The following is a 61,764-nucleotide window of genomic DNA, read 5'->3' as shown; positions in this document are numbered from 1 at the left end:
GTCCAGTACAATTGATGTATTCATATGCCCGGATTTGGCCAAGGGAAGCCAGGGCTCTGGCTCTCTGGCAGTGAGCTTGGGCTGAGGTGGAGTGCAGAATGCAGGGACCAGTTTCTGCTGACTTCACTTATTTCTTTGCTGCTATTCAGGACACAGAATTAATAGGGTCTTCAGGTATGTCTTCCTTCAAACTGGACTGATCCCACAGTTAATGGTTAACATTCTTTGTTTACCTTAATGATTGCCAAGATCTGTTGCTGCACATGATACACATTGCAGTCCAACTGCCTTGGCCCCGAGGGTAGAAGGCCATTTTTGAAGAGGTTTTTGGGGTTCTGGAATGGGACTGGAAATACCTTGGTCTATCCTTACCCACTCAAGACATGGATAATAAGCAGAGCGCCTTGGTACTGCCAAGTGTCATTCCCCGCCTTGACCTCAAGGTGCAAGTACTGCCCATGCCTTTTTTCCTCCCCAGAGTCATATCCTTTTAAAAGCTGGGAGCTGTAAGGCATGGAAAGGAACACAGGAACCCTCTCTACAGCTCTCCCACACACCGAGTCTACCTGTGGCCAGGGAGTGGGGGAAAGCTGAGAGCTGTTGATGAACTCAGATCCATGCAGTTCAGTCTCCCAGATGAGATGGGCTAAACATGGGCACATGGGTGACAATGATGCCTCTCCCCCTCTGGGACAGGGCAGTAACTCCAGATTATGTGATCTGTCTATCCAAATCCATTGGGAGCTCAGGGGATCAATCTTATTTAATAATTGTGTGTGTGAGGAGGTGGGGCTGGTTAATGTTTGTCTGGTTCCTCTTGGGCTTTGGGCCATATCTGGCTCCGGCTCTGGCTTCTTTGCCCCTCCCCTGGGCTGGGCTGACAGTACCTAGTGGCATAGTGCAGACGCGTCTGCAGACATTCCCAGGAAAGAGCAGCAGCAGCCAGGTGAGGAAGCTGGGGCCTGAGAGAGGTGGATCGGGGGCGCTGGTGTGGCAAGGGGAGCAGAAATGGGGGCTGGGAGAAGCTTGGGTCTTGCCTTCTCTTGGCCTCGGCATTCTGTGTTTCCTTCTGAGCTGGGGTGAGGCCCCTCCTGCCAAGTGGCAGGCTTATTTAGCCTCTCTTTGTAGCCCCCAACTCTTATCCTCTTTCCAGACTCCAAGTCGTTTCTCCTCTCTGTCTTTTTCCCTAGCCAAGGATTCCTCTCATCCCGACAGGGCCAAGTTCCTAGGAAGACTTGAGGGTCCCCTTGGTACAGGGTGGCCAAGTTCATCTTTTTAGAACATTTCCTGTCACACAAGGTTAAGGTTCGGTGGGACGATTGGGCACTGCTATTTTCCTTCCCTGATTAAAAGGTAAACCAGGCATGTAACTGACATGGGGGCTGTGGGCAGATGAATACAGTGCACTCAGTAGGTGCACAGGGCCAACCAACAGGGCTGAGATTTGGGAGCATGCATTTCTATTTTCTTGAAGGAAGCAGGCAGAGTCAAGAACTTGGAGTAACTGATGATTTGGAGATCTAAAGGGATTGCCTTCCAGCTGTCCGAAAGTTGTTCCAGCTGTTAGGAATGACATGGTAGAATGCATGGACTTAAAAAAATGAGATGAGGGGAGTATAATAGAGACAAGAAAGAGAGATTTGAATGGAGAGAGGATCTATGTGGATGTAGCAGAGCAATGGGGAAGGGACCCTGGCTTTGGTTAGGGACCAACATGAATCCTAACCAGAGCTCCAGCACTTGCTTACCAGCTGTGTGATGAGTTACTCAGCTTCTTTGAGCCTCTGTAGCCTTGTCTAATTAAACATGAGGGCAAAACACACCAGGAGCAACACAGAGCTTATGAATATCTGGACTTTAACCTAAAGTCAAAAACACCGTTTGGATTTCAAAATCAGGTCACACCCCTGGATGTTTTTTAAAATGAAACCCTTGAGGTACTAATGTTGACATAGGGATCAGCTCTCTTTCCAAATAAGAGAGCAAAAATTGAGATCCAAGTGCCCACACAAGGGTCCTTAGGGGGCCCAAAGGTAGCTACTGGCTATGTGCCAGAGGGCTCAAGAAGATGAAAGGCTGAAAGCTACAAGAACCTAGAAACTCAGAGGTGGCCAGGCTGTCTGTGGGGCACCTCTAGGGGCAGAGAGAAGAAAACAGCTGAAACTTGCTTTGGAGTTTGAGTAAGCAGTGCAAGAAAGCTAAGGAAGGAAAACAGAACAAACCAGGATGCAGCAGAAAACTCTGGGAAGGAAGGAAAAGAAAGATGTCAGTTGCTAGAAAAGGGGAGAAGAAGCTACAGGAGAATAAAGCCAGAGCAGTTTTGAAACTCCCTGTTTCTAAAAACACAGAAAGAAAATTATTAATTCCAGCCAAGACAGTAGGGCTTATGGGACATAGTATGGGCTCTCAACTTGACCTGGCTCAAATCCCAGCTTGGTCATGTGCCAAGTACACAACCTTTGTGACCCTTCTACAAATCCCTCACCTTTCTTTACCTCAGTTTCCTCATCTGTGACATGAGGACTCAAAGTAACACCTACGTGGTGGAGTTGTTCGGAGTTTTACATGAAATAGTGCGCATGCAAGGGCCTGGCACATAACAGGCGCTCAGTAAACAATTATTCTTAATGTTCCTTGACCACATGTTTTTTAATCTAATGGCTCACTGAACAAAACATTTCTTTATAGCTAACCGTGGTGCCTCCTGTAGCAGCTCTGCCTTCAGAACCCTAGGCTTGAGATAAAGGGCACCCATGTTCCTGCTCCCTCACGCTGGATTAGGCCCATAGCATGAACTCACTAATGATTTTTTTAAGTTAAATGAAGAAACTTTGTTCAAAGAAGTAATCTATGTCCTGTGGACCATCCCTTCATCGCCTAGTTTCTTTCATCCCATTTCCTAACTTTTCCAGTTGCTAATACCCCACCCCTTCCCACCTGGAACAGAGAGGACCACCCAGAACTGACTATGAGGCTTCTGCCACAACCACTGCCCCTGCACTGGGGGCAGGAAATGCCCTGCATTTCCTGTGAGTTCAGGCCTGTGTGTTCTCCTCACATCCAGTTCCTTGTTTCCAGCATGACCTCCTTACAACTTAATGGCAGAAGTGGTGGGAGGTAGGGGGCAACCTTCTTGCCTACTGAAGGGATAAAGGCGAATTTCTTCCCTAGAGCAACTGGCAAGCTTGGGAAACCAGGAGGTTACAGTGTACACTTGATATTGAGGGCAGGGCAGCAACGGGACAGTCTGTTCTATCTCAGATGGACACTATAGGTCAATAATAGCATTAGGAAGAAAAAGGAGGGATACTGGGTTTGGCAGCCCACTTAGTCCTCCAAAGCGACATTGTTTTCTCTTCCTGGTAAGGTTCTTACTTCCCATGATCAGCAACTACAAAAATGGAGCTGAGCTAAGAACTTTTGCAGGTTGCTTCATTATCTCACAATAATCCTGGATATTAAGACTGTTTATAGATGAGCAAGCAGGCTCAGAGAAGTTCAGGGTCATATTACGTGCAGAACCAGGGTTCAAACCCAAAGCTGTGTGACTCTTACCTGTTTCATCTTCTAACTTTCTATTTGATTGCTTAACTCTTTTTTTCTTGTTCTGGCTTATTTTCACCATGTACCCACCTGTCCACCCTCTGTGTGGGTTCCCTTTCCAGAAGCTCAAGGAGAGATGGTCAGAGTATGCTCCATGACACTGGATTTGGAATTTACTCACAGGTCAACAGCTTCTGTATTGCTTGCACTTTTATGGGTAGCATTAGCCTTGGCTTTTGTTGTTGTTGTTGTTGTTACTATCCCTTAGCCTTGGCTTTTACTGACACCATCTGCAAAAGCACAAGTATACTGTAGAAAGAGCCTAGACTTCTGCTCCAGATCCTTTTGTGTTTCATCCTACTCCACCACTTCCAAGCTGTAAGACCTTGAGTCTTACATAAATGACTTAACTTATCTAAGCTGTAGCTTCCTCATCTGGAAAGACAGTCCTTAAAGGCTGCCTAAGTGGATCAAAAGAAAGAATGTATGAGAAAACACCTAACATAGTTCCTACCTTGATAAATATAAGCTCCCTTTCCTTTCCTCTAGCTCACCCATACACTGGAGGGAATCTGAGTCTAGGAAAAATTCCTCGGACCATAAATTTCTAGTAGGATCATGGGGAAGGGCCTGGGCCAAGAGTGTCCTGGTTCCCTGGGTGCCCTCTTAAAGGTACCTGTCTTTGTTACATCTCCTCCTCCTGCACCATGGCCATTCTTCTGGTGGGGCTATGGGGCGGGTGCGGCGATGGACCGGGCGGGCACAGAACAGGTGGGTGCAGGCTGGGTGTCCGGCGCTGGGACACAAGTGCTCTGTGTGTAGGGTGGGCGGAAGTCAGGGCGTTTGATCTGAATTCTAAAGGGCGTTGTTCAGAACCCCACAAAGGTCCCATTGTGCAGACACTGGGTATAAAGCAGCATATGACTCCCCAGCACCGGGCGGTGATGAATTGGGACGCAGGCGCGGACCCAGGGACCACTCCCTCAGCACAGAAATGAGACCATAGGGGACCTGTCTGGGTGGCCTCAGGGATAGGCGCTCCCCAAGGTAACGGGGCTTTGGGGGTTTGTCCCAGGTTGAAAGTTAAGGAACTGGAGGATGGGGATCCAAAGAGGATAGTTAAAGGCAGAATAAGATGGGCCTGGCAAAGAAAGAGGCTAGAAAGGAAAGAATGTTGGATGAAAACAAAAAAGGGAGATGGGGCTCAGGGAAGTCAAGTCAAGTGAGTGAGTGGGTGAGGAGGGGGAGAGGCTGGCAAGGGAGATGGGGCGATGAGGAAAGCTGTGACTATCCTTATCCCTTTCCTGTCACTGGCTCTTGGAAGGCCTGAGAGGTGTGCAAGGCAGTGTGGTGATGGCTGGCCCTCTGGCCCAGCTCTCCTCCAGCGTACTTTGTGGCTCCTGTCTTGCAGGTGTGAACGAGGCAGGATGAACTGGACGGGCCTGTACACCGTGCTCAGTGGCGTGAACCGGCACTCTACTGCCATTGGCCGGGTATGGCTCTCAGTCATCTTCATCTTCAGAATCATGGTGCTGGTGGTGGCTGCAGAGAGTGTGTGGGGTGACGAGAAGTCTTCCTTCATCTGCAACACCCTCCAGCCTGGCTGCAACAGCGTCTGCTATGACCATTTTTTCCCCATTTCCCATGTGCGTCTGTGGTCTCTGCAACTCATCTTGGTTTCCACCCCAGCTCTCCTCGTGGCCATGCACGTGGCTCACCAGCAGCACATAGAAAAGAAAATGCTGCGACTTGAGGGCCATGGGGACCCCCTACACCTGGAGGAGGTAAAGAGGCACAAGGTCCACATCTCAGGGACATTGTGGTGGACCTACGTCATCAGTGTGGTCTTCCGGCTGCTGTTCGAGGCCGCCTTCATGTACGTCTTTTACCTGCTCTACCCCGGCTACGCCATGGTACGGCTTGTCAAGTGTGAGGCCTACCCCTGCCCCAACACAGTGGACTGCTTCGTGTCCCGCCCCACGGAGAAAACAGTCTTCACTGTCTTCATGCTGGTCGCCTCGGGCATCTGCATCGTCCTCAACGTGGCCGAGGTGGTGTACCTCATCGTCCGCGCCTGCGCCCGCAGGGGCCGGGCGCGTGGCCGCTCCAATCCTCCCTCGCGTAAGGGCTCGGGCTTCGGCCACCGCCTCTCACCTGAATACAAGCAGAATGAGATCAACAGGCTGCTGAGTGAGCAAGACGGCTCCCTGAAAGACTTACTGCGGCGCAGCCCGGGCACTGGGGCCGGGCTGGCTGAGAAGAGTGACCGCTGCTCTGCCTGTTGACGCCCCAGGCCAGGCAACCCCCCCATCCCGCTCCCATCCTGCCCTGCCGGGCCTGTGCCTCCTTTTCCCCTGCCTGCGCAAGGGCTCTGCCTGCCGGGAAGAGAGAGCGCCATCAGAACCTTCCTTCCCTTCCTAAGCCCATTCCCCCTGAGGCCTTCTGTCTCAGGGGCTGAGGGGATGGGGAGCTGGAGGCCACCAACTCCAGTGCTCAAGGTCCTGGGGATGTGGGGCAGCTCTTGTTCCCTGTACCCCTTCCTCTTCCCTCTCCTTCTCCCTGGGGCCACTGGGGACAAGAGATAGGACACTCTGACAGCATCTCCAATTTTGAAACTAATCTTAACCCTGTGCTGTCAGATACCTTATTTCTGGAGTCACATCAGTGGGGAGGGAAGTGAGCAAGTGAACTGGAGGGAGGGTGCTGCAGGCCTGTGAGAAGGTAGTAAAAGAAGGAGGATAGCACTGTGGCCTCAAGGAAAAGGAGAACCCGTCTGGGATGGAGGCTTAGGGAGGGAGAAAGAAGCAGGCAGATAAGTTGGAGTGGGGCTGGTCGGGGCTGCCTTTGCCTCTAGTCTCCAGGGCCTCTTTCTGCCTGAAATGTTACACATTAAACAAGATTTTACAGTAAACAAAGGGGTGCCCTGTGTGTTTGTCAACTTTTTTCTCTTGCAACCTCTGCCCTCCCCAGGCTGAGCTGGCCTTGGCTTTTGCTGATCAAGAAAAGAATGGGTGAAAAACAGTGATTTGAGGAGCTGAAGCTGCAAATGAGGAACCGCAGCCTTCCTGGCCCACAAAACCGGTCCCTGAGCTGTTCTCCCCTGGGTTCCGTTGTATTGCCTTTTGTGTGTGTGTGTGTATGTGTGTGTGTTTTCATTTCTTAATAATATCGTTATTGGTATTTAATTCACTTACTCCCTTCCTCTGATTTGATTTATTTTTTTATCCATTTTAAGTATACAGTTTATTGAGTTTTGGTAATTGTGTGCAGTTTTGTAAACTTGACCACAATGTATTATAAAACAGTAACATTACCTCAAAAAGTTTCTTTGGGCCCCTTCCTCTGGTTTTGAAAAGATTAAAATGACAAATCCATCCAGGGAAACAGGAAATGATAGAGAAATTTCGCAGGTCTCAGAGAGGAGCAGTCCTCTCCTCTGCACTCCTAGGAGAAATAATCCCCTTCCTCCCTTGAAATTCAGCATTCTAGGCAAATTAATGCTCTGCAAGCCAGCCATCCAATTGTGCAGTGACTTTGACCCCTTTCCTCTGGACCTACCCCCTAATTCTCCCCTCCTCCCCAGTTTCCTTCCCTCAGGGATCAATGCCACCCACCCCAGAGATGTCTGCATCCCAGGTCAAACATTACATAGCAGCTGTGTCCTCACCAGCATAGCATCATTCTCCAAAGCAGCAGGTAGCCTCCCCTCCCTCATCAGCTGTGGTGAGAAAAGCCCCACACTGGGACTTGACAAAGCTGTGTTCCAGTCCTAATTGTGTCACTTATTAGCAAGGCATTCTCTTCTCCAAGTCTTAGTTTCCTTGAGAGCAAATAGGGCTGGCTTTGCACATCTCCAGCTCCCTTTAACATTCTGTGCCTCCGGTATTCGGAAACGTCTTCCCCAGCCTCACAGGGGTTTCCTCTCTCAGAGTTGCTGCCTTCATCAATGGCCTCTCAGAGTAAAAGTTTTCCCCATAGTGAATTTCTCTCCTCAGCTTTCCTACCTCCTAACAGAAAAAAAAATTCTTTGCCACTCCCTCTCAGAGTGTGCTGCCACCACGTGGGAAGTAGAGAAAGGAAGAGAAACTCAGGCATAAACTTAGCAGAATTGCCCTCCCCTCGAAAGTCTCTCCTTCCTACAGAAAGCATGGAAGTTTTCCTTATTCCAAGCCATTTCTCCTATAGAAAAGAAAAGGGAGAGTAAGTGGTCTCCCCGCCCCTCCAGTCAGCAATCAGAGAGAGAGCTTCTTCCTCTCTTAAACTAGACACATTCCTTTCCTGCAAGAAATTTCCTTTCTCCTTAGAAACCAACATCATATCCTGTCAGAGGAGAGATTCTTTTCTTCTTGAAATCTATCTGCTCCTCACCCACACCACAACACAACACACACACAGCATCTCCTCTCTCTCCAAAAGGTTACCAAGAGAAAGATTTTCTTTTAAATTCCATCATGGTTCCACAAAGGAACCTCATGCCTTCTTCCCCACACTGAGAAATGCTAAATCCATCATCACCTCAGAAATCTCCTTTCTTTTCCAAAGACTCTACAAATCCCCTTTGGAAAGAGGCTCCAACTCTAGATCAAGATTTTCCTCTCCAGGGGGCAGTAGTAGGACAATAAAGCTACCCAGCCAGCCCTAGCCAGCTTGCCCCAGTGGTTAGAGCGTCGACCTTTGGACTGAAGGGTCCAGGGTTCAATTCTGGCCTAGGGCACATACCTCGGTTGTAGGCTCGATCCCCAGCCCAGTTGGGTGCGTACAGAAGGCAACAACGTTGATGTTTCTCTCTCCCTCTCTCTCTTCCCAGTGGAAAAAATATCCTAGGGTGAGGATTTAAAAAAAAAAAAGCAAAAGCTACCCAGCTGGTGTTACAGCCAAAAGGAAGACACTTAACTCTGTGTCCTATGAACCAGGTGGGAGCAGGCCAAAGGAAGCCTGAGCGGAGCCGGTGTACACACTGTTGGAGGGAGGGAGGAGGATGAGTAGGGGTAACCCAGGGACTGGCTTTTTAATTTCAGGTTCTGGTCACAAGAGTGTAAGGGAGAAACAGGAGGCAAGTGGGGCTTAATACCTGCCACACAGTAGACAATATATTGAGTGATTGGGGTAGTGAAGTGGACATCAGAATCAGGAGACCTTGGTCTCTATTTATTAGCTCTGTCCATTGGACACATTAGACTTACCCTCTCTGAGTCTCAGTTTCCTCATCTGCAATATAAGATTGATAATAACCTTTCTACTTCTTTCTCACAGCTTCTGTGAGAATCAAACGAGATATACTCAAAAGCTGGTTATAAACTGTAATGTAAGATAGCATCAGAAGCACTAAGACCACAGCCTGAAGGCATGCTAAAACCTGCAACAAACCAGAAAGTAGTGAGGCTGGTTCAGCTTGGCTGGAGCTAGTGGGAAGAACTTGGCAATAATAGGGTTGGCTCCCCCAGGGAACGGCCCGCAGTCCAAACAGCAAAGTCCAAAAGATGTTGCAAACTTCTCTTGAGCATGATCCATCTAAGGGTCAATATTCAAGGGGTCTGAAAGGGGGCAGGAAAAGCCTAATAACAGGAGTTTCTCACACTCTCGTGCCTGGTACTGGGGCTTTTAGGAACATTTATGATCTTTTAGAGGCATCTGTGTGCAGAGCTACTAGGAACTGGGGGCAAAGGGACAGAGTCAGCTCCTGGATGAAGGGACAGGCTGAACTAGGAGAGCAGTCAAGGTCCCAGCCAGCTGAAATGGTATTTCAAAGCAGGCTGCAGTATCTGCAAAGAATTGGCATGGCAACCATGAACTGACTCAGAGGCCCAATCAGATAGCTTGGGTGCACACAGTGGCAGCTAGAAGGAATGTTCCATTTACTGATTCCACAATACTTAAATGTCAGGCCTAACCTATGTTAGAGAAGGGGCTATAAATACCCACCAAGCTGGGCCCCCTTTGATTCATGGACTAGGCCAGGTGGAACCTGTCAGGATTGGGCCATTGTAGGGAAGGGTAATAAAGCAGGCAAACAGCACCGTATCTGAAAGCGCACAATGTTGTCTTCAGGTTCAGACTAATAATCTGCTGTGGAGGGTTTAAGGAGTGGAATAGCTATAGGGGAGGTGGGAAAGATAAACTATGACTAGTTTAGGATTGGCCTTATATGTCACTATAGGGGTTAAGACTGTCCTGTAGGTAGTGGAAACTGTTAGGGTTGTGAGTGGGGGAGTGTCAGTTTCAGATTTGTGGTTTGGGAGCTCACTCTGCAGCCACAAGGAAAGTAGATTAGGGATTGGGAAGAGAAAAGGTAGAATGACCGGCTATGTATAGTCCAAGTAGAGCCCATAAGACTAGGACAGTGGCAGAAGGAATAAAAGAAGACAGATGTGAGAGACACCTTGTAGAATTCACAACAGGACTTGATCTCTGAGTGTGGGGAGATGGAGGAGCCGAAGATAATTTGGACATTTCCTTCCCCTTCTTTGATGGGCAGATACCTAATCATTCAAGACTCAGCTCAAGCCTGGCCGGTGTGGCTCAGTGGTTGAGCATCAACCTACAATTCAGGAATTGAGGTTCGATTCCCGGTCAGGGCACATGCTGGGACTGTGGGCTCGATTCCCAGCAGGGAGCCCACAGGAGGCAGCACATCACTGACTCATCATTGATGTTTCTATCTCTCTCCCTCTCCCTTTCTCTCTCTGAAATCAATAAAGATATATATATATATTTCAAGGTTTAAGTAGAGTTTGTTGGGGTCGATATTTGGGAGCAGATATTTAAGAGAATCCTTGTTTTCCACACCCTTCATAGGAATTTTGTGAGGTTATAGTCCCTTCAATCCCTAGTTTTGCTCCATCAAAATTGAATAGGAAATTGGTGGATCCTGGGGAGATTACCTAGCAAACCAAGTTCTCAGTGCTTCGAGGTACTTGTGGATCCCTGCAGTCCACCTGGTGATGCTTTGTCCTTCACCTCATCCTCTTGAACTTAAGTCTGCTACCCAGCTCTAACTGACGAGGGGCCCCTGTGAATTTAGAAGCCAGATCTTCAAGGTAAAAACACTTTTACATGAGTTACAGACAATCTTGCATCTTCTTGGCTGCTCTAATGGAAAACTCATTCAGAAGCTCTTCTAGTCTAACCTCTTTTTCTGGATCCTGTACCCTCCGGCCACTTCAGTCATGTTTCTGTCCTCTGTGTCTTTGGCCTCTCTGTTTTTCCTCCTTTCTTCTTCTTGTAGCATAGCATAGAAATATCAGGATATTTTTTCTTTTTTAATATATCTTAGTTGAAGTCTCCACAGCCTTTGACACTGTTGATCTCTGTATGTTTCTTTTCTCCCACAGCTTCCTGACAGTTCAGTCTCCTGGTTCTTCCTGTATGTCTTGGGTCATCTTTCTTTGGCCCTTTCCCTGCTCTCCTCATCCCCTTGCCATCCTTCAAACATCCTACTCCTCATGCCTCTTCTCTTGCCCCTCTACATGGAATATTTTTAATCTGAGGGTCCCCACATTGAGTTGCAATCCTGTTTCCATATTTTTCACCCCCATCTGAGAACAAAGAAGTGTTTTCTTCATCTTTGTGCCTCCAGGAGTTAACACAGTATCCTTTCTTTGCTCTTGCCTCCACAGTGGCTGAAGGGGGGACGATCAGTGACCTGAGGGCCAAGGACTTCTTGTTCAACTGTGATGCTTCCCACCCGGACACACTGAGGTACTTGAATGCTACCTTTCTCCTCTCCTGTCTGCCACAGTGGCATGGCCTCCTACCTGGTCCCTCAGTTGCTTCTCGAGTTCAAGATACATATATTTTTTGAAAGACTCAGCTCAAATGTCATTTATTATGTGAAGCTGTCAACTCTCTCCTCTTCGCCCCCTCTCCCCAGTTCCTCTGCAGGAATGGGTCTCCCTCCCCTTCTGAATTTCTGCCATACATTGTAGTGTATGTTGCTTAGAGTGCTTATCAAATTGTGTGGTAATTATTTGCATAACCTCAACACACAGGAGGTGCTTAGCCTGTTCAATTAAGGGCAGTAGGGACAGGATATAGGCATGTGCTAAGGTTCAGCATCTTGAAAGAGTAGCGTGTGCTCAGTGTGACTAGAGCAGAGAATCTATGGAATTGGGCAAGGGTCGTAGTAGGAGGTGAGGAGACTGGCAAAGAAGGTTGGGGCCAGTTCGTGAAGGGTCTCATGTACTGTGCATGGAAGTTTGCACAGGAGTTTGAAGTTTCAGCTATCACTTGTGATTTCCAAGTTAGGCCCCTGCTATACTTACAGGCAATTCTGTACTCATAATTAGAGACTGACTGCAGAGATTTTGAGGAGATCCAGGTCAGAGCAGACCTTTGCACAAACAGATACGTTAAGGTTCACTGTGAACTATATGAAAGAAAGAGCAGTGATTTAACAGTGGACTTCAAGGAGAAAAGTTTATTTACACAGGATGGTGACAACTGTTCTCCATTCCAACTGAAGTCTCTCTGAAAAGTCAATATAGCATAGTGACTAAGAGCATGGTCCACTTCCTACCTGTGTGACTTCAGTTAAGTTACTCAGCCACTCTGTGCCTCTGTTTTCTCATCTGTCATATAAAGATAATGATAGTCCCTATGTCACGGGGCTGTAGTGAGGATTAAATGCATTGATTATATATAAAGCACTTGGAAGAGTGCTGAGTTGATAGTTCTATACAAGTGTGTGCTGTTAGGATTTCATTTCGCTATCTTTTCCATCCTCCAGATATTCACCAGCTCTCTCAAACACTGAGCTAAACTCTTTGCCTCACCTAATTAACATGCTTTCTTGTCTTTAGTTGTCAATTGACATGTGTGTGCTTAAGTAAGCAAGTCTGCATATTTGCATACATATGTCATGATATATATCACCACATTGGTGTATATATGTGGCAGGATGGCTTTGAAGGGTGTCTTAATTCTTAATGTAGTTTCAATGTAAAGGATATGTCTCAATCATAATATAGTCTGAAACTTTATTATCAGACTTAGAAATCACTTAAGTGGATGAAAGGAAAAGAAACTGTTTATGGAGCACACAGTATGGACCAGATTTGGTGCTAAATTAAGTGCTTTCATACATAATCTCAGTAATGGCGAGGTAGTTATTACTATACCCATACATGCAGATGAGGGAATGGAGGTTCAGAGAAGGTAAGGAATATGTCCAAATGTTGTATAGTTTAAAGCTGCAGAGCTAGAATTAAAACCTAGACTTATGATAATCCAAAATCTGTGTTGTCTCCTCTATAACAAAGTAAGTAGTCCATGCTGCCTGAGGGAGTGTTTCAGGACATAGGGGTGGGATGGAGTGGGAGAAGCTCACTATGAAATAATATCCCTAAATATTAACTTGCTGGAAAACAAAGTGTGCATTTGGGGATCTTTGAGGTCAAGGACAAGAGATGGTGGAGATTTCAAAAGCTTATCCTATTTAGGGGTTTGGAGGGTAAGGGTTCTGAATAACTGTCTCTCTCCATCTTGCCTGCACTCCTCAAATTGCCTTCTCTTGGGGGAATGGACTTCTAGATCCTGCTCCAGGCAGAGATCTCTATGAGAAGTCCTCTTGCTCCAGACTGCCCTTCTCTGTCTGAGCACAAGGCAGCTCCTTCCTCAACTTTCACCAACTTTCAAAGGCATGCTTGGTTTCCCAGCCAGCTCCCCTTGCCCCTCCCCCCCTTCCCTTCAAGGGACAAAGCCTTTCATTCCACAATTAGAGATAAAAGTCTTGAAATGCAGATGCCTTGGAGAATTTATGCCAACTAAAACTCATTCACACTAAAATATAATCAGTAAGCCAACAAGCAAGGCTGGCAATGTTGTTTCCCAAATCTTTATTAGGTCCTCTTCCTTTTCGGCTGCTTTTCTTTAGCACATCGTGTGCCTTCCTTCAGGCCTTGCTGATAATGTGGACAATAAAACTATTGTTTATTAAGCTCTTGCTGGGTGCTGGGCACTGTGCCAACCATTAGGCTCCCTTAATCCTCACCAGTGGTTGAGGTAGGCACCATGATCGTTCCCATTTAAAGATGAGGAAACTGAGGTCCACATAGGTTAAGTAACTTGCCCAGGCTACACAGCTAGGAGAGAATGGGCTGAGCCAAGGAACTGGAACTCAGACACCAAAGGCAAAGCATGGAACATTTCTGTTCCACTGCTTCCCTGTAACTGGCCTCCTGAATTTCTTCAGCACCCAGTTCTCCCCCACCTCACCTAAACATGCTAGAGTCACCTTAAGACATGAAACATAGCCTGCCAATTCTTTGTGAAACTCCTTTACTGGCTTTCCATTGCTTTGAAGATAAAGCAAGACTGCTATGGTTTGCCAGGACCTAGGGCTTTCCCACGACACTGGACTTTCATTGCTAAAACTGGGAAAGTCCTGGGCAAACCAAGATGGTTGGTCACCCTAGCACGATTGGCATGGCATTCAATGCCTTTCACAACCTGAACGCTAGTTTCCCAGCAACACCCCTCCCCGCTGCTCATCTTTTTTACTGCACCCTCTCCACCTTCTCTGCAACCCAACCACCCTTCCCTGAAGACACTCCAGGTTCTCACATACCTCTATGCCTTTGTGCACACTGACACTTGCACCCCTACTCTGCCTGACAAGCTATGCCCACTCTTCATGAAAACCCAGCTCCCACATCACCTCTGTGGTCTTGCTTTCCTACTAGAGAATGAGTAACAATTACATTCTACCCTGGTCATTCTATTGACATGTGAGTCTTCCCCGGGGTCAGTACTAGGGTGAGGCAATCGAGGCACCTAGGGTGCAACATTTCAGGGAGCATTTGCTCTCAGGGTTGCGCAAATGCTGACCCTGTACTCACATGACCCCGGCTGTGAGTGTTTTGTTATATTTTGCACCCTAGGCACTTTGATTGCCCTGCCCTAGTCCCAGCCCTGGTCCTCCCTATCAGACTAGGGACTTTTCAAGAGCAAACTCATCTTTATATTCCTGGTAACCAGCACAAGGCTGGGCACAGAGTCTAAATCTATTTGAACAAATATCAGACTTCTCTGTTCCAGCAGAGGAAGGAGGTAGGAGAGCCAGGTGGCTTTGGGCCCTGTTGAGGATGGGAGAGGGAGGAGGCAAATTTAATAAGCTTCACCTTGGCCTGGGATATGAGGATAGCTTTTCATCAGGTGGTTCTGGCATCTGGCAGATTTGGGGCTTCTCCCACTTCTGTGATCTTTCCCTCTCAGTTCCTTTCTCTGAGTAGCTGGAGATATTTTCCAAGGTACCATTTTTGTCCTCTTCTCTCTTTGTTCTGTTACTCCCCTCAGTGATCTTGTCCACTTCCATAGCTTCAGCTAGGACCTTCTTGCAGATGACTTCTCTTTTTTTAATATGTTTTTATTGATTTTTAGAGAAAGGAAGGGAGAGGGATAGAGAGATAGAAACATCAATGAGAAAGAATCATCATGGACCGCTGCCTCCTGCACGCCCCCTACTGGGAATCGAGCCCACAACCTGGGCATGTGCCCTGACCAAGAATGGAACTGTGACCTCTAGGTTCCTGGGTCAACACTCAAATACTGAGCCACACTGGCTGGGCTGCAGATGACTTCTTAAGCGACACCTCCTGCATTATGCCAAGTGAAAGAAGTCAGACAGAAAAAAGACAAATACTGTGCGATCTCACTTATATGTGGAGTCAGAAACAGAGAGTAAAATGGTTGCTTTCTGACACAGATTAAGTCGGGAGATGTTGGTCAAAGCGTACAAACTTCCACTTTTCCACTTATAAGATGAATAAGTTCTGGGGAGCTGATGTACAGCATGGTGACTATAGTTAACAGTACTGTATGATATACTTGAAAGTTGCTAAAGTTAAATGTTCTCACCACAAAAAAAGAAATAATAATTATGTGTAGGATGGGGGTATTAGCTAACACTGGTGGCCATCATTTTGCAAATTTGTGTATCAAATCAACATGGTGTACACTTTAAACTTAGGCAGTTATATGTCTACTGTATTTCAGTAAAGTTGGACAAAAGACTGTCTTTCTTCTATGCCTCAAACCCACATTTCCAACTGCCTAGTATATATGGTAACATCTAGCATCAATATTACTCTTCATATGCATTTTCTCATCTAACCTTCCAAACAATTCCATGAGAAAGTCAGGGCGGGATAAAAATGCTTTTTAGGTGAAGCTCAAAGAGGTAGGCTTGCACAAGTTTTAGTGGCAGAGCTATGCTTAAAAGTTCAAGTTTGGGTGTTCTTTCTACTATGCCATGCTACACTGCCCACAATGTGGATGTTTCAATGGAGTCTTGAACCCAATGTGATCAAAACCTCAACTTGTTACCAACCTCTTCCTACCCCCCACTCTTCAGCCAAAAAAAAAAAAAAAAAAAACACACCCAAAAAACAAAGAAAAAAACCCAAACAATAAAACAAAACGAAACCCTGCCCATTTTCCAACTTGGTTAAAGGCATCTCTCTCCTAATCAAAACATGGGCTTCATGTTTCATGTACAATTCTTTTTTAAAAATGTTTTTATTGATTTTAGAGAGGAAGGGAGAGACAGAAAGACACAGACATCAATGTGAGAGTGAAACATCTATTGGCTGCCTACTGCACGCCCCCTACCGGGGATTGAGCCTGACCGTGACCAGGAATCCAACCTGAGACATTCGGGTGCACAGGATGATGCCCAACCAAGCCATACCGGCCAGGGCTTCATGTACAATTCTTTCCCTCAGATCCTGCAGACTCTACCTTCATATTTGAAGTTCATGTGAGTCCATTCTCTCTTTTCCTTCTGTATCCCCGCGGCCCCCATAACCTCTTAGCCACACTTTTTTCACTGATCTCCTGGCCTTCAGAACTGCCACCAACCCATCCTCCATATTGTTCTAGGGATCTCCTCTCTAAAGCAACAGATCTGATCCTGTATTTCCCTGGTTGGAAAAATCTCAGCCTTTGATTGTGCTGGTCCCCAACCCCTCCCACTTGCTCAGGCCCAGGTCACCTCACAAAGAGAACTTTCATATAACCTCCCTATAATCTTTTTAAAAAATTATTTATTGATTTTATTTGAGAAACATCGATTTATTGTTCCACTTATTTATGCATTCATTGGTTGAATCTTTAAGTGCCCTGACGGGGGATCGAACCTGCAACCTTGGGCTATCAAGATGTCACTCTAGCCCAGCCGGGCGTGGCTCAGCAGTTGAGCGTCAACCTGGGGTCCAGGAGATCAGGGTTCGATTCCCAATCAGGGCACATGCCCAGGTTGCGGGCTCGATCCCCAGTTGGGGGCATGCAGGAGGCAGCCAATCAATGACACTCTCCTCATCGATGTTTCTATCTCTCTCTCCCTCTCACTTCCTCTCTCTGAAATCAATAAAGAATTAAAAAAAAAAAAAAGATGACACTCTAACCAACTGAGCTAATGAGCCAGGGCTAACCTCCCTATAACCTTAAAATGAGTTCCTTATTCTTCTACTCTCTCACAGCACTTAGATATTTCTTTCTGTGACTTACAATTAACTATGCAGGGGTCTGTCTCCCCTCTAGCCTGGGAACCTGCTGGGGATAGGATTCTGGTCTAATTAATCTTTGTCTTCTCTGAATCTAGGTCCTTAAACATAGTATGTCCTTAATAGGTAGCTGTGGAGTAAGTTTTTCCCTTACGTGTCTGGAAACTTGTTATAAGTGAGGTAGGTAAAAATGATTCTCAGACTGAGGTGGGACACTTCACTTCTTCATGCACTGAGATATTTGAAGTTGTCTGGCATGGCTCCTCCATATCCCTCACCCCTCCAAACACTGCACTCCCTCCCCCAGAAAAGGCAAAAGACAATTTTAACTCTTTATTTGAAACAAACAATTCCAGAGACAGAAGGTTAGTCGTGACAACAGCTTCTCACTACAACACAAGGGTGGGCATGGCTCACTGAAGGGATAGGTGAGGCACCTCAGAACAATATATACAATTTAAACAGTGGCTAAACTGGTGACAGTTATAAAAACACAAAAAGAAGGCTGGGGAACAGCAAAGCCAACAGGAAAAGAACTGGGTACTTCCTTTGCTGGACGCTAATAGTTTTCTGGAACTACAAAAGCAAGATGGGGAAGAGAGAAGATAGATGTAGGCAGTGGGGGCAGGACCCAGGCCCACAGCTCCTCCCTATTCTCCGACCACAAATCCCATCCTGCATGATCCAAGGCCCCCACAGGCTTGGCCTGGCTTTTATGATGGGGGAAGAACAAGAGTGGGGAACCCAGCCCCAACCAAATCAGAAGGTAGTTTTTGCCTTGGGAACTGTGTCCATTGAACTAAAGGGAAGCAGTTACAGAAGGGGGCTAAGCATGTTGACTGACACATGGCTCATACCAACCTAAGATGGCAGAGAGAGACAAACACATAAACCAAGGAGACAGTAGTCTGCTCTCTATACTTAGTCATTCTCTGCCTTTGAAGAAAAGAAAGCATGTGGAAGTTTTTTCAATTGCAGCACCAAGAGTTGGTGCTTGCAGGGGTGGGGAGGGGGAACGAGGTGGCCAGAGGGTTCCAACAACCAGTTATCTCATGGGAGGGGAAGAGTGTCTAAGCTCTGTGTTTTAGGTAAATGGTCCCCCCCCATTACTTTCAGTGTTTCTTTCATATCTTTCATACAAGCCCCTTTAGCATGTTACTGGGGAAAAGTGGAAAAGGGAGTGGACACAGGGCAGAGAAGGCAGCTGGGTTCTTCCCTTGGCCAAATCTAGGAACAAGGGGCTTTACCTATGTGGGATGGGTCAGGAAACCCAAAGCCAACAGGATCACCAGAGCTATTAACACTCCATCTGGAGTCTGGCCCCAGGAGAAGGGGTTTACTCTGAAGCATATGAAAATGGCCTACCTGGTTTTTGCCTATCACTGGGGCCCCGTGGTTGTCAAGTGGTTTGGAAAAGGGTAAAAGCCAGGGGTTCCTAGGGAAGGCAGGGAATGGATGAATAGAAAAGGATAGTCATGGCCCTTCAGAATGAGTAGCATTGGTTCCTGGGCCGTCGCCCTGTGGGACGTGGTTACAAGCCAGACATTGGTGTGAAAGATGGATACAGATAGCACATGGGTTCAGTCCAGGTCTTCATCCCCAGTACGACCCAGCTCCTCATAAATCTCACGCACAGCCAGAATGCGATTGAGCATACTCTCCAACATGCTTCTGTCCATGGGGATCACAGAGTACCAGAGAGGTGACTCAGCAATACAAGACCGCTCAGGTTGAAGGTAGAACACATCATTTCGAGTCCGGAGGCTTTCAGGACTGCAATGGTGGGGGTGGGGCAGATCAGTACCAAGGCAAAGTAGATACCATGTGTCCCCATGCCAATGCCATTCTTGCAAACAGGCCAACTCACCATTTTGAGAGATAGAATTCATAGAACTTGACAGGGCAGCGGAGAGGATTCATGCGGTTCTCACGCTGCTCTAAGATAGGGGCTTCGTCTTCTCTCTTCCGCTTCCCAGGACCCATGTCTGTAGAGAAGGCAAATGACTCAGACTCGTTAAAAACACAGTCTCAACAGGCCACTCTAAGTGCACAGTCCAGGGCACCATGGGAAGGCCTCAGGACACAAAATACAGGCTCATAAAGAAATAAAGGCAGAAGAACGGTTGGTCAGTCTCCCCACACCAGCCAAACTGCAGGGGTGTTGCTCTGTAACACCTCCCACAACCCCATTTGAACTGTTAAAGTCTTACTTTACAATCTTTCCCTGTGCAAGGTTGGGCTTGCCTTCTGGGATAGAGAAACCACAATGGCCCAACACCCAGTACACTAGTCCAGGTAGAGGCTCAGGCCCAGAGAAGGAACCCTGGGAACTGCACTCAGATGGGTCAGGACTTCAGGGTCAGAACAGAAACCAAGGTGCAGTTCATGTTATGCCCAACAGCAAAGAACCATGGAACAACCGTCATTCAACCTGTCAACTCTCTCCCACAGACAACACACCCAACAGCTTCCCACCTGTCTACTCCCCCAGCCAAAAGTAGGCAAGTAAGTCAACTGCCTTGAGATGAGGAAAGGCAGGAAGCAGGCAGCTGGGTGATCTCCTATTTATGCAACAGCCACTGATCATCAGACTGAAGGACTGGCTGTTTTCACCTGTTCTGCAAATGCAGAAATGGAAGGAGGGAAGGTAGTGACAAAGGAGAGGGCAAACCCGGCAGTTAAGATGGGTCATGGGAGGGGAGAGCAGAGAGGGAGGAAAGCAAAGGAGGGGACAGCCTCATACCTCGCCCTTTCCTCTGGCGGACGGGGGCATAGTAGCGGATGCTCACCACCTTGGTGGTGCCCCGAGGGGTGGTGCACTTGCGGGACTGCCGCACCACATTGGTGAAGGAGAGCTGCATGTGTTCCTCAGCTGTCTGCAGTCCAAAAAACTTAGTGTTGAAGAACATGAGGGTGTTGAGAAGGACAAAGGGTGAGTACACGCCCAGCTGCTTACACTCCCAGAGGTGTTCTTCCTCCACTCGGGAGAACACTGTGTCTGCAATGGTCAAGGAGGAGAAGCTGGTCAGGAGCAAGCAACTACCCAAGCCCGACCATTTCTGATCCCAGATGTCCTGCTCATAGGCATTTCTGTTCAGTAAGTGACCACTGTATATAAAACCCTGACACCCTGCTGTATTACACAGTAGGACTAGATGTTTTTTTAATATAGTTTCCACCTGCATTTGGAGCTTCTCTCACCACCCACAAGTTATAGGCAGGTAGATATAAACTTTGTGGAGTCCCACTTCTTCCTTTATTTTCAATTACCACCTAAACTCAGGCCACCTTTTGTGGTTACAGAAATAGTTTTTCAAACCTAAGTTTTGATCCCCTCCTCATGTTCAGGGACAGAGGCTTCATGTCCTCCAGCTCTAAATCCCGAGGCACCCAGCTACACGCTCCTGCCCTCAGACCCTCTGTGAAGAGTGGCAGACCAAACAGCCCAGAACTCTTGGGATGGTGTCTCTGAAGAATGGAGGGAAGCGTGTAGGGGTTGCTAAGTCCCTGTCCCTTACTGTTGGGAAGGAGTGTGGGCTGCCAGGTACTCAGAGATTTGTTGAGTTCTTGAACGAAAGTCAGGTAGTAAAGGTCCGTGAAAATGTTCACCATTCGGTTATTTTCCAGCAAGTACTGGAGAAGGAAAAAGAGACACACATAAAGCTAAACTCTAGGTCCTACAGAAAAGACACTGATGTTGAAGGCCCTAGGCATAGCAACCTTGATAATTAGGAGATGGTGGGAAACAGCTGCTTGATTATGTGACCCAGAGTGCTTTTCCCCAGGTATACCTACAACTCTGAGGCACCAAGGCCTTACTGGAAGAGGAGGCTTGGAGGAGATGTGTCACAGCTGGTTTTTCACAAGCCTAGACCCCTTGTCAGATAATGATGCATGGCTGACCTCTTCCAGTGGGAACTAAACATTACCCCAGCACCCAAGGAGCCCAACTCTACCCATCCCTCCCCTCCTGGAACAGGTTTGAGGATTACAAAGGGGACCCAGAGAGCAATGAAGGAGGCTCCTTGGCCAACGGTCCTGGAATGCAGCTTTGATTTTAGAGGAGTATTGACACATGCTGTCCTGCTTGGAGTAAGAGATGAAAGACTGCCTGCTCAAGGTAGCAGACAAGGTGAGGACCAGGGAGTGGGACAGAATCATTTCTGCTGGGACCTTGCCTGCTGTGTTGCTGTGTTGAGAGTGATGGCAAGTGAAGTGGTGTGCAAGGGATACCTGTTGGATGCCAAGACACAGATAGTAGATACTGTCAGGTTCATATCGTTCACCATTGGGTCGAGTGATTTCTCTTACAAACTGGGCCAGACCGTAGTTGAGTTCAGCAGCTGAGCATGCCAGAATATCTTCTTTAATACGCATAGGTTTGGCTGCAGTGATATATAGTGATGGTGGATAGGATTAAGAAAACTTCACATAGATTAATTCATTTAGCTCCACCATTAACTCCTTCATCCCTTAGTTACGGCCAGCTCCAGAACAAACCACCAATTACCAAAAGAGCCCTAAGCTTTGAAACCTAGACAGCATCTCCCCTTATTCTGCAACTCCTCCCCATGTTCACTGGACACCCTTAAGTGATCACAGCCTTATCACTCCTAGACATCTTCAGCTGAATCACAGCCCTGCCCCTTTCCCCTTCCCCTCCTCCTCTAGTCCCTGCCTGCCTCCCCTGGGTACTTACGGCCAAAGCGCAGCTCATCACCCTTGCTGGTTTCTCCATTGGCATATTTCGACTGCACCCAGCACTTCCAAGCATTGACACCATATGAATAGTTGAGTCCAGTACAGCTTGGCTGGCTGCTCATGGAGTCCCGGGAACAACTCTCTGAAAGCACCAGCCGCTTTTGACCCTGGAGGGGTAAAGAAAGGAGGTAGGGTGGAGGAGGTAAGGTCAGGAACACCATGGAAACTAGTCAGGACAGTGTTTACCACCAGGGGAGTGGGGGACTGATATCAGAACACAGCAAGCTTCCATAGCACAGAGCTCCAGGAATAGCTCTGATGACTTCGGGAACTAGGGAGAGAGCAAAGTTTGGCTATATTTTAGTACTCAGGATGGTGGAGAAAGGAGGTCAGTCAGGAAGGTCAAACTAAAGCCGCTGACTTGGCTATAAAGGCATCCTACCCCCAGGCCCTTTAAGCCTCCATCCCTCTTCTGTGGATACAGTAGCCCCAGCCCTCACCTTCCTCATGGTTCGGGGAAGGTCTTGTTCAGTAGACACGTCCTCGGGCCCTACCAGGCCACAATCAAAGAGGAAGTCTACGCTGGGGTTAATGTCCAAAGGATCTGTTAGAGAGGAAAGGAAGCAGATTGATTTTTAAGATCTCAACCCTGTAGCCCTCCCACCACACCCCTGCTACTTACACACCTGACTCAAGACAAGCCTCTCAGACAGCTCCAATTGCATTCAGTAGGAACCAGCAAAGTCAGACCAAGAACATGCTCAGAGGCACACAAATGCAAAAACTCACAACAATGGGAAAGCTCATAACACTGCTGAACTGCACACTCAAACGTGGTCAAGGTGCTAAATTTCATATGTGTTTTACCACAATTAAAACAAAATAAGACTCAAGTGTAAAATTGTGCATCTGCCCAGGTGTCTCTGCCACTACTCCCTGTGAACGCCTTTTATTACTGGGTCACAAGGAGCACTGTTAGGGTGATGTTCCGGGTCACAAAAAACAGTCCTTTTCTTATGGCACAAATGCTACTGTGCCCAGTGGGCATGCCTTGAATCCCACTCACTCTTGGGGAAGTCTGCCTCCAAGTCTTGCCCAGGCTCATCCAAGACATTGGCCATCTTGACAGCCATGGCAAGGACATCGTCTCGAGCTGGCCCAAACAGGTCACAGTCTTCCAGAAGTCCCTCTGCACTCTGGTTGCTCACAAGATCTGGGAGGCAAAAAAGTTGGCTTAGTCACTGCAGCTCCTACCTAGCTCCCTCACAGGCTTTTAGGGGCTGATTCCAGCTACTCCCCCATCCCACTAGGTACCAAGGTCACCACTCCCCGCCCCCTTAGGCAGAGACAGACTAGTAAAACCCTGACTCCCTTGTCGCCGTTGTCCATGGCATACCACAAAGGTCAGATGAGGCCTTGTCTAACTCTTCAGCCTCTGCAATCATTTCTGCCATAGCCAGGATGTCGGCCTCCAAGGGGTTGGAAGGGATCTTCACTTTCAGCTCCTCAATGGTCTCCACAATCTTGTCTGTGCTCTCCAAGGTAGTGGGCAGGAACATGGGCACAGGCACCTGGAGACATGAAACCCAACTAAACGCCAAGAACCAAACCAGTGGAATGAGAAGGACAGGTGGTGAGAGTAAGGGGCAGGGGTGGCTCAATCCTTGATGGGAAACTTACTGGGATGGGCATTGAGAAAGGCACCGGGACTTTCTGGCAGTACAGATGCATAGGCACTGGCACAAAGATGGGCACTGGGATGGGCAGCACGATCACCTGTGGCTTCCACTCTTCTGCTGACAAGAAAGGGGTCTTCTCAGAGTCCACTAGATAGGTCATATCCAACCCACCACCTGATGCTTGTCAGGTGGAGAGTCAACTCTGTGATTCTAGGATGACCATATCCATGATACTTCAGCCATCTAAGAAATCCCTTGTCTAGCTCCTAGGCATAGGGCTGCAGGCCTAGGACTATAGAATACAGCTTGTGGTGTACCCTGGCTCACCTGTCTGACTCCCTTTGGACTTCATCTCCACTTTGCAGGAGACCCCCCGATTCTGCATCAGAGGTTTACACATGGCAGCTTTGTTTTTGCGGGGTGTGGCTGAGGGTGGTGGTGGGGGAGGAGGGGTGGAAGCAGTGGAAGCCAACCGGATCTTCACAGGGATCTGCAGACAAAGGAACATTAGTGCCACCAACTGCTAGACTCTCCTCTGAGACCATCCTCCCCCTTGGCTTTTGCTCTGACCTTGCCCAGATTCCCATTTTCCTCTGGGGTCTTCACTGTATTGCTGTTCTCCACTTTGGTTTGAGAGGGTGTTTGGGGCTTTGACTCAGGAGACTGACCTGTAGATCAAAACAAATGAATGTTTTCCTCTGCAAAACCAGCTCTGTTCTCATTAGCCTATTCCAGGAGAGCTTCATTAAGAGGTACATCAAATTTGAATGGGAAATCTAGAATTTCTACTCCTCACCACCCCAGGTCTAGTCTTCTCTAGTCCCCAGAAACAGTAGCCAAGAAGATTCTTTGCGCCCGGCCGGGCGTGGCTCAGCAGTTGAGGGTCGACCTAGGATCCAGGCGATCGGGGTTCAATTCCCGGTCAGGGCACATGCCCGGGTTGCGGGCTCGATCCCCAGTCGGGGGCGTGCAGGAGGCAGCCGATCAATGACTCTCTCATCATTGATGTTTCTACCCCTCTATTCCTCTCCTTTCCTTTCTCTGAAATCAATAAAGATATATTTAAAACAAAGAAGATTCTTTGCTCCTGGCTGCCACAGAGAATGAAAAAGATTAAGTCTCCCCAATAACCCATCACTTGAGCCCTTCCATTTCATGACCCTCAGGAGTTTGGTACCCCTGGAGTGGCAGAGGGGCCAGGGTAACATTCTTGAAACGGCAATGGTCTTCAGTTTCACTAAAGGCAAAGCTTATGCTGACACTCTCTTCTCTCTGAAAACTAGCCACAGCCCCCACATGCCCCATCTACCTGGTACCCATTCCCTAAAAATACATCCTTTATAGAAAATCAGTAGAATGCAGCTCTGGAAACCTTTAAACAAGACTCCCCCTAGTACCTGCATAGTCTAGAAGCTAAAAGCACAGTATCAGGAGCTCTGGCCAGGGGTGAGATGAAAGCAAGAGGAAGAGAAGGGCCAGGCCCAGGATTAGAGTTCAGGCGAGTCCTAACAGAGTGTGCCCCCCGCCCAGGACTCACTGTTCAGGAGGCTCTCAGGCCCGCTCTGGGTGTCCAAGTTGGGTTGGTTCTGCTGGCTGTAGAAGCGCAGCAGACACTGTTGGTTGCAGAAATGACGGATCTGCCCACGCCAGTGGATGGTCTCCAGCAGCTTCCCCTGGCGCTTACAGGCATGGCACCGGGCAGCCTGGAGGCATTGACAGGATGATCAGACCTGCCTCCCTAAAACACGCTGGGCCCTTTGCCCTGGGATAAGCCCTGCCCTTGAAGGCTGGGTCATCTGGAGCCCGCTCCCTGGAGACTGGCCCACACCTGATCACAGCACAACAGCCTGTGCTCCCTGCTGCTCTCTCCACCCTTTCCACCCCACTTACCTTGCAGTACCACAGCAAGTACTTGCTCTTACAGTCCTCGCTGCAAAAGTCCCAGGTGCTGCCATCCAGCTGCTCGGTGACTCCACGCTGGCAGGTCTGGGAGCAGTAAGTACAAGTGATACAGCACAATCCCAGCTTCTTAGTGAAGTCCTGTTTGTACAGCAGCACACAGCCTGGAAAGAGTCCAGAGACACGGAGATCTCCATGGTTGTGAGACCCACCTTTTCAAGGTGGTACAACTAAAAGCTCTCCTCAACAGCCTCTCTCGGGCCCAAAGCCTTAGGATGGACAGGGGCCAGAGCATCCTGAGCAGAAGGCCCTTGCCCCAAGGACCACATCCCAAGTCCTCATCCTTTCTCTGCCATTCTCCCCACTGTGAGGTCTAGGGCCTTCGGCCCCTTCTTCAATTCCTTACCTTCACTGCAGAAACTCTTCTCCACCCCGCTGAATCGGAGTTTCTCATGCAGGAGTTTTTCCTGCCGGCAATGCTCACACTGGGACACCACACCCCGAAGCCGCTTGAAGTCCTCACAGCAATCACGGCAGCAGAACTGGAACACCTGGTCCTAGGATGGGGTCACAGGGCAGGGAGGAGTGCTGTGACATCTTGACCTGGCAGGAGCCAAGTGCAAGGACCCCTTCAGACAAATGTCTGGTCATGTGGCAAGATGTGGGCAGGGTGGGGTCTTACCTGCCAGTCCAAGACCTCAGGCTTGCCACTGAAGAGGCTGTGGCAGTAGTGACAGCTCAGGTGAATGCCCCCCTCAGGGCTTGTGCGCTGGAGGGAAGGAAGACAAGTAAGGGAGGGGCAAGAGGTGTGTGGTGGTGGTGGGGAGAGGAGGTCAGGCTTGTTCTTTGCTCTGCCCAGGCCTACCTACCCCAATTCTCATACCCTCTCTATGGCACCACACCCTTTATCCCTGGTCCAGGGTCTGAAGTACCTGGAACTTGGTCCAGCAGCTGGGGCTGCAGAATTGGTAGACTGTGCGATCGACCTTGTTGTAGTAACAGGGGTCAGAGAGGCTGCGGCGGCAGAAGCTGCAGGGTCGGGGAGGGCCTGGGGCATAGAGAGAATGGGAGAGCGAAAGAGAGAGAGGGAGAGAGAGAGAGACAGAGATGGGGAGAGAGCACAGAAGGTGTAAGGCAGTGCAGAGATGGAACAGGAAATCCATGGGAAGATGTGGTTGGGGCTGAGGTCAGGCAGCAGGGGTTACTTTAGAAGAGGGGAGTATAGGGGGTAGAAGGAAGGCCAGCAGGGATCTCAGAGAAGAGGGCTTTGCACCTACCAGTGAGCCCTGCCTGCTTCACTTTGTAAGAGGTGGTACAGCAGAGGGAACAGAACAAGCTCGTCTTGCCATTACGATCCACATGTGATAGCATCTCAAAGTTCTTACACAGGGTCTTGCACCAGACACAGGGGTACACACGTGTGTTTTTCTGTGAGGATGGGGAAGGAGAGGCTGAGGCTGGATTTGTCCCTTCACTTTTATTTTTTAAATTTTTAAAACATGAAGTATTTCAAGCATACAAAAAGTATAGATGATGATATAACAAAGACCTGTGTATCCACCAGCCAGCTTCAAAAAATAAAACATAACAGATACAATTGAAACCCCCTTTATTTGTTTTATTCCTCCCAGCCCTTGACCCATCAGGCACCTTTATTTATCACCCAAGAACCGCACCCCCTTCCACAGCCCTCTAATGTACTACTCCCTCGGCCCCACCTTCTTGTACGCCCCCAAGCAGGTTGTGTTGCAGAACCGCTTTTGCTGGCCCTCATGGAAGAGGAGCTCAGGGCCAGGGCTCCCGGGCTTGGCGTAGATGTAAGCCCCGCACTGGTCACAACAGTTGGTTTTCAGTCCCTTGTTGGCCCGGAATTTGGAGAAGCAAGAATCGCTGCAGAGCCGGTGTACCACGCTGCCATTGCTGACCTCATGCTGGACCTGCCATACACACACACATACCCTGAGCTGGGGCCTGGCCACCACCACCCACCCCAATGCAAGGATAGCCCACCCCGCCTCACCCTAGACCTTCACAGCAGACATTGTGCCCAGGGACCCCCCAACCTGCACATCAGGCTGCCGACTTGATGGTGAGGTCCTGGGAGGCAAGGAAGGCCGGCTGCACACATCCTGGAGAAGCTCTAATCTTGAATACACTCCCTCATGATGGCTGCCTTTCCTCCCCACTCCCCTCCTCCACAGGGCCTGGCCCCTGCAGCCCCAGGATTGCAGGGGCAGGTCAGGGCTGGCAGGCTCTGTAAATCAGCCCCCATCGAGCTTGCTTACCTCTCCAGTCTTCTGGCATATGCTGCAGCGAGTGGCATCAGCAGGATCCCCAGACTGCGGGATTGGGCGCTGCTGCTGGGCCTCATACAGGGAGAGACAGACAGATGTGCAGAACTCATGGAAGGAGCCTCCTGAACCAGTCTGCGCCACAACCAAGTCCTTGGTGTTCCAGATCTCCCTGCAGGTGAGAACAGGCTTCAACATTCACTCGTTTCATCAGCTTCCAGCCTTCCCCTGGGATCAATGACCACAGAGCCAAATGCTCTCACACCCCCTACCCAAATTGCCTCTCTCTCCCAGTTCTACTAGGTTCTTGCCAACACAGTCTCTGTCCCACCCATAATTCTTGGCCTGATGCCTGCCCTCCCCACACCCCAGTACCCTCACGTACTTCTTGCAGAAGGTACAGGTCTTTTTGCCCGAGGGCTTCTTGGAGAAAGTGGTGAGACAGGATGAGGAGCAAAAGAGCTGAGGTAGCCCCTTGCGCTGGTAGGCAGTCTGCCCCTTCTGCAGTGGCGTTCGGCAGTGTGCACAAGTCATCTTAGTGCCCACTGCAGAGCGCCCGGCCCTTTGTGCCACGCTGGAGCGTAGAGACATGCGAGGAGAGCGCCGGGGCCGGAATGGCACAAAGTCCTCATCGTTGGGGTCATCTACCATGGCATCAGAATCCTCATCTGACACTGGAACTGAGGAAGGGGGGAGGGGCCATGAGAAAATGCTACCAGACCAGGTCTCCAGCCAGCCCCTGACCAACAGATAGCTCTGCTGCTCCTGGGATCCCATGAGTTCTTGCCTTTACTCTCCCCGCACCCCATCACATTGGTATCTTAAGCCATTGGTGTCGCTCTCCCTTAGGGAGGGCTCTAAGTGGGGAGATTCTCCAGGACAGGGATGGCAGAGCTGAAACAGGAAACTCCATTCTCACTGCTCGTTTTCAATCTCCCCTACTGCCCCTGGTTCCCATGCCAACCCAGAACAGAGATAGGCGCGTCACACTCTGCATGGAGCCAGGAGATCCATGGCAGCCACTTCCCACTCATCCCACTGGGTCACACTTCCTTAAGTCCTACTCACTGCTCTCAGTAGAATCCACAACCTCAGGTTTTGGAGGTTCTACTCTTCTAACACGCTCACTTCTCTTCTGCACCTTGGAAAGATGGGGAGGGAAGGAAAGCTGACACCAGGGACAGGCTAAAGGGCCTGCTGTACTAGCACAGGGTTTAGTGGGGTACAGAGATGGGAGCGGGAAGGGAGAGTAGGGACCCTTGGCCCAGCCCATAGGAGGAGGGGGGAAAAGGAGGCTGGACTTTGCCTTAAGAAGCAATAGACATGAGAGCTCCCTCCCTCCTTCTAACAATCCTCACACATACCCTCCACAGAACAATATCTGGAGGAGAAAATGAAGAGTCTGTCCTTCCCAGAGCTATAGGGGGAACCAGACTCCTTCCAATCCCCTCCCCCCCTCACCCTCTCAGGTGGCTTCTCACTGGCCTTCCCAGTCAGGCCATCTCCTGCAAAGGAAGCAGAAAGCAGTCTAAATATTCAGCCTGCCCTCACACCCCTTCCCTGGCTCAACCTGGGCCTCCATTCCTGGGGAAGAACTTACTCAAAACTGAAAGGGAAAACTCAAGTGCCTGTGGCTTCTTGGGGCCCCTCTCAGGGTTACCTCAAGCTCTGCACTAAGGGGAGGGTGCTGGTGCAACTACTCTCTATGGGGAAAAAAATCCTACCCTTCCCACCAGCTTTCTGTCCAAATCATTGGGAGTCCAGGAAACACAGGTAACACACCTTTCATCCAGAATTTATAGATTACCAACAAAAGCCAGTGCAATCCCCCAAAGGTAGGTAGCAAGGGGAGAAGGTAGGTCCCCTGGACTCAGGTGGTTATATAAGTGCTAAGACCCTGGTCCAGCCTGGGAGAGGCACCTCTAGGCAGAACAGGAGAGAAATGAGAACCGTTCCACGTCTAGGTTGTCCCTCCCCTATCACAGACTCAATCCTAGGCCTTGCATTTCTACCATTCCTCTGAATTCACAATGCCGTTGGTGGCTCAAGAACCTAGTCATCACTCATAAAACCCAGAACCCCCACTTTCATTTAAAACAAAACATCTGGAAAGATCTTAGAACCAAGAAGCCTGGAGTCCTCCCCAAATCCTGAAGGACCTGGCACCAAAAACGCAGTGGGCTAAGAAAAAGGGAACCTCTCCCACCAAATTCACTCTCTAACCCACCCCCTGAAACCTCACCCATATTCCTCCCCTACCCGTACCTTCCTTAATCTTCTTCACCACCCCCACTTCTTCCTCCCAAACCCCAACTCCTTCTCCATACACGTTGCTCCTCTTATCTCTCAAACCTCCTCCTCTTCCTCTTCCCCAGACACAGCAGCCCCTCCTTACCCCCACCCTCTCTCCAGCCTTGATTTGTCAGCTCAGTAGGCAACCTACCTGGTAAGGAAGGGTGTGCAGGGGGGCTAGGGTCCCCAGGTTTGGTCTGAGAACTGTTGATTCCATCCCCCAGAGTCTCTCCCACTGAAGGGCTGGGGGGGCCATTTGGGCTCTGTGGCTGCCCTTGGGGAAGCTCCTCCTCCTGCCCAGGGGAGCCCCTTCTCCCTGTAGCTATGGAGGTGGTCTCCTCCTCTTCAACATGTGGGGACTGAAGGGTTATTGGAGAATCTGTAGCCAAAGGTTCTAGTAGACCCTCGGATGTAGAGGGATTTGCCCCAGTCCCTGGGTCAGGTGGCACCACCTCAGGGGTCTGGCCCCCTGGTCCAGGCTCTAGGGTCTGATCTCCTGCATCCCATGCAAGGGTCTCCTCAGGACCATGGTCCACCTCTGGGGGGGAGGGGGCTTTATAGAGCAGCCCCCCCAGCCCCAGCAGCTCAGTGGCTCCATCCAGGACTCCAGGGTCTTTTTCCAGGCCAGCAGGGGTATCAAGCAGGTCCAGGGCTCCTGAGGATGGAGAAGGGCCAGGGGGGGCCCATCCTCGAGTTGGGGCAGTCTGGGATTCCAGTAGATCCTCTCCAAATTCCATGTCTACTGGAAGGTCTCCAGCCAGGGGCTTCTCTGGCAGGGTCAATGGGTCAAACGGACTGGGGAAATCACTGGGGTCCATGAGGATGGCTGGATATGGGCTGTAGATTAGGGGTAGAAGAGGGGGCAGAAGAGGTGGTCTTCGCCAGAATTCCTTCTTATATAGGCTCTGGGACACACCCCACCATCCACTTGGATTTCTCATGAACAGCCCCCACCACAAACGACAAGAATTTCCACAGGCTTTGGTCCAAATGACCACTCCCCCCACCACCACAAACAGCGCCCCCTGTGGGGAGAGGCGTTCCCCGCCCTGGCCCTGGGCCCACACTCACCAGGCAGTCAGTCGTTGGGCCTACCCCCACCACCCCACTGCCAGTTTCCCTCCCTCTTTACCTTTCAGCCACCCCCAACTCGGGCTGAACACCCCATTAGGGTCTACTAGGGCCGTTGCCACCAGGAGCCTTTCCCGCCCCCGCGATTTCAGTTTCTGCCCTCTCCTCTCGCTCCTAGAGCCCCCCAGTTCCCCAGTCTCTACTCACCCAGTCTGGCCCCACCTCCCCTCCCCGCGCTGCAGGGCCCTCCCTCAGCCCTTCCCTCGCCCCCACAAATTGCCCTTCCTAACCCCTCCCCCCAGTTACCTTTCAGGTCGCCCACTTCCTCAGCCCCGTTACCCTTTCCTATTGCTCCCTCAGTCCTCCTTCTCCTGTTGCCCACCCCCCACCTCAGGCATTTACAGGAAGACATTTTGGAGCTATGATCTCTCCTTAGACCCCCCTCCCGGCTACTGCGAGATCCCGCCTGCAGGTTCGGTTCGGCTTGATCAGGCCCGACCCCTACCTGCGGCAGGGTTAGTGTAACGGCTATAAGCCTAGAACTGCAGACAGAGACGGCCCCGCGCTCCTTCTCCACCTCCCTCCCTAGCAGCCGGGACAGGGGTCGCGGCCCCTTTAAATGGCAGCGCGGCTCACAGCGCCGAGCGCTCTGCACCAGGCGGGCGGGCGGCGCCAGCAACCAACCCCATTGGCTGGCTCCAGGAGGGGGCTCGCGAGACAGCGCCGGCCCCCGGCGCGAGACTCCCAGCCCAGTGGCCGCCTGGAAATTGCGGAGTGGAGCCTAGTTGTTGGAGATGGAGCTTGAGCCCCCGCCCGGAGCCCCGCTAGTTGAAAAGGAAAAGATAGGCTCTGGAGCCTTGAAGCCCGCCCCCGGGAAAGGCGGCACCCCCTTTCCACCAAAAGGCCGAGTACACTAAACCACAAAAAACAGATCTACGCACCTGCTTCCCTTACCTGGCTCAAGAGTCTGCCCCCCTCACACCAGTGCATGCCCTACCTCCTGGAGCCCACTCTACTCGTGATCCCCTCCTCTCATTCAAATGGTTCCCGGTCCCCCCCCCGTGTCTCTCTTCGCTTCCCACTCGTGTTCAACCCCCCCCCCCGGCGTCCGCCCCCCTCAACAGTCCCTACCTATGCCGTGCAGCAAGCGCCTGCCAAGATTACCCTCCCCCCCAACCCCACCTCTCCGGGGCCCGCCCCCTGGGCGACTGTTGAGGGTAATGAGTGACAGCAGAGGGTGAGGGGAGGCAGGGACCCAGCCCTCACGTGCCCCACCTCCCCTTGTCTGCAGCCCCGAGCCCCCCTAACCATTCCGAGAGAGTCACAGTTGTGGGGCATCTTGAGCTTGCTCTCCAGCCACCCAGGGCGAGTAACATGGCTCAGGCTCAGTGACAACGCCTATGCAGTAACCGTTACTGCCTGACGACTCCAAAACCAGGTCCTGCAAAGACACTCCCCCCACTCCCTCAAGGGTCTTAGGGTAAGTTCTGGGATCTTCTCCCTGAGTCTTCCCGCAGGAGCTCCCAGCGTTATCTCTTCAGTAGGTTTTCTCACCAAGGCCAGTAGCTTTCCTTCCTCGTTTTTCTCTCTCTCTCAGCCTCTCCTGGTCTCTATCTCTCCCTCCTTTCCTCTTTCTTTTAGTCTCGATCAATCTCTTTCCTCCCCCACCCCACTTTCCCTTTCCCTGGCGCGTTCTCCCCCCCCCCCCCCCGGTCTCTTTTTGCTTTTTGTCTTAGTCTCTGTCTCTCTGCCTCTCAAAGGCACGAGAGCGTGCGCCACGCACACCCACCTTCCCCTCCTGGAGGGTCCTTAGCATGTGGGTGTGGCTGAGGTCGTGGCTAGATAAGTGGGGTAGGGGGAAGGGGCACTAGCATTAGGCCTACTTACTGGCTTTAAAAATTGTATGCCAGGATCCATTTTCAGTCCCCATTATAGTTTGAGCACTTTACAATCCCCGCTCCCCACTTTCCTCCTCCAACCCCTAGGGCTGAAGAGTATAGTATTTGAGATATTAGTGGAGGCTCAGGCTAGTAGAAGTCGTGCCACAGATTTAGAAACAAGAAGGTTTGGTGTCCAGTGCCTACTTGAGCCTGCCTCTTTGATTTGGGCCTTTCTTCCTTCCCACACTAAGCCTTTCCTAGCCTTACAGGGGAGAGTTTTATCCTCCCTTGTCTCGCTCACTTTGCCAGAAACCTTACCCTTCCTGACTCACCACAAGGCCTTGAGGTTATCTTTGCTCTCTCCTTATACACAGAGATAAAACCAAGAGTTTTCCCGGTTTCTCAAACCCAGCTTTCTCTTTATCTTAACCAGTATTCTGTGTACCCATCTTCCACTTTCTGCTTATTTATATGTCCCTGTTTCTCCCTTTGTATTTTCAATTTGTTCTGTCTCAATTGGGACAGCTCTTTTTTTTGTATATTGCCTGCCCTTCTCAACACATGCTTGGATCCTTGGTCACTCTGATTGTGAAGAATGCCTGGTTTCAAGATGAGGGGAGACAATCTAGGAGGGTTAATGGTGTATTATTAATTCAGAGGCAGTTCGGTTGCATAAAACTGGGTGGGTTCTGGAGAGATAAGCCAGGATTCTAATCTCAGTTCTGCCCACTTTTTAGCCAGTTGACTTTGGACAAGTCATTTGTCAAGTCACCGGGTCTTACTTATCTCACCTTTAAAAAGAGATAAGAAAACAATGTAAATGTCCAATCATATGGGAACTCTGTACTTTCAGCTCATTTTTGCTGTAAACACAAAACTGCCCTAAAATATAAAGCCTATTAAAAAAACTAATGACACACAAAAATGCTCCTGATACATTTTCAGAAAGGAGTTAAAATATGATACTTTGGCCTGGCCGGCGTGGCTCAGTGGTTGAACATCGACCTATGAACCAGGAGATATATATATATATTTTACTGATTTTTAGAGAGAGAGGAAGGAAGAGGAAGAGAGAGAAACATTGATGTGAGAGCAAAACATCTATCGGATCGGCTGCCTCCTACCAGGGTTCAAGCCTGCAACCTGGGCATGTGCCCTAACTGGGAATCAAACCAGCAACTTTTCAGTGCACAGGGTGATGAACAACCAACAACTGAGCCACACCGACCAGGGCCCACTGTTTTTTGTGTTTTTTTAAAAATATGTCTTTGTTGATTTCAGAGAGAGGAAGGGAGAGGGAGAGAGAGATAGAAACATCAATGATGAGAGAGTCATTGACCAGCTGCCTCCTGCATGCCCCCCACTGGGGATTGAGCCCACAACCCGGACATGTACCCTGACCAACCAGGAATCGAACCATGATCTCCTGGATCCTAGGTCTATGCTCAACCGCTGAGCCACGCTGGTTGGGCTCACCGTTTTTATTGATGTATATCCTTTCTGTCCTTTTTTTGGCATACATATTTTTTTACAAAATTGGAATTATCTTGTACAATATGTTCTACAACATAATTGCAATGGTTGTATATTGTTCCAGCATTTCGATGCACCACGTTTTGTTTAATTACTGCTGACCTCAAACTTTGATTTTCTCATGATACGCAAGTCTACATATAACTTAGTCAAACAAATACAGGCACTAGCTCTGGCCGGTGCGGCTCAGTGGTTAGATGTTGGCCCAGGGGCGTGTACCTGGGTTGCAGGTTTGATCCCTAGCCCGGGTCAGGGAGGGTGCTGGAAGCAACCAATAGATGTTTCTCTCTCTCTCCCTCTTTCCCTCCCTCTCTCTCTCTCCTTTCCTCTTTCCTCCCTTCCACTCTCTCTAAAATCCTTGGGTGAGGATTAACAACAACAAACAAATGGAGGCACTATTTAGCAGTCATTGATTAGAGTGATTTAAAACTCACTCTGGAAACACATGGATTCTTTTTCGATATTTTTTCCAATTACAGTTGATGTTTAATATTATATTACTTTCAGGTGTACAGCATAGTGGTTAGACATTTATATAACTTACGAAGTGATCCCCCTGATAAGTCTAGTACCCCCCTGACACCATACATAGTTATTACAGCATTATTGACAATATATCCCTATGCTGTGCTTTACATCCCCATGACTAGAGGGTATTAAGTGTAATAAGTCAGACAGAGAAGGACAAATACCATATGATTTCACTTATATGTGAAATCTAAAACACAAAATAAACAAACAAAGCAAAAACAAGCCTGGCCGGCGTGGCTAAGTGGTTGAGGAGATGGTGGTTCGATTCCCGGTCAGGGCATATGCCTGGGTTGCAGGCTCGATCCCCAGTAGGGGGCATACAGGAGGTGGCCGATCAATGACTCATCATCATGTTTCTCTCTCTCTCCCTCTCCCTTCCCCTCTCTGATATCAATAAAGATATATTTAAAAAACAAACAAAAAAACCAAGCTCATAGATACAGAGAACAAGCTAATGGTTGCCAGATGAGAGAAGGGTTGGGGAGGCTGAGTAAAAAAGGTGAAGGAATTAAGAAGTACAAATTGGCAGTTACAAAACACATGGATTCTTATTTAATGTTTTATACCATTCTAAAGTACCCTGAAGTGAAGAAAAGGGAAATATGTATTCAGGGAGACACTGGGAAAATACTAGCCTGGGAGCTACTCAACAATAGGAACCAATTCTTACTCATCTCTATCTCTAGCATCTAGCATAGTTCCTGATAAATACTCAATAAATGTTTATTGGATGAAATGATGGATGGATGAATAAAGGAGAGAATAAAAAGCCCCAATGAAATAAAATTGTAATAATATTTCTATAATATAAAGCTTAATAAGGAAAGAAATTAAAGTGTAACAAGAGAGAAGCAAAGGCAGGCAAAGATAAGGAATCTTTATAAAGAAAGATACAAGTGAAATGTAGTGAAAAGGCGCCTATTTGACCTTATCAGCAAGTCCAATGGTGGCAGTCTGACTTAGTAGTGTGATTCTGACTATACTCCACTCTTTAACATTCACTCTGTCCTGTCCAAACATATCTCCCAAATTTGGAGGCAACATATCTCAATTTACTCCACAGAAGGTCAACTGACTTTATAAGACATACTCCCTAGGGTCTGTATGGGTCCCAAGGTCTCTACAGGACTTTATGCTATGGCACTGTCCCTTGGAAAATCAACTTAGGTTAGTATTACTTCTTTGGGTCCCACTTATACTTATTTTTTTAAGTTAGAGGTTTATTGAGATATAATTCATATATTATACAATTTTCCCATTTAAAGTATGCAATTCGATGGATTTTAGTATATGCACAGATATGGGCAACCATTACCACAGTTGATTTTGCATTTCATAATTTTATTTATTATTTATTTATTTATTTATTTATTTATTTATTTATTTATTTATTTATTTTTAAACTTTTTGAACTTTAAAAACAATATATCTTTATTGATTTCAGAGAGAGGAAGGCAGAGGGAGAGATAGAAATATCAATGATGAGAGAGTCACTGATCTGCTGCCTCCTGCACGCCCCCCCACTGGGGATCAAGCCCACAGGCCGGGATCATAGGTCAATGCTCAACCGCTGAGCCACGCCAGCTGGGCTTTTTTTTTTTTAATCCTCACTTGAGGATATGTTTTCCATTGCTTTTCAGAGAGAGTGGAAGGGGGAGAGAGAGAGAGAGAGAGAGGGAGGAGGAAGGGGAGGGAGAGAGTGGAAGGGGGAGGGAAAGAGAGAAACATCGATGTGAGACACACTCATCCATTGCTTTCCTCCTGCTCCAACCAGGGCAGGGGACTGAGCCTGCAACAGAGGTACCCACCTTGGCCCAGAATCAAACCTGGGACCCTTCAGTCTCAGCCCGAGGGCCAAAGCTCTAACCACTGAACAATATGGGTAGGACCCACTTATAGTTCTTAAAACAGTCTTGCACACTAGGCCATTCACTTTTTCTTTTTTTTAATTCTCACCGGAGGATATTTTTTCCATTGCTTTTTAGAGAGAGTGGAAGGGGGAGGGAGAGAAACATCTATGTGAGAGACACATCAACTGGTTGCCTCCCCCAGGTGCCCTGACTGGGGCCGGGGACCAAGTCTGCAACCAAGGTACATGCCCTTGCCAGAATCGAACCCAGGACCCTTCAGTCTGTGGGCTGACACTCTAACTATTGAGCAAACTGGCCAGGGCACATTCACTTTTTCTTGATGTTTCTTGTTTATCTAGTTACTTGGCAATTTACTGAGAACAGTAATCAACTTTAGTACTGACAAACAACATATTATTATGTTCAATACCTTGAAAGTATTCAATAAATATTATGTGACTGATAATGATAGTAATTAGAAAAAGAAAAAAAAGACCTCTCAGAGCTCACTTGGACCCTGTTCTTCTGTTGCTTGGCTGACTCCTCTCACCTCTAACTCAATTTGACCAAAACTGCATTGATTGACTTTCTCCCAATGGTGCTCTGCCTCCTCTATTTCCTGTCCTGGTTAGTGGTACAACCAGACAACCAGGCATCCAAAACAGAAACCTGGAAATTGTTCTAGTCTTCTTCCACTTCTTACCCTCTACATTTACTTGGTTATTATGTCCCTTTGAGCCTATCTTCTAAATATTTGGATTTGGTTTCCTCTTCTCTATCCCTACAATCACTGTCTTAGTTCAGGCTTTCCTCATCTCTCACCTGAAATTATTATTTTTGTGTTCTAACTCGTGTCCTTAGCTCCTGGCTTATCTTCTCCAATCTTTTCTACACACTATTGCCAGTGTGATTGTAGTAAGCTGCATAATACACACCCAAAGATATCCCTGTCCTAATTCCTGGAGCCTGTGAATGTTACCTTATATGGCAAAAAAGTAGGACTTTGCAGGTGTGATTAATTTAAATATCTTAAGATGGGGAGATTATCAAGGTAGGCCCTAAATGTAGTGACAAGTAATTTTTTTTAATCCTCATGCAAGGAAATTTTTTCCCATTGATTTTTAGAGAGTGGAAGGGAGGGAGGGAGAGAGGGAAAGGGGGAGAGAGAAAGAGAGAGGAAGAGATGTCGATTGGTTGTCTCCAACATGTGCCCTGACCCCAACCCGGGCCAGGGATCGAACCCTTGACCCTTTGGTGCATGGGCCTAACCACTGAACTAACCAGCCAGGGCATGACCAATGTTCTCATAAGAGAGGCAGAGAGAGATTTGACACACAAAGAGGAAAAGGCCATGTGACCACGAAGGCAGAGATTGGAGTGATGCAGCCGCATACCAGGGAATGCCAGCATCCCCCAAAAGCTGGAAGAAACAAGAAAGTCTCCCCTAGAGCCTCCTGAGGGATCATGGCCCTGCCGACACCTAGATTTCAGCCCAGTGATACTGATTTCAGATTTCTGGCTTCCAGAACTATGAGAGAATACATTTCTGTTGTTTTAAGTCACTGAGTTTATGGTAATTTTTCACAGCAACCTTAGGACATGAATACAGTGATCTTTCTGAAGTTCAAACCTATCATACACAGAAAAAATTTATTCTCTTTATCTCTTTCAGTCTGTTTGTGTATCTATCTATCTGTATCTATATATAGGACCCCCCCCCCCCCACACACACACGCCTGTGAATGCATATATGAGAGAGTCTGGAAGAAAATATACCAAAATGTTACTTCTACATAGCGGGATTATGATTTTTATACTTCTGTGTATTTCAAGCTTTTCCCTCAATAAGCATATATTACTTTTATAATCAGAAAAGACAATATAAGTTATTTTTTAAAAAAACCTTTCAATATCTCCCCAATACCTACAGATTAAAGTACAAACTTCTAATCATTGTACAGGCCCTTGATTATTTGGCCTACGCCTATCTCTCTAGTCTAATTTCCTATTACTTAGCCTCCCTCTTCTCTTCAGCCATGAAAAATTACCTAAAACACAGGTCATTCTGCCTCTGACCCTTTGCACATGGGTCTCTTAGACTTCAACCTCTTGGTTAAGACCCAATTCAAAGGTGTTCTTTCCTGTGAAGTCATTCTTGATCCACTCAAGCAGAGTCACGCTTCCTTTAAGTTACCACTTTACCTCTAATATGCTATTGTTATTTTATTTGCCGACAGTACTGAAATTATTTTTCATTAGCATTTCTCAGCTTATACTGTGATTGCCTTGAGGAGATACACAAATGTATTATAGTACCTTTAAAATAATTTTTCCCCACAACAGATACTAAAAGCCATCACGTGGTACTTAATGTTAAAATGTCCTCATAAATCTTTATGTATTTATATAAAAAGATAGCTAAAGTGATTTTTTAGTGAGGTCATGACTCAGAAAAGTATATATAGTTTAATCCTACATATGTAAAAAAGTATAAACATTTCTGTTTGACCAGGATAGTACAAACACAGAAAATAGAAATGCAAGAAAGTGGTGATAATTGTAACCATTAGAATGAGTAGAGAAAGAGACTTGTCTCTTTATACTGTTGGGTATTGTTTGATTTTTTTTTCCCCATGAGCAGGAAAAAAAGTCTTTTTCAGAAAAGATAGATGTAAAATTTTTTTTCATAATAGAGGTGTTATTAATTCTCAAAAAATTTGGGAACCACTGGTCCAGATACACCCAATATGGTAGCCACTAGCTATATGTAACTAAATTTTAGCTAATTAAAATGAAAGAATTGCCTGGCCAGTGTGCTTAGTGGTTAGAGCATCGGTCCTTGCAGGGAAGGGTCTCAGGTTTGATTTCCCCGTCAAGGGCGTGTACCTGGATTGCAGGTTCAATCCTGGCCCAGTCAGGGTGTGTGCAGGAGGCAAACCAATCAATGTTTCTCACACTGATGTTTCTCTCTCTCTTTCCCCGCTTTCCTCTCTCCCTCCCTTCCGCTCTCTAAAAATCAATGGAAAAAATACCCTTGGGTGAGGATTAACAAAAAAAATAGAATTAACAATTCAGTTCCTCAGTTGCACTAAGTCATATTTCAAGCCCTCAATGGTCACATATGGCCAGTAGCTGCTGTACTGAACAGAGGAGGTACAGAACATTGCTATCATTGCAGAAGGCTCTATTGGACAGTGCAGGTCTAGTTCACTGTGTCCCCACATAAGGTGGAGCCAATTGGGAGTGGGACACTCTGAAAACCTGAATGTGAGTTAAGTTAATTAGAGGGAATTAACTACATAGAGCTATCAGTTGAGCCTTGTAGCCCTTGATTAACCCACAGGGCTAGGGCTAGTTAGGTGTTGCTGAAAAATAAAGGCGATTACCTGATTGGTGTCCTACAGAATATAGAAATCAATCTGTATCCATGGCAATGATGACACCTTAGGAACAATAGTGGTGTTTGGAAGGCTGGTTTTCCCGGTTACCATGGAAATGAGTACCTGGCTACAATTCTGTGTAATCACAGAGAATAAGGTATCAATCCTTCCTTCCCTCCCCCACCCCTTTTATAACCATACTGATGATTTCAGTTGGGCTTCATGAGCAGACCTGGCAGCAGGAAAACCAACTAGAAACCCGATTAAGTATGGCGTATCAGAGTGCAAGCTTTAATGAGGAAGTGTGAAAAAGAAACATGGCGGGGCCTTTTTTTCAGTAGGAAAAGACTAGATCTACTACACTGAATACAATGACATTGTTACTCTTGCTTCTTGCACACGCGCAGTGCAGGAATCCTCAGAGCACGCCTACGCGCACATTTTCTCCCCTTCTCTCTCTCTCTTTCCACTTCTCCTCTCTCTCCCTTTTCTCCCTCTCCTTTCCCTCTCGCATCATTTGGTCTTCCAGTCTTTCCGTTAGCTCGGTTACGTTTCTCTTTCCGAGCCTCCCTCCCCCTCTCCCCCTTCCTTTTCAGTCTTTAGCGGACGCAACTAGCGCATGCGCAATACGTACAAAGTCTCGCTCTTTGTCCCCATCAGTCTTTCACACGAACCCAAGTCTTTCGCATTCAGCAGCCAATACGATCTTAGAAATGGCGGAAAACTGATTCCGCCTCCGAAGATGAACCTTGATTGGCAGTTCGGAGAACCAATCGAAGATGCCACTTTGTACCCCTGGGGAGGCACCGAGCTCCGTCGTCTCGTTTCCGGCGGTCGCGCGCTCTTTTCTTGGGACGGTAGAGGCCGTGTAGCGTCGCCGTTACTTTGAGGAGAGAACAGTCGGTAGAGGGTGAGTTTGGGGACGACTTAGTTCTCATTTGAGAGGGGAGTAGGGTTTCTCGCGACAATCGGTGAAGGAAGAGGCAAGGCTAGGTTTGGAGGGAGGCAGGCCCTTCTTTCCAAGGCCCCTTGAGGCCTTGTCCCCGCCACCCCACGGGCTTCCCAGCCCACCCGCACACAGGGTCCCATCGCACTCAAACCTGACTCCCGCTTCCTCTCTCGTCGCCTTTCTTTGTGCGACGTAGCCTCCAGTCTTAGCCCTGTCAATAAGTTCCCAGGCCCTTGTGCCGCCCTGGGCCTGAGGGTGTGGGGTCTACCATCCCAGAGCAGTGGAGTCGCGGCAGGAGGAGGAGGCGCTTTGTCGGGAGCTCCTCCCCTCGGCCTCGCGAAGCCTACAATTCTGTATGTGCAACTGCGCGCCCCCCCCCCGCAGCGGAGATGTTTCTTTGTCAAAACTCTTAGCTGGGAGGTTAATCCAGACCCCTCCGCTTTCCTCCTCAGTTTCCTGCATGCCCTTTTTTTTTAGTCTTGTTGCCTAGCTACTTGACCCACGTGTAGCATCACTTTTAAAAAATGAAACTTAATTTTATGGATCTTTTTAATCAACTATTTTCCACACGGAGAAACGATTGTCATAAGGTGACACCGTTCTTTGTGTTCTTAACAGAGAAGACCAGGTTAGAGAAGTCTGGGAGGCATGTTGCTATCTTAAATCTAGGTTGAGGTAGGTGTAGGGTAGTCAAAATATAGGACGCCCCGTTAAATTTGAATTTCACACGGACAACGAATTATTTTTTAGTATACTTTGCATGGGACTTACACAAAAAAATGATTCATTTTTTTAATCATAAATTCAAACTTTACTATGTCGTGTATCTTTATTTTATAAATCTGCTAACTCTAGTCGGGGTACACTGGCTAGATTTATACTGCCTTTGTCCAACTTCCTTGTTATCAAATGAATGGTCCTGAGAAACTCTTAGAAAATAAAAAAGGACCTTACCGTGTCAGTGCCTTTTACAGCTTTCAGGCTGTCCACATCCAGGCGGCCATCTGGGTCTGGTAGATTTTTTTTACCAGATATTCCCCACTGTTTTGCACTTAAAAAGTTGATCCTTATCCGGAAAATTAAGGGGACATTTATTTAGATTTCAGATATGTGTGATATAGTAACATACTTGGTCCTGTGTCTAAACACTTCTGCAATTGTATCTCATTCCCAGTAGCCCCACTCTTTCTAAACCAGCAATACATATTTTCTCAAGCAAGTCCTTCATCAGGGTTGGTCTTTCAGACAGAAATCCTTGCTACTGATCTTTGTACTTTGTTCTCTTCTCAGAGGCCCCATGGTTAGGGGGCGATGATTTCTGTACATATTTCCAAATTATATTGGTAGTCATTATCAGAAGTACTTAGCTACTCTGTGGGTACTGTGTTAAGTGATTTATACAATATTACTTAGTCTTCACCATTGAATACCTGCTTGGGAAAGAACAAATGGAAAGGAAAGATTATAAAGATGAACATTATGGAGACATTTATTTTAAAACACAAAGGTTGGGAATTTGGTTATACAAGTGATTTTTTGCTAGAATACAGAAGAGTGGAGGAAGAATGTAATTAATGACATTTGTCTAACTGAATCACTCACCATATGTAGAAATAAGGTTAGTCACTGCCAGCAGAACAAGTGTATGCTATGTTATGTACATGATCTCATTTAGTCCTTAATATAACCAGCCCTGTGAGGTAGGTATTGTTATCCCCATCTTACAGGTGGGGAAATTGAGGCTCAGAAGTTAGGTGACATGTCTAGTAAGTTTGTTGCATTCTGAACTCTGAAACTGAGCTGAGTTTGATTACAAAGCTTGTAGTATAGTTGTATGAGATTCTCCACTCCATGCTCAGTCACACTGTGTGACCTTGGATAGGCATCATTTTTCTTATCCAGAAGAATGATAATTGTAAATACTAAATGAGATAATACAGACTTAGCACAGTGCCTGACATAAAATGGTGGATAAATATCTTGCATTATTACTGTAACTACTAGGCTGCACTTTCTAAAATCAAAAATAACCTCCCTTGAAGTAATCTTAAATGGTTTAGAACATCTTAGCACTTTATCCTCAAAGAGGTAGGTCATTTCTACTAAGAAGTTGAAAAAGGCCCCTTTTTAAAAATATGTTTTTATTGATTTCAGAGAGAGAGAGATCAGTGATGAGAGTCATTGATCAGCTGCCTCCTGCACTCCCCCTAGTGGGGATCGGGCCTGCAACCCGGGCATGTGCCCTGACTGGGAATCAAACCTCTATCTCCTGGATCATAGGTTGATGCTCAACCGCTGAGCCACTCCAGCCGGGCTAAAATGGCCTTTTTGAAATGGAATGATGAGGTGTGGGTAAGATGTAAAGATAGTTCTTAATATTTCAGTTTTGAATGGATCTCTAAAGATTTCTATTAACATGTAAATTATAAATTGTGGATTCCTGAATGGGATGCAAAGTACTCAGGCTGAGATCTCAATTAAAGGCTGGAGAAAAAAAGAGGGTCCTTGGATTCTAGCCAGATAAGACCTAGTTGAAGAAATGGCTGTGAAGATCATTCAAGTTTCTGTTATAGGCCACTTTGGGTTCAGGGAAGGGAGGTGGAACTCAAATAGGAAAAGAACTGATTCTAATGAACACCTTACCCTGCCTCCAACTGTTGCTGGGGTAGACTTTAAATTTTGTATGTTTTTATTTCTTTTAAAATCATGATTTCCTTTTTAAAAAAAAATATCTTTATTGATTTCAGAGGGAGGAAGGGAGAGGGAGAGGGAGAGAGAGAAACATCACTGATGAGAGAATTGTCATTGATCCGCTGCCTCCTGCATGCCCCTGACTGGGGATCGAGCCACAACCCAGGCATGTGCCCTGACCGGGAATTGAACCAACATCTCCTGGATCTAACTTAGGTCGATACTCAACTGCTGATCCATGCCCTGCTGGTCATGATTTCTTTTTTTTAAAAGTTACTCCATTTGCTGTGAAACTGGTATACCTATTCATGGCATTTAAAGTTATTACAACTTTTTGAGAAAACAGTGCTGCACTATGTGGCAAGAGTCACAGATTCAGTTATTCTATTTTTATCCTAAGGAAATTATTAAGCAGAAAGCTACAAGCACTGAGATACTTACTGCAGCGTTATAACAAAATGTTGAGCCCAGCCGGGCATGGCTCAGCAGTTGAGCATCGACCTAGGATCCAGGCGATCGGGGTTCGATTCCCGGTCAGAGCACATGCCTGGGTTGCAGGTTCGATCAATGACTCTCATCATTGATGTTTCTATCTCTCTCCCTCTCTTTTCCCCTCTCTGAAATCAATAAAAATATATTTAAAAAATTTTTGAAAACAACCCAAATGTCTCATAGTAGAGAGTAGTTTAGTAAATCCGTATGGGCTTTATGTAGCTGTTAAAAATTATAATTATGTTCATACTATAGAAATGAGGAAAAGCTGAATATACAGTGGTGCATTGAACTGATAATGTATGTTCTGGAAGGTAAAGAAACAAAAAAGGAAATTGTGAGAGAAATATTTACTCAGGACTGTGCCCCAAGATTTAGCTATGGGCATTGTTTATAATTGTGAAAAATTAGAAACAATCCAAGTGTCCAATACAACAATGGCTTGGTTGACAGCTGAACACCATGTCCATGAACAATTAATGTAGAATATTTAGTAACATGAAAACTGTTAGTCATGTGTTGTAAAGTAGAAAAGGCATTATAAAACTATTATAAAATAGTTTTTATCATATCCTATTTAGAGTACCTACAAATATGTAAGTCAGTGACTGGAAGGGTAGACCAGAATGTTAAGTGACTATTTTTTATTTATATATATATGTATATATATATACACATATCTTTATTGATTTGAGAGAGAGAGAGAGAGAAACATCAATGATGAGAGAGTCATTGATCGGCCGCCTCCTGCATGCCCCCAACGAGATCGAGCCTGCAACCCAGGCATGTGCCCTGACCGGGAATGAAACCTTGATCTCCTGGATCCTAGGCCAACGCTCAACCACTGAGCCATGCCCAGCTGGACAACAGTGACTATTTTTTTAGTGCTGTGTCTTTGGATTTTTTTAAAAAAATATGTCTTTATTGATTGCAGAGAAAGGAAGGGAGAGGGAGAGAGATAAAAACATCAATGATGAGAGTCATTGATCAGCTGCCTCCTGCACACCCCCTACTAATGAAGCCTGCAACCCTGGCATGTGCCCTGACCAGGAATCAAACCTTGATCTCCTGGATCTTAGGTCAATGCTCAACTTCTGAGCCATGCCGGCTGGGCGGGTCTTTGGAGTTTTATCTTATTTTTGTTTTTATCTCTAAGTTTTCCATAACAAAGATATAGTTTGTGATAGGTGCCTTACTGATGAGAAACATAAAGTTGACGAACTGACATAAATGAGAAAATTCATAACTGGGCTTAAATGTTAATTTTCCAGTGAGGTTACCTCACAGCTCTATTTAAAATTGCTATTTTCAACCTTCCATTCCCTATCCACTTTGTCCCCCCTTTCTTTTCTTTTCGGTAACACCTCTTATTAACTACTATGTAATTTAATTATTATGTATATTGTTGTTTTTTAAGTTGAGTTCTTTCAGTAGGACTTTAGATTATTATTTTTTTTAAATATATCTTTATTGATTTCGGAGAGAGGAAGGGAGAGGGAGAGAGAGATAGAAACATCAGTGATGAAAGGTTGTCTTTGGTCGGCTGCCTCCTGCATGCCCCCTCCTGGGTATTGAGTCCGCAACCCCGGGCATATGCCCTGACCGGGAATCGAACCTTGATCTCCTGGATTCTAGGTCGATGCTCAACCACTGAGCCATACCCGGCCGGGCATGTATATTGTTTTATCTCTCACTAGAAGGTAAGGTCCCGGAAGGCAAGAATATTTGCTTCGTTCATTGATGCATCCCAAGCACCTAGAATAGTGCCTAACAAATAGTAGGCATTCAGTGAATATTTATTTGTTGAATGAATTAGTAAGAAAAAATTATCAATGACCTACAAGCAGGACAGTTTTCATTTTTGCTTACCTTCTGTTCCTTGTCTACATTCATGCATTAAAAAAAACAAAAAACCCTTTCCCTCTTAGAGCATCAACATTTTTCATGTAAACTATGCCCCTAATTTTGGGTAAGTCATTTTGATTGTTTTGTTACCATAAAGGCCATTGCAGTGAATATTTCATGGTGAGATTTTTAAATTTTAAAGTTATATTCTGAGGATGAATTTCTAGGAATAGAATTCCTGAATTAAAGAATATGAACATCTTTATAGCTCTTGTTGCCTGTTGTCTTATGAAACAACTTTTGGATATAGTATTTCATAATTGCAGTGATGTTCCCAGTTTTGGTGGGATATGATATAAAATATATTAGGGAAGTTTTTATACACATAAAAGTATTCTTTCTGCCAGGCCGGGCTTGTCTCAGTGGTTGAGCATCAACCTAGAATCCAGAAGATCGCGGTTTGATTCCCATCAGATCAGGGTACATGCCCGGGTTGCAGGCTCGATCCCCAGTTAGGGGCGTGCAGGAGGCAGCCGATCAATGACTCTCTCATCATTGATGTTTCTATCTTTCTCTCTCCCCCTCTCCCTTCCTCTCTCTGAAATCAATAAAGATATATATTTTTAAAAGTATTCATTCTTATATGACCATTATCCAAAATAACAGTCATCAAGCCTTTGTCAGATTTTCTTCATCTAAGGAATATAACTGGCACTATTTTAAAGGAATTGTGTAATAACATAATATTCACAAAAAGGTCTTTTTCTACACCTTTCCTTCAGCGAAATTCTGACTAGAGGGTTTTGTGTTTAGGGGAAAGGACATAGAATTGACTTTGCCCTTTTATTTCATTTACTGAATAACTGTCCTTGACTGCCAAAGACTCTTCAGTTTGTTAATTTGATCAGTTAGAAAATTTGCATTTTAAAACCATCAACCATCAATTTCTGGATTGTACCAGGAATTCTCATTTTGTTTTCTTTTAATTTTATTTTGATTTTTAAATGAATTTAACATTTTATGTTTGTATATTCATCTTCTTGTATTGGCTGCTGTTACTGCTTTGGTAGCCAATTATCTATTCATTAATCCTCATAGCCACCTTGAGAGAGGTGGGTATTTATTATATACCCTTTATAGCAGCTTAAGAAACCGATGCAGAAGTAATTTACTAAGTAGTACATAATTAGTATTAGGACCATGCTTGAAACTTAAGTATGTCTAACTCCACAGCCCATACTTTTCCTGCTGTTCATTCCATAGTATCTAGTGTAGGCTAGGACTGGGCAACATGCCAGAGAAGAGCAAGTCCTACTAGTTTCTTGTCCTGTGATAACTAGAATCTCTTTCGGTCATTGTGTTTTTAAAATGTGCTTTAATATTATGATAGGGCCAATATTTAAGGGGTAGATTCTTTTGGCAAAGTAGTTTCCTATTATGTATAAAATTATTGAACTAGAAGATTCCTCAAGTCATTCTAGTGCAAGCTGTTCTTATCTGGTGCTTGTCTAGTTTCTGTGTGCAACGTAACTGCTAGTGTCTGGTTGTTTTTATATTTTTGAATTGTACTCCTTTGCTGTACTTGTTCAAAATAACCAATTGTTTGGATCTGGTAAAAGCCAGGATACCAAAGGTGATTGATGACATAAGTTATCAGGAAGGTGACTGATTACATTCTTAGTACTGAATGTATTTGACAGTCTACATTTTCTTTTTAAGGTACAAAAAATGCAGAGCAATAAAACCTTTAACTTGGAGAAGCAAAATCATGCTCCAAGAAAGCATCATCAGCATCACCACCAGCAGCACCACCAGCAGCAACAGCAGCAGCCACCGCCGCCACCAATACCTGCAAATGGGCAACAAGCCAGCAGCCAAAGTTAGTGCATGCTAAGTAATGGGGTAGAGATAGGTTCCCTCTTGGGAATGTGTTCTTGATTTTTTTAAATTAGTCTTTTGGGATTATAAAGGAATATTTACCTCTTAATACTTCTTAGGATAGAAAAAGGCTGATTCTCTGAAACCAAGGAGCAGACATGTTGTAGAAATAGCAGTTGAATAGAGGTTGCTTTGCTGTGTTGGCACATTTTACTGCTAAACAGATGTCTGTGTTTTACCTCAGAGCTTGGTTTCCTAGAGGTAATCAGATGACTAGCAGGGAACATATAGGACAAGTCTTCAAGACTTAATAGAGAAGTAGTCTCGTAACTGAGTATTACGCTTTTAGCCTGGGGCCTGTGCCAGCCCATTTTTAATCAGTGAAAAGCCTTTAAAGGTGTGTTCCCATTTGTTCAGCAAACTTGAAAGTCTATTATGTGCCTCTAAGACTAGAACCTAGAAAGGGGGGGTGGGAAGAGAGAGAACTCATGAACATGGACAACAGTGTGGTGATTGCAGAAGGGGGTGGAGGTGCAAGAGGACATAGAGGGGATAAATGATGATGGGGAAAAAAGACTAGAACCTACTTCAACTCTCTTTATTTCCAGAGATTTCTACAAAGAATACTTTTTTCAAACTCATTTACTTTCATTCTATTACTCCCACGCCTGAGAGAATGGGAACTGTTATGAAGATGGATGAGACTGGGAAATGAAGCAGTTACGTTTACATCTAAAAACCTGTCCCTTCTCACAGAGTTCCTTGACTTGCATAATTTTCTCTTTGGCCAATAGCTCCTGTTGTCTTTCTGTAGTCCCCTCAGATCTATGTATACTGCTTTCATATTCTAAGGTGTAATTTAGTGATAAGTGGTTAGTGGATAGATTTCATTGGGAAATGGTATTTGGATTTTCTACAGCAATTAGGTTTCCTAATCTAGCAGTAGTTGTAGCTCTTTGAGAATGACTGTAAATTTCTTGTCTTCTCTCAGATGAAGGCTTGACTATTGACCTGAAGAATTTTAGGAAACCAGGAGAGAAGACCTTCACCCAACGTAGCCGGCTCTTTGTGGGCAATCTTCCTCCTGACATCACTGAGGAGGAAATGAGGAAACTATTTGAGAAATATGGGAAGGCAGGCGAAGTCTTCATTCATAAGGATAAGGGCTTTGGCTTTATTCGCTTGGTAAGCAACTGTAGGTTTATAGAACAAAGGTGGGGAAGCCGGGGAATGATGGATATGGAAAATTAGGCAGTAAATAATTATCAGATGGTCTGTTAAAAGCTTGTAGTCGTAGTTGATGGAATAGGACAAAAATGCAGATTTAAAAATTTTTTCCTCATAGGTGTTTTTTGAAAAATATATTTTTATTGATTTTTAGAGAGAGGAAGGGAGAGACATTGATTGCCTGCCTCTTGTATGTCCCCTACTGGGGATCAAGCCCAAAACCTGGGCATGTGCCCTGACTGGGGATCAAAATTTTTATTGATTTTAGAGAGGGGAGGGAGGGGGAGAGAGAGAGAGAAACATCCATACGAGAGTTGCCTTCCACACACACCCTGACTAGGGATCGAACCTACAACCTGGGCATGTGCCCTAGTGGGGAATCAGACCGGCGACCTTTTAGTGCACAGGACAATGTTCAGCCAACTGAGCCACACCGGTCAGAGCTGTGTCTATTTTTAAAAATTTAATTGTGCTAATATACACATAGCATTAAATTTATTATCTTAATCATTTTTTTAAATATATCTTTATTGATTTCATAGAGAGGAAAGGAGAGGGCGAGAGAGAGAGAGAGAGAAACATCGATGATGAAGGAGTCATTGATTGGCTGCCTCCTGCACGCCCCCAACTGGGGATCGAGCCAGCAACCAGGGCATGTGTCCTGACTGGGAATTGAACCCCGATCGCCTGGATCCTGGGTCAACGCTCAACCACTGAGCCATGCCCGGCCGGGCCTTAATCATTTTTTAAAAGTATGCTTTTGTTGATTTCAGAGAGGAAGGGGGGGGGGGTGCGGGAGAGAGAGAGAAACATCAATGATGAGAGAGTCATTGATCGGCTGCCTCCTGCACGCCCCTGACTGGGAATCGAACCTTGACCTCCTGATTCATAGGTTGATGCTCAACCCCTGAGCCATGCCAATCAGGCCTATCTTAATCATTTTTAAGTGTAGATCTTTTTAAAAAATCTGATTTAATTTAGGAAACGTGTTAAGTGTATGGGGGAACCTTTCGAGGCATTATCTATCTCCGTAAATGAGGAACATGATATAGTCAACTAGTTTTCCTCCCAGATGTACCACTCACTCAAGACTATATAGGCAAGTCATTTTCTCTGGGGCTCAGATTCCTCTTTAGTAATATGAAGGGGGTCCCATCAAGGTATGTGGTTCTAAAGAGGCCTCTTGGAGGGCATAAGTGATTCTGGTTAACTTGTTTGTAGCTAGCTAAAATTTAAATTTTCTAGCTACTATAATATAAGGGTAGGTTTTAGGCTTGTCGTTGTTTAGATGATTTGTTACCTGTTGGGAGAATAACCTGTGATACTGATGACCATGTAAGTGTTACTAACTTTTAGGACTTTCAGTTGGTTTATTGCAAGGTCATCAGAGTAGTTAGGCTAACCAAAGAGTTACCTGAAACTCACAATTCCATTCTTTCAGTTCTATCTATGTTTCTTTGTATGCTGTTGCCAAGCTTTTTTTTTTTTTTTTTTGAGACTTTTTGTATTGAGCTATCCTAGTTTAGACTTTTTTTTTTTGTTCAAAATATTACAGATATCCCTTTTTCTCCCCAGTGACCCATTCCACCCCTCATCCCACACCCCCTTCCCTACTTTAGACTCTTGATCTCTTGATAGCTGTGTAGTTGGTCTGTCAAACTGAGTTATTCTAACTTCTCTCTGCTTCCTAGGAAACACGGACCCTAGCAGAGATTGCTAAAGTGGAACTGGACAACATGCCACTCCGTGGAAAGCAGCTGCGTGTGCGCTTTGCCTGCCATAGTGCATCCCTTACGGTCCGAAACCTTCCTCAGTATGTGTCCAACGAACTGCTGGAGGAAGCTTTTTCTGTCTTCGGCCAGGTGGAGAGGGCCGTAGTCATTGTGGATGATCGAGGAAGGCCCTCAGGAAAAGGCATTGTTGAATTCTCAGGGAAGCCAGCTGCTCGGAAAGCTCTGGACAGATGCAGTGAAGGCTCCTTCCTGCTAACCACGTGAGTGAGGGGTCATTTTCAGAAACAGACCTTAGATTGATACTTCCTTTTGTGGTCTGGGGAGTTAGCCTTTAGAAACCCTGTTCCTCGTGTTCATTTAAAGACTATTGATACTATTTCAGCTTTCTAGTAGGGTTTTTAATGTAATCTTAACACAAGTAGAGTGAGGATTAAGAAATAACCTTTAATAGCCCTGGCTGGGTAGCTCAGTTGGAGCATCATCCCATACACCAAAAGTTTGTGGCACTTATAGGAGGCAGTCGATGAATGATTCTCTCTCACATCCATGTTTCTCTCTCCTCCTTCCTTTCTCTCTTAAATCAATAAAAACATATCCTTGGGTGAGGATTAAATAAATACTTTTTTCATCCTTCAGTGGGTTGTCATTTAATCAATGTTAAATCTCCCCTTTTGAAGTTTTATAACTCTGAAAAGTTGTTTTGTGCGTGCAACATCTTAGTATTTACCCCAAGTTATCTGTAGTTCTGTAGATAACATGTTTAGGTTGCACTTAAGTACTGTATCTACTTAGGCTGTATTCAGAGATCTGAAGCCTGACTTGATCCTATCAACCCCAGATTCCACATAATGCCATTAAAAAGGAATTGGTTACTTGGGACTGGGTATAAAACTCCTTCAGAAGTTTAATTGTCTAATCCTGACCCCTAAAACTAGTTCATTGTGTCCATGGCAGGTGTAGAAAGGAAGCCTAGTGTAGGATATAATTTGATCTTTCTTTTTCCCAGATTTCCTCGGCCTGTGACTGTGGAACCCATGGACCAGTTAGATGATGAAGAGGGACTTCCAGAGAAGCTGGTTATAAAGAACCAGCAATTTCACAAGTATGTTGTCCTGACAGATTCCTGTTAGGTGTTTGCCTGTTCTTAAGGAAGCTTGTAAAGGGATGTGTAAAAGAGGCAGGTCTTTGCTATATATGTTCACTAGCAGCCATTATCTTGGCCCTCAGGAGGAATGCATTGCTTAGTTGGAATCTTGGACAGAGTTTTAGTAACCTAGGAACCTTGTCTTCAGGGAGCGGGAACAGCCACCTAGATTTGCACAGCCTGGCTCCTTTGAGTATGAGTATGCCATGCGCTGGAAGGCACTCATTGAGATGGAGAAACAGCAGCAGGACCAAGTGGACCGCAACATCAAGGAAGCTCGTGAGAAACTGGAGATGGAGATGGAGGCTGCTCGCCATGAGCACCAGGTCATGCTAATGAGGCAGGGTGAGTATAGGCCTATAAGTCTTAAAACTAGAAGAACAACAAAATAAGTTTTTCTGGAGTTTCTTTGTATCAATCAGTAGAGAAAGGCCTAAACCTCTACTTTTAGTCTCTGAAATATTTTGTTGATCTTGGTAGGCAAATGAGCTTGGAGATGTGGCAGAGAATACTGGATTCTGTGGAGAAGGAAATAATAGGTTTGGCTTTATTTTTGGAATCTGGATACCTCGGATGGCCACTCAGGGATTATATATCCCCTTTGCTTTCTGGATCTTTAATTATGGAAAATTATTGGGCCCATATGAGGAGAATGAAGAATACTCTCAATCAGTCTGTTGTTTTTCTAGATTTGATGAGGCGTCAAGAAGAACTTCGGAGGATGGAAGAGCTGCACAACCAAGAAGTGCAAAAACGAAAGCAACTGGAGCTCAGGTAACTCTTCTCAACCCTTTTTCTCTCAACCACTCTAGAAGGTAATGTCTCACTCCTGCTTTCCTACTACTATGCTACCTCTTGCATTTGTAAATATGTTGACAAACATTTCCTGGTGGTTTCTGAAGTTCTCCCTTTGGGTGGGAGGTGTTTCAGCTGCCAGTGGTTCTGGGAATTACCCAGGGCTACCCTAAAGAGAAAACAGCTGAGTGCTGGTCTCATGAGGTGCCTTTGGGAGAGAACTTTTTTCCCCTGAGGGGCACAACTAGAGTGCTTTAGGGTTGGGCACATTTAACATTTGAGTTTCCTGGAGAGCTATGATAGTTTTCAGTAGGCTCTTGATCCCCTTGACTGAGTCTCCCCTATTAAGGCAATCTGCTCAAGTTCTGGAATGCCTCTACTTAAATACCTTGGTGACTCTAGACAGGAGGAAGAGCGCAGGCGCCGTGAGGAAGAGATGCGGCGACAGCAGGAAGAAATGATGCGGCGACAGCAAGAAGGATTCAAGGGGACCTTCCCTGATGCGGTATATCTCCTTTGTGCCCATGATGTACCAGGCCAGTCGTGATATGACAAATCCACCATGAATTGTCTGCCCACTAGGACTATACAACACACCAGGTTATGATCAATTTTTCCATTCTGTGAAACTCCTTTTAGAAATAATTCATAGGAAGGAAAGGTAAGGTTTGAAGGAGAGCTCTTTTTGCCCCACAGGCAATTTAGGATGAAAAGCTGGGGCCAGTATATGCCATTTAGACTCAGTGACTACAGGATGAGATACATCCAGTTCCATAGCAGCCTTTGCTGTGCTAGAAGTTGTACAGGTTGGAGCTATAGAAGAAATCTACTATCCCCTTTCCTTTCACCTCACTTGTACCTAATAGGAGATTCTGGCTTGTGTCCTAGTAGCTCTGATCTTGAATTCACTGTACAACTAGTGAGGAGCTGTTGTTAGTGTTCCTCAGCTTGGTTTCAGTGTACTTGGGATGTGTTACCACTCTATACTTTCCTTAGTGTGTGGTCTTCAGTGGATTGTGGTAGAATGCAGTGCTGTCTTAGACTGTCTTTAGTGTCTTTTTGTTTTTCAGAGAGAGCAGGAGATACGGATGGGCCAGATGGCTATGGGAGGTAAGGACTCAAGAGATTAATGACTCTGATTTCCTTTTTTGTCTCATCTCTGGTGAACTATGTAGCTTATCTTACCTAGTCCAGATTTAAGGGGTCCACATTTCTGGGAGCATTGTTTTTGGGGGGTGGGGATGGGGTAACATGTCTTAGCCCAAAGGTCTTGTTGAATTGTTTCCTTTACACAGAAAGACACTGATATCTGTCTCCTGTACTGATCACACTACTCTGCTTTAGGTGCTATGGGCATAAACAACAGAGGTGCCATGCCCCCTGCTCCTGTGCCTGCTGGTACCCCAGCTCCTCCAGGACCTGCCACTATGATGCCAGATGGAACCTTGGGATTGGTAATAACTATGGGGCCTTAACAGTAACTCTGAATAGTGATAGGAGAAAGGACTTTGCCTCTATAGCCCTTGGGCCTGCCACGGTTTTGCTACAGATAACAGTGTTTAGAACCACTGTTATCCAGTGTAACCTCAAGATCTTTATTTCTGAATCTTGAGCAAACCCAGTCTTAAAAATACACTTTATGTAGGACTAAGAAGATGGCTCTGATGGGCCAGTCTAGTCTGACCGACTGACTAGTTAGTTGCTATCCTAGGTGAACGGGTTCTTTTTTGGCAAGAGCGCAATGAAGGCTACGCATTATCACACAAAATAGATGTGAATACAAAAGGCTTTATGGTTCATGCAATTCTGAGGTTATTTTAGTTCTCATGAAAAAATGTTAAAACTGGATAGGCTTTCAAGTTGCATGAAGAGTGATGGCCTATTCTTGTCCATGTGCCTAATTCAGCAAAAAGGACATAGGTAGAACTTCACCATCTTAGGCATTTAGTGTGTAATATTGCTTAGCCATTAAGGATAGGGATAAAAAGGTAAAGGTGGTGTGGTTGAGTGGGTCCATAATTCAGGCAACCTTCCTTTCAGGGACATGTATCTACTAGAGTTTTATCTGCTAGTTTTAAACATGCTTAGGCACCCAGAGCCTTGAAAAATTGGGTGGAAATGGCCTCCAAGGGAGGGACTGCAGATGGGTGGGAAGTTTAGGATAGGTTATATTGTAATGTTGCTCTCTTTCTCTCTTTAAGACTCCACCAACTACCGAACGCTTTGGCCAAGCTGCTACAATGGAAGGAATAGGGGCAATTGGTGGAACCCCTCCTGCGTTCAACCGTGCAGCTCCTGGAGCTGAATTTGCTCCAAACAAACGTCGCCGATACTAATAAAATTGCAGTGTCTAGTTTCCCAAAACCCTTAAGAGAAGGACCCTTTTTGGACTAGCCAGAATTCTACCCTGGAAAAGTGTTAAGGTTTCCTCCTAATAGTTAGGTCTTCCCTGCCTGTACTACTCTAGGGAGTATGCTGGAAACAGAGGGCAAGGGAGGGGCGATATTTAACAAATAATTTCTGTGTGGTATATTGTTTAATCATGTCTGTGTGGTGCATTCCTGAAGTCTCGTGATTATTGAAGGCCTAAGGGTGGGGGACAATGGCAAAGTGGATGCAGTTAGAGCCCCCATTAATCTTGATCATTCCATTCTGTTTATCCTGTTCTACTTGTGTTCTCATTCTTAAATTCCCCAACCCCAGAGACACTGCCACATGTACCACAAAAACCACACACATCCTCCAATGACCTTAGCCCCATAACTTCATTCACTCCCAGGTGGGAATTTAGGCAAATGTCCGCAGAGGTCGCAGATAACATACATACGGTTCTGTTGTATCCCATATATTATCCCTTCATGTCCTAAGCAAGACATTTTTCTCTTAGAGATTTTCATTTTAGTGTATCTTTTTAAAAATCTTGTGTTATCTTGCCTCCATCCTTTTCTTGGGTAAGGACAACCCAGGAATCGCCCTTTGGTGTCTGATGTTGCTGTTCACAGCTTTTCTTGATAGGCCTAGCACAGTCTTGGGAACAGGGTTGCTGTATGCTGGTTGTCAAACAGTAGCTCTTAGCCTTGCCTATCTTAGGTAGTTATGCTGTGCTTTTTTTAAAAAAAAAAAAAAATTGGTGTACCAAGTTTGATTTGTCCCTGATCCCTTTGGAGTTTTTCTGAAAAAATGGAGCAGTAATGCAGCATCAACTTATTAAAATACATTTTAATCCTTTTCATTTTCTGTGCTATTTTTGAAGGGGAAGGGAGGGAGGGGAGTTTCCCTGTCTCAGAAAATGAGCAGTAGATTTTATAAAGTATTTATCCATTTAGGCCAGGGCTGGGGAACACGGGCCATATACTGCCCGCGAAATCATTTGGCCTGGCCCTGCCAAGGAACTGCAGGCAGGACTTGAAATTCAGTAAATCTAGGAGCTTTTTTCATAGCTAATTTTTAAAATACGGTTTTTTAATTGATTTTTAGAGAGAGGGGGAGAGGGATAGAGAGACATTGATGAGAGTCATTGATTGGCTGCCTCCTGCATGCCCCCTGCATGGGGTGGAGCCCACAACCCAGGCATGTTCCCTGACCGGGAATTGAACCAGGATCACCTGGATCATAGGTCATTGCTCAACCGCTGAGCTACACCAGCCAGTCCATAGCTAATTTTTAAGCTGATAATTTTATGTGGCCTGACAATGGTGTTACAAGTATCCAAGTGGCCCTTGGCATAAAAAGTTCCCCACCCCTGATCTAAGCAAATATGGCAGGGGTTGGGTACATACTATGGCAGAAATGGCTGACAAAGATGGGTGTTATTAAGGGTACACAGAGGTAATAAGGCTGGGAGGAAAGCTGCTTTGAAAAAATGGGCTGAGGGATTGGGGTACCCTCATTGAGCTGGGAGGGGTCTCAAAATTGGTGTTTGTTTCTGAGCAGCTGCTGGTATGTCGCTCAGAATCGACATGGTAAATCTAAAACAATCTGTCAGCAGTTATTAGCTGACCTCACCCAAGTTCCAAGCCCTACTCTGCCTGATCCTTTTCTTGAGCCTCAGAGCTAAAATGCTCCTGAGCTCTTTCCTATTGGCTGGAAAGACCAATTGAAGTTCCCTTGCCCATGTTAGGAGGTGTACGCCTCCTGAACTAAAGATAGATACAGCTGGCCCTTCCAGGCAGCTAAAAGCTTCGAGACTAAGAGGTGTTCCCCATTCGGCAGCCAGACTCCTTGAAATACCCTTTTAGTAATTCTACCAACGCTTCCATGTCTCTACTCTGCCATAACAAAGGCTGTGGGCAGCACTTTGACCCCAATACCAACCTTCCTGGTGAGTAATCCTGGTCTTGGTGGGGGGCTCTGTGGATCCTGGGGAGTAGTCATCTGTCTGCAGTCTGTTAAAGGAGTAGAAAAAGAAATTTAGTGTACCTGCCCTAGTTTAACCACTCTGGGTGGTCTTCAACCTTTACTGATTTTTTTTTTTTTTTTTTTAATATTATATGGAAACACCACAGTGTATAGGGGAAGAGGTTAGAAGTGACATTTGGTATAGTTTCCTTTCTTGATCCTTCTACTGGTATCCACAGATTCCTGTTGCCATCACCCTGGGATTCCAATCTTCCATGATGCACTTAAGGTGAGGTATAAGTGAGGGGGGATAGCAGGAGTATTTCCCAAAGGAAATACACCCAGGAATCTAAGCTGAGCTGGGTCTTGTTATCAGGGTTGGTCCTGCTGCCGGAAACGAACTGTAGATTTCTCTGAGTTCTTAAACATCAAGGTAAATTCTTTACTTAGATTATTCCCCGAATAGAATGATTCTATCTCTAATCCTTCTTTCCTTATCTGTATTAGGGCTGTACTGTGGGACCACACTGTGCTGAGAAGCTCCCTGAAGCCCCTCAACCTGAAGGCCCTGGCACAAGCAGTTCACTTCAGGAGCAAAAACTGACTATGATTCCAAAGTCAGCAGAGACTTTGCGTCGGGAGAGGCCCAAGTAAAGAGGAGGAGGTCCCAGGGTTTTTGCTACATTCATGGAGCTCCCTAGGAGTGACTAATGGGTCATTGCTGTTTGGGAGCTAGGGCATAGAGATGTGAGGAGGGCCAGATGTCAAGGCTTGGTATATATTTTGTGCCATAGGTAAACTCTGTCCAGAAATAATGTTGCTTGCTGTAAGGTGGTATGGTGTGAGAGGCTAGGTATTTCGACTTAACAGGGCAGATAGCCCCTCATGAATACATATTTAGTTAAAGTAGTTTTACATCAAGAAAGGGATGTAGTAGTATTGGCAGCCAGGAGGCTGCAGATAAGTAAGTTAACTTTGTGGAAATAGTATGAACAACAGAAGAAAGTCATATTAGGTCCACAATTAATTAGAGGAAGAGGAAACGGTGCAATTCTACAGAGAAATGTGAGATTCAGAGCAATTGAGTAGCTGGGCAAGAGAAGTCCTGGGGATTTCCCCAGGGTCAGGGATTTGGGATGAAAATTGGCAATGGGGTTGCTACCCAACTTCTTCAACCCTGGCCCCACTTTCACCAGACTTCTTTGACTCTATTAGCACTGGTGGGAGTGTCGGAGCTGTTGATCATGGTTAATGAGTCAGGACTAAATTACCCCACCCTTACCCTGTAGGTCGGAGTTGCCTCCAAAGTTGCTTCCACTAAATATATCCCAAGCTCTGGAAATGGCATTGGAAAAGAAGGAATTAGACCAGGAATCTGGAGCAGGTAAGTGAGTCCTTAGTAGGACAGGCCTCACAGACTGGAATTTAGTGAAATTGGCAATTGGGTGGATGGAATGGGTAAGTTCCTGACTCTGTTTCCCTTGCCCAGGACTTGACAGTAGTCTGATCCAGACTGGTTCCAGCTGCCAGAACCCAGGATGTGATGCTGTGAGTTTATGGGTGCTCAAGCATGTGGCTGAGGGGTACTATACCTAAGAGATGGCTGGGTACAGATAGGAAGTTGCATGGGGTACACTTTAGAATGACCTGATTCTTTTCCTATTCTCCTTGATCTGGCTTAGGTTTATCAAGGCCCTGAGAGTGATGCTACTCCATGTACCTACCACCCAGGAGCACCTCGATTCCATGAGGGGTGAGGGAGGATACTGGGTGGGCTGTGAGAGGTTTCTCCCAATGTTGATCATAATATGGGAGTGGGGGGCTTGTGGGAGTAGAAAGGGATTCAGTTGAATTATCTTCCTACCTCAGGATGAAGTCTTGGAGCTGCTGTGGCATCCAGACCCTGGATTTTGGGGCCTTCCTGGCACAGCCAGGATGCCGAGTTGGTAGACATGACTGGGGAAAGCAGGTAAGCTCCAACTTTTCTGAATTCTTGATTAGAATCCAATTCCAGAAATAATTTTTCCTCCCCATACCTCATAGCAAGCTCTCTGTCTCCCCTTTGTATGGACCAAATAAGATTCTGCTCCTTATCCCACAACAGTCCAGAAGCTTTGCAATATAAGGTAGTGTTAATCTTTCTGAGACTTTGTCTCTTCTCTACACAAACCATGAGAGCTCCTCTTGGGTTAAGAATTCATTTTTACCACTCACATTTCACATTTCTTTAGCTACCAGCATCTTGCCGTCACGATTGGCACCAGACAGATTCCTTAGTAGTGGTGACTGTGTATGGCCAGATTCCACTTCCCGCATTCAACTGGGTGAAGGCCAGTCAAACTGAGGTAAGGAATGTCTGGTGTTGGGTGGGAGGCTAGTGAGCTGGGTGGTATTACAATCTGACAGGCAGAGTTGCTCTTTGTAGTTAACATGTAGGCTCCATAGTCCCCTGAGAGGAAGGTAGAGCTATTAGGTCAGGGTTATCTGACTGACCTGTGGATGTATGGATCACACCTCTGGCCTGGTTCTATGTCATAATGACCTGTTCTGACCTTCTGGATTGTGACTACCCCTGTAATTCTTTTCTCTCAGCTTCATGTCCACATTGTCTTTGATGGTAACCGTGTGTTCCAAGCACAGATGAAGCTCTGGGGGGTAAGTGAAGATAAGGGAGCACAGGAGGGGGGCTGATGGCGTGAAAAGAAGGGCCAAGCTGCAATGAATAGAGGGTGTCTTGAGGGAAGGAGTTGTAGTGGGGAAAAGTGGAGGTTTTCTCTTCATTTGCTTTTATATTCTCTCCTCCCTCCCTCTTTTTCTTCCTCTCTTCCCCCCTCCCTCTTTCTTTCTTTTTTCTCTCTCTCCCTTACTATGTTGTCTTATTCCTCCATCTTTTCCCCACCTTACATTTGATTTTTCTCCCTGTCACTTATCCCCACCCCTTCCTGGCCCCAATCCCTTTGATTTCATTTTCTCTTTTTCCTGTGTTCCTGTATCTTTCCCTCTTTCTCAGGTCATAAACGTGGAGCAGAGCTCTGTCTCCTTGATGCCATCTCGGGTTGAAATCTCCCTGGTGAAAGCTGACCCAGGATCCTGGGCCCAGCTGGAGCACCCTGATGCACTAGCTGAGAAGGCTAAGGCAGGGCTTGGGTTAGAAATGGATGAGGAAGAATCTGAGGATTCAGATGATCTGAGCTGGACAGAGGAGGAGGACGAGGAGGAAGCGATGGGGGAATAGTGACACCAAACAGTCAAGTATCTAGACAGGACCTCAAGGACTCGCTTAGGATCTCAGAGACCAGGATATGGTTGGCCATGTGGTATTGAGCAGCAGGAGGCTGAAGGAGGGGAAGAACAAAAGTATCCAAATCATGCTGTTTTTTCTCTTAAATAAATCTTATATTCTACAGTTTCACATAGTGTCGTTCTCTCACCTCACTAAGATTGTATTCATTCCCCCAACTTCTGTGTGTTTGACGCACATGTGTGAAAACAAGCACATGCACATTCAATCTATTCTTTACAACCACCAGTATTTACTGAGTACTTACTATATGCCCAGTTATGTGTTAGGTGGTTTAGAGATATTTGAGAAACAGAAGACTTATTCATTCCTCTCAAGAAAATTACAGTCTGGCTGACAAGTCATGGCTAATCTACATGAAATAATATTATTAGGTAGTTAAACTGAGTACTAAATTGTGTAGGACAGTTTTAAGAGCTGTGGGAATTGAGGGAATGGAGAGATTAATGTGGACTGTAGTAGAAAGGGAAGGCTCAATGGAAGAGGTAATTTTTAAAAAAGCTGTATTGAGGTACAATTCACATACCACACAACACCCATTTAAGTATAAAATACAGTGTTTTTTCTAGTATACTCAGACTTGTACAGCCACTATCAATTTTAGAACATTTTCATCACTTCAAAAGAAACCCTGTCTGTACCCATTAGCAGTTACTCCCAATTTCCCTTCAAACTCATAGCCCTAGGCAACCATTAATCTTTCTGCCTCCATGGAATGGAATAAAAAAATATGCGGTCTTTTGTGACAGACTTCTTTTACTTGGCATATTTTCAAAGTTCATCCATATGTAACATGTATCAGTACTTCATTCCTTTTTATGAACAAATAATATTCTACTGTGTGATATACCACATTTTGTTTATTTATTCATCAGTTGAGGAACATTTATTTCCCCCTCCACTTTTTGGCTATGAGTAATGCTGCTATGAACATTCATGTATAGGCTTTTATGTGGACATATGTTTTCATTTCTCTTGGATATATACCTAGGAGCGTAATTTCTGGGTCGAATGGTAACTTTAACCTTTTGAGCAACTGCCAGACTATTTCCAAAGAGGCTGCACCATTTTATATTCCCATCAGCTATGTAAGAGGGTTCCAGTTTCTCCACATCTTCAATAACAATTATTTGTCTTATTTTATTATAGCCATCCTAGTGGGTGTGAAGTGGAATCTCACTGTGGTTTTAATTTGCATTTCCCTGATGGCTAATGATGTTGA

General features: G+C 46.1%; 4 protein-coding genes across 7 annotated transcripts; 3 read left to right on the top strand and 1 right to left on the bottom strand.

The window, feature by feature from the left end:
• Window positions 1–4,963: 4,963 nt before the first annotated feature.
• Window positions 4,964–6,194, top strand: GJB1 (gap junction protein beta 1). The gene has a single exon (XM_087813299.1). The coding sequence runs from the start codon at window positions 4,971–4,973 to the stop codon at window positions 5,826–5,828; it is 858 nt and encodes a 285-aa protein (XP_087669425.1). The 5' UTR covers window positions 4,964–4,970; the 3' UTR covers window positions 5,829–6,194.
• An 11,168-nt stretch (window positions 6,195–17,362) lies between these two features.
• ZMYM3 (zinc finger MYM-type containing 3) lies at window positions 17,363–40,996 on the bottom strand. 4 transcript variants are annotated; one of them, XM_016207407.2, is made up of 25 exons: window positions 40,784–40,996; window positions 30,056–30,741; window positions 29,074–29,117; window positions 28,681–28,753; window positions 27,998–28,292; window positions 27,607–27,784; window positions 27,040–27,258; window positions 26,599–26,749; window positions 26,254–26,369; window positions 26,004–26,090; window positions 25,728–25,878; window positions 25,313–25,485; window positions 24,960–25,125; window positions 23,993–24,090; window positions 23,750–23,912; window positions 23,424–23,536; window positions 23,140–23,314; window positions 22,810–22,956; window positions 22,244–22,347; window positions 21,742–21,910; window positions 21,276–21,427; window positions 20,561–20,675; window positions 19,786–20,040; window positions 18,910–19,027; window positions 17,363–18,815 (listed from the first exon to the last, which is right to left on the bottom strand). In XM_016207407.2, exons 1-25 carry the CDS (start codon window positions 40,804–40,806, stop codon window positions 18,623–18,625), a joined length of 4,164 nt encoding a protein of 1,387 aa, XP_016062893.1. In that variant the 5' UTR covers window positions 40,807–40,996; the 3' UTR covers window positions 17,363–18,622. The 4 variants fall into 4 exon arrangements, with proteins under 4 accessions (XP_016062893.1, XP_016062894.1, XP_016062896.1 ...); XM_016207408.2 differs by having other exon boundaries at window positions 28,681–28,747; XM_016207410.2 differs by lacking the exon at window positions 40,784–40,996 and adding an exon at window positions 31,930–31,950.
• Window positions 40,959–56,135, top strand: NONO (non-POU domain containing octamer binding). Its single transcript, XM_016207413.2, has 11 exons — window positions 40,959–41,059; window positions 47,846–48,005; window positions 48,996–49,189; window positions 50,923–51,224; window positions 51,971–52,066; window positions 52,257–52,453; window positions 52,798–52,882; window positions 53,306–53,408; window positions 53,974–54,013; window positions 54,248–54,357; window positions 55,105–56,135. Exons 2-11 carry the CDS (start codon window positions 47,855–47,857, stop codon window positions 55,237–55,239), a joined length of 1,413 nt encoding a protein of 470 aa, XP_016062899.1. The 5' UTR covers window positions 40,959–41,059; window positions 47,846–47,854; the 3' UTR covers window positions 55,240–56,135.
• Window positions 56,136–56,188: 53 nt separating this feature from the next.
• Window positions 56,189–60,653, top strand: ITGB1BP2 (integrin subunit beta 1 binding protein 2). Its single transcript, XM_016207404.2, has 11 exons — window positions 56,189–57,224; window positions 57,481–57,530; window positions 57,618–57,674; window positions 57,749–57,891; window positions 58,531–58,625; window positions 58,731–58,789; window positions 58,924–58,994; window positions 59,111–59,210; window positions 59,473–59,586; window positions 59,834–59,896; window positions 60,252–60,653. Exons 1-11 carry the CDS (start codon window positions 57,161–57,163, stop codon window positions 60,474–60,476), a joined length of 1,041 nt encoding a protein of 346 aa, XP_016062890.1. The 5' UTR covers window positions 56,189–57,160; the 3' UTR covers window positions 60,477–60,653.
• The last annotated feature ends 1,111 nt before the right edge of the window (window positions 60,654–61,764 follow it).

This window comes from Miniopterus natalensis, chromosome X (assembly GCF_054644295.1).
Source record: "Miniopterus natalensis isolate mMinNat1 chromosome X, mMinNat1.hap1, whole genome shotgun sequence".
Taxonomy (NCBI): domain Eukaryota; kingdom Metazoa; phylum Chordata; class Mammalia; order Chiroptera; family Miniopteridae; genus Miniopterus; species Miniopterus natalensis.
The sequence above is the reverse complement of the archived record's forward strand: the minus strand, read 5'-3'. Positions and strand labels throughout refer to the sequence as shown.

What these genes read in the sequence shown, in the direction of transcription:
- NONO (XM_016207413.2), top strand. Translation starts at nt 47,855, where the DNA reads ATGCAGAGCAATAAAACCTTTAACTTGGAGAAGCAAAATCATGCTCCA. An exon ending in GCAACAAGCCAGCAGCCAAA is followed by an intron (nt 48,006 to 48,995) that starts GTTAGTGCATGC and finishes GTCTTCTCTCAG; the next exon opens with ATGAAGGCTTGACTATTGAC. An exon ending in CGAAAGCAACTGGAGCTCAG is followed by an intron (nt 52,883 to 53,305) that starts GTAACTCTTCTC and finishes TGGTGACTCTAG; the next exon opens with ACAGGAGGAAGAGCGCAGGC.
- ZMYM3 (XM_016207407.2), bottom strand. Translation starts at nt 40,806, where the DNA reads ATGGGGACAAAGAGCGAGACTTT. An exon ending in ACCTGTACCTTCTGCAAGAA is followed by an intron (nt 27,785 to 27,997) that starts GTACGTGAGGGT and finishes TCTCACCTGCAG; the next exon opens with GGAGATCTGGAACACCAAGG. An exon ending in TGATGAGCTGCGCTTTGGCC is followed by an intron (nt 21,428 to 21,741) that starts GTAAGTACCCAG and finishes ATATCACTGCAG; the next exon opens with CCAAACCTATGCGTATTAAA.
- ITGB1BP2 (XM_016207404.2), top strand. Translation starts at nt 57,161, where the DNA reads ATGTCTCTACTCTGCCATAACAAAGGCTGTGGGCAGCACTTTGACCCC. An exon ending in GACATGACTGGGGAAAGCAG is followed by an intron (nt 59,211 to 59,472) that starts GTAAGCTCCAAC and finishes ACATTTCTTTAG; the next exon opens with CTACCAGCATCTTGCCGTCA. An exon ending in TGAAGGCCAGTCAAACTGAG is followed by an intron (nt 59,587 to 59,833) that starts GTAAGGAATGTC and finishes CTTTTCTCTCAG; the next exon opens with CTTCATGTCCACATTGTCTT.
- GJB1 (XM_087813299.1), top strand. Translation starts at nt 4,971, where the DNA reads ATGAACTGGACGGGCCTGTACACCGTGCTCAGTGGCGTGAACCGGCAC.